This window comes from Furipterus horrens, unplaced genomic scaffold, assembly GCF_987537825.1.
Source record: "Furipterus horrens unplaced genomic scaffold, mFurHor1.1.pri manual_scaffold_11, whole genome shotgun sequence".
NCBI lineage: Eukaryota > Metazoa > Chordata > Mammalia > Chiroptera > Furipteridae > Furipterus > Furipterus horrens.
In genome coordinates, this window is record NW_028327181.1 from 93,609,474 (window position 1) to 93,681,562 (window position 72,089).

The 72,089-nt window shown below is 41.2% G+C and overlaps 1 protein-coding gene across 2 annotated transcripts; it reads left to right on the forward strand.

Moving 5' to 3' along the window:
* Positions 1 to 21,330: 21,330 nt before the first annotated feature.
* On the forward strand, positions 21,331 to 28,617 carry KCNJ2 (potassium inwardly rectifying channel subfamily J member 2). 2 transcript variants are annotated; one of them, XM_090291816.1, is made up of 2 exons: positions 21,331 to 21,504; positions 26,587 to 28,617. In XM_090291816.1, the coding sequence occupies exons 1-2, from the start codon at positions 21,476 to 21,478 to the stop codon at positions 27,929 to 27,931; spliced, it is 1,374 nt and encodes a 457-aa protein (XP_090147942.1). In that variant the 5' UTR covers positions 21,331 to 21,475; the 3' UTR covers positions 27,932 to 28,617. The 2 variants fall into 2 exon arrangements, with proteins under 2 accessions (XP_090147942.1, XP_090147941.1); XM_090291815.1 differs by having other exon boundaries at positions 21,440 to 21,504; positions 26,420 to 28,617.
* Positions 28,618 to 72,089: the final 43,472 nt, after the last annotated feature.

Here is a 72,089-nt window from a genome sequence, read left to right on the forward strand (position 1 = left end):
GGGACTAAGAAGATTAGCAGGAGGGTGCAGAATAGACAGGGGGGTATTAAGAATAGTACAGGAAAGAGTGGAGTCAAAGAACTTGGTATATACACGACCCATGGACACGAACTAAGGGGGTGGGATAGCTGGAGGGAGGGGGAGTGCTAGGCAGAGTAGAACAAAGGGAAAAGAAATTGGGACGACTGTAACAGCATAATCAATGAAATATACCGAAAAAAAAAAAGCATAATTGGTAGGTACAAAATAAACAGGGGGATGTTAAGAATAGTATAGGAAAGGGAGAAGCCAAAGAACTTACATGCATGACCCATGGACATGAACTAAAGGGGGTGGGATTGCTGGAGGGAAGTGGGTGGTTACCAGGTGGAGAGGAGCAAAGGGAAAAAAAACTGGGACAACTGTAACAGCATAATCAATAAAATATACTTTAAAACAAGATGAAATATTGCTTTTCTAATTACAAAGGCAGGAAGCCAGCAGTGGCATGAAAAATGTGGTAACTAAAGTAAGATGAGGGTGACCTAAATTTATGAGAAATTAACAAAGGACATCAGATGTGCTGTTAAGTTTTAGGAAATGCCAGCCCGGCCAGGTGGCTCCGTGGGTAGGAGCATCATCCCATATATCAAAAGGTTGCAGGTTTAATTCCCGATCAGGGCACATTCTTGGGTTGCAAGTCTGATCCCCATTTGGGGTGTGTATGGGTGGCAACTGATCAATGTTTGCAAATACATTTGTGTTTTTTTTCCTCCCTCCCTTCTGCTCTCTCTAAAATCAATAGACATATCCTCGGGTGAGGATTAAAAAAAAAATTATGAAATGCCAGAGCACTTAATCTATGGACAGTGGGGGAAAATGTTTAGTCAGGGGTGGTGCCAACCCTTCATTCTATTAACAGAGGTGCATCTTCAGAGGGGTGGCTTGTGCAGTGAGTAACTTGAACAAGGGTGCTTGGCCAGCCAGTGTTTTATTTCCATTTTGGGAGAGGGGGCTATTTTTTTATATCCTCCCAGTAGGTATAACCGAGTAGGAGAGTAGCATCTAGGTTCCCAGACACTATGGTCTCTCAGGCCCCTGAGCCTGAGAGAGATGGTCTCATCTCCATACCGAACAATCATAAATAACTGGACAGCACATTGGAATATTCTGGTCACTCCTGTCAGTACCATGTCTGCTATGGGGCCCAGGGAAATAGCACTTGGAAAATAACAACTCTGAACCTTTGCTGTAACCCCACATTTCTAGAATGGCTTTTTTTATTCTTATATTACAGGTAAGTATGAGAATAGTCATGAAATCGTGGATCTGAGCAATATCCAATCAATCGAACAACATAAAGTTTTGTTTATCTTTTTCCAGAAATGTAACATAGTATCCAAGTTATTACTCTTTGTTTTAAAGCTTTAGACGATAAATAAAATGAGGGCTGTGCACTCGTACTTGTCCTTCCCGGGACTGGGAATTGGGTGAAAAGCACAACAATAATGATTTTGCAGGCAGAGGGAAGAGACTCAAAAAATAAATAAAAGTACTTTATCTTTTTCACCAAAGGATAGGGTTTGCTATGTTGGCCTTTTGAAATGCCATAATGATAATAATAACAACTATTAATAGTAACAATTATGTAAAAGCCTCTGGTAATTGCCATTCTATTAGGAGGCTGAACGTTCTTGGTCACCATTGTGCCACCTTGTGGTCACGAAGGAACACATGTTGTTTTTCCATGAAGGAAATCCGTTAAGTTGTAATTTCCCCTTTTCTTCTGTGGGGTGGTATTTCGGAATCGCACTGCCCATAAGGCCTCTGAATGAAATGGAATGGGCCCTACTCAAGTCAGACCATGGCTCAAACTGAAAAGCAGCAAGTGCCATTGGGCTGAGCATGGACTTCGTGTAGAAGAGTTTCCCTTTGCTACCTCCACGTGGGCTATATATTTAGAAGATGAAATTGGAGTTCATTTGGGTGGCTATTCTCTCTCTGCAAATATAGATACGGTAGTCCATATCATATCCATTGAGATCTAATAGATAATTCAGCAACCTATAATAAGAGAAAGCAGCCGGAATTTAGGTATCAAGTTAGATACCAATTATTGTGTTAGAATAATCACATTAATGCATATATAGAAAAAGCTCAAGAAACACGATGTTATCATGAGCAGAGATTTGCTCTGTAAATATGTGCATGATAATCTCAGGATTTCACGCATTTCGAAGAGTTGTGATAATTATTTATAGGACTTTCCCATTTTCTAAATTCCACTTATGTCAGCCCCCAGATGTGAAGAACAGAGAAAGCTGGGATTGGCCGCCTTCCCTCAGTGTTCTGTCTATTTGGGACTAAATAATATGTTTGGTAGCAAATTCAGGATTGTTAATGGCCATTGTTTTATATTATTAGGGCTTGTTTGATCAAAAATATAGTTTTAACCAGGGATGAAGGTATTAGGGGAAAAAAACGGAGTTCCCACAATTCCCTCACGAGGAGGGGATGGGCACAGAGAGAAGGAGAGCGGTTAATAAATTCTCACAGAAGTACCGCTGTGCTCAAGTTGGTTGTAAGGCTCTTTGCTTGTTTCTTAGTCTCTCTTTCTCTGTCTCTATCACTTACTCTCATTTTCTGCCCATCAGTCTCTCTGTCTTTCTGTGTTTCAGTCAAATTCTCTAATTTAATGTAGATGGAAATCCAGGTGGTCCACTGATCTAGATTCAAATCCCACTCTGTGGAGGTCTGCTGGTGTGCCCCAAGAAAAAGAACTGACTTCCCAGCCTGTTCGGTTATCTCTTCAATGGGGATAAAAGTGATCGTCTCGGAAGGCTGTAAGGCTGTCACAATTCAATGACATATCGCAAGTGTAAGTCCTTAAGAGAGAACTTAGCACAGAGTAAATAGCTAATATATGGTGCCTGTCTTTATTTTTATTAATTGAGAAAGGTATTCATGCTTGATATTCATCATAAGATGTTCTCAGAAGACGTTCCAGAATTGTCTCATTTAGAGGAATAATGTCACTACAAGTTAAATACGAAGCTCATAAAATTTAAAACAGAAGAATCTCCCATAGGCCTCTTTCTAAACACTTTATCAATGAAATGCTAAGAATCGAAAAACATTTGCCTATCATCCCATAATTAAATAGCAGAACCTATAGGCGAGTGCATTTCTATCATTTGTCATCTTTACCCAGAGTTTGTTGCAATGAGCAATCAATCTCATTCTAAGCCATGGCTTTATTTTTCCAAATAGTCCTTTTAGCCTTCCTCCTCTGCTTGTTTGTTTGCCAAAACTAGAATGAATGCATTCAGTGGAATAAGAGTTTTCTGTTGCAGTACCTGGTTTTTCTAAAATTCATTAACTCATGTATTCGTATATTGAGCATTTACCCTGTGTCCAGTCAATCGTGGACATTGTATAGGCAACAGTGAACCAAACCAAAAATAAATGGTCTTGCTCTCTTGGACTTACAGTGTAGGAGGAGAGAGAGAAGGCAATCAAACACACCCGGAATTTAATGGCAGGCACAGCTAAGTTCTATGAAAAGAAAACAGAGAAGTGTATCCCTGCCAAGAGCGATGGGTGCCATTTCAGGTAGGGTGGTCACAAGGAAGGCCTCTCGCCAGAGGGAACATCCGCTCAGAATATTAAAAGATAATATTTTAAAGTTAGACTAGAGAAAGTAAGCCATGTGGCTACCTGGGACACAGAGTTCTAAGCCAGTGCAGAGAGCCTGTAGCAGGGAGAAGTTTGAGCGTCTGGAGGAGTAACAAAAATGAAGCGTTCCAAGCTGGCCAAGGTGTCTTTCAGATGCTTATTGGATACTCAAATCAGGAAAAAAGTCAGAAGTTGCACCTGTGAGTTTGGAGTTGTAGAGAAGGTCGGACCTGAGAATGCAGGTTTGGAACCCCTGGCATATGCATGCCTTTAAAGGTGTGGGCTTTCGTGAAATCTGCCGGGAGTTGAACGCGGCATGCAAACACGGAGTTAGAGCCAGGGGCACGGCAACCCGGTGAGGCTGAGACAAGGAAACTCATTACGGAAGGACAGGAAGGAGCAGACCGTCTGCAATGGGGCAAGGAAGGACGAGGAAGAGTGGCTACGTCCCAGCCAAGTACAGGAAGTGATTCAAGAAACCGTTGACCCTCAAATGCGCCTGTGAGCTGAGTGAGAACGGCGGGCTGTGGGGGTCAGCATGGAAGTCTTTGGGACACACGCCTGGGACAAATGCCGCCTCGTGGGGATCAGACGGAGAAACAGAGGTGGGAAGTAGTGGGAGCTTTTGGAAAGGTTTGCTATAGAGGCAGAAACATACATGAAGTAAGAATAGCCAGAGGGAGATACGGGGTCATGGGAAGCTTTCCTTTTCTTTTATTTCTTTGTATTTTTCCTTCTTTTTTTGTAAGTAGGAGGTAGTTTAGCATGTTTGTGAACAGATGGGAATGATCCCATGGAGAGTAAAAAATAGACAATGTAGGAGAGAGGGGATAATTAAAGAAGTATAGTCCTGGAACAGATGAGAAGGGATTTGGCATCTAGTGTACCAGGGAAGGAAGGGTGACGTGGTGGTCGCAGGTACAGCAGGAGAAACGGTATGTGCAGGTAGAGACGTGGGGGCTTGGAGGCAGATTTCATGTCGGGGTCCAGGGCGCCGAGGCTGGAGATGCTGTCCTCTCTGCTTTTGTTTTTTCTTTGTAACGAGAAGCCAGGATTCAGCTAAGAGGGAAGGGTAGCAGATATTTGAGTGCAGATAGTGTGAGGGATAAGGAAACAAGCCAGTGACTCTCAAACCAGTAGGAGATAATTAACCGATGAATCATGGAAAAGGGGCGAGCAAATGACATTCCACAGCTCCTCACAAGTATCTCTGGGATCAAAAGGAGGGAGATGTCATCACCAAACACAGAGAAATGGGAAGATGTAGCTGGATAACTTTGCAAATAAGTTGAAGATAGACCTATAACTAGATTCGTCGGCAGCCGTCCGTCTCAAGAGACGATGGTGTAGCTTCTTAAGAGTCTATCTGCACCGCCGAGAATGATTGTGCAGTCCGACTCAGGGGTGACACGGTATCTGTCTCCTCCCGTGTTGATGACGCTGGAGTATCCTCTCCAGTGAAGCTGAAGCTACAGAGCCTGGGCAGGGTGATATGGAGGGTCTGCTGTTGCCCATGCAGCAGACCCCCCCTCTCTTCGCAGCTGAAGGGTCCAAGGGAAAGACGGAGTCAATACAGCTTGGCTTCAGGTGCGCCGCAGGAGTTGCCGGTGTTGACTACAACATCAAACCGCCTTAGGGACTCCGGCTCCGGATTTTCTGTTGGGGTTTACTCCCTTAGCCTTTCCCCTGAAGAGGTATGCCGCAAGGCAGCGGAGGTTTTTTGGAGTCAGAGTTTTCCTTCTCTGATGTGCCCTGACTGGAAGATCGAACCAGCGACACTTAGCTCGCAGGCCGATGCTCAATCCACTGAGCCAAACCAGCTAGGGTGATATAACTAGATTACCCTTAGTTAATCACACCCTGAGTTAAGTAGTTAATTGCGTTAGATTGTGAACCCAGATTAACCAGTAAAGGATGGAGAAGCAGGGGTGAAGGAGCCAGTCGCATTAGGGAGGGGGAGCTAATCACATTAGTATGAAACCAGCTTTCTTTGTCTAGTTTGTGCACACAGCTCCTGGCTGACAGCGCGCCCATCTCTGCAGACTGGTGAATAAATAAATGCCTCACTTTGCTGCTGAAGTCCCATGTCCCGGTGATTTATTGTGAGCATTTCTCACAATTGGAAAGGTCCATATACGCATCTCAGAGACCAGGGCTGTGAATGGACTAGGAAAATATCACTGGATTGCCAGGCAGTCGCAAAGGCCCCTTTGAAGTCTATTATCACCTGTTTAAAGTGACATCAGCCAGCGTGGCTGTGTGCTTTTCTTCTTCTATAATATTTGTCATGAAGTTTAGTTCTCAAGAATGTTATCAGTTTTTAACTGTCCAGCTTTCCAAATCAATGTTTTCTTTGTGTGAGCAGCACCAGCACTCATGCATTCAATAAAAGAGAGAACTAAATTTATCTGCCATTGAGACATTCATTGTGGGGATCTAGAAGGGAAGGGCTAGATCACCATTTCTGGATCAAAAAGAACACCTACCACATAAGTATACCACAGAGAAGGAAGCTCTGACTCTGTGATATGCCAGCTCTCTCTCTCTCTCTCTCTCTCTCTCTCTCTCTCTCTCTCTCTCTCTCTCTCTCTCTCTCTCTCTCTCGTTGGTCATATTACAACTGTTGAAGGCAATCAGGTAGTGTGTTGGGACTGCATCCCAGCCCATGGATCTGTATACTATTTCACAAGCTTTTCTTTTCTTTTTTTAGTCTACCCTATTCAAGTATAGTGGAAATGTTACAGAGTGAGGGTCTCCAAAAATCCCCAGAGCTTGCGGGTTGGGGGGATGGGGAAAAGGGAACAGCTTTTAAGATGCCTTTGCATGACTATGGCTAGTAGCTAGTGTCTTAGTTATGCAAATGGCTTTGGTTCTTCCAAGGGCCCAAGGAGATGGGAGGGGTTTTGACCATGAAATGGTGCAGAAAGAGCACACAGGGCCCACGCAAGGTTCTGTGAATGGGCAGAACTGGTTACCATGCCCACTGCATCACAGGACGCAGTCAGGGATTTAAAAATAGGCGGCAACCATTTTAGAGAAGAAGAGAGGAGACCCACGCGGTTTGGAGAGGAGAAGACGAGAACTCCGTTCTGCTTTGAAAGGGAGAACCATGCATGATCCAGGGCAACATGACACGTGTTTTCCTGGACTGTTATACGGAGGCTTCACTGGAGAGGACACTCCAGCATCATCGCAAGATGTCGATTCAACACGGGAGGAGACAGATACCGTGTCACTCCCGAGTCGGACTGCACAACCATTCTCGGCGGTGCAGATAGACTCTTAAGAAGCTACACCATCGTCTCGAGACGGACGGCTGCCGACCGATACGGAGGCTGATGACATCGTACCCCGGACCCTGAAGGAGACAGCTGACAGATAAGGGGTGGGGAACTTCTGGGCATGTTTTGGCTTCTAGCCTTTTGGGGAGCAAGGGAAGTGTCGGGTCCTGTAGGGGAACAGGGCTCTGAGCTGAGGTGCTCCCTGCCCTCCCCAGGTTGGAACACTGTAAATAAAGACCCATTTTCCTCACCCATAGTTGTTGGGTTTTACACCCAGGCGCCACGGGAAAGAACCCCCTTTCTCTCTGTAACAGAAGGGACTAAGTGCTGAGTTCCATGACTAGAGAAACACGAGTTTGTTTTAAACAGAAATTGTTCTAGAACAGTGGGTTTCTGCTGGAGCTAAATAACAATCAACTGAGAAATGAAAACTTCAATCAAACATTCATTGGCCCTTATGAAAATTTAAATTATTTGTTTTTTCTATTCATGGATTTGGAACCTCCTCCCAATTTATGTATTATATCAAACAAAATGGGTCTTTTTAGTTAACATCAGCCCAGCCTCGATCTATACACCCTCGATTGCTATTAGTTCACATGGCAATGGACTCTTCCCAAAGCCACGTTTTTGAGGGGACAGAGCTAAATGAATGTGGTGCTGCCTGGGTTTGAGATATGTTCTTCGGTAGCCTTGAAAACAAAGTTCTTTAAAATGTACTTTTCCTACTTTAAAAGCACATGGTTATACAGAGCACATGGGTAATATTAACATCTAATAGGGCTATTTAATCAACCTATGAGAACATAAAAGCTAAAGAGGTTCGATTCCAAGAAGCACCAACAAACAATAGGAGTCAAAAAAATGGGGAGACAGAGAAACAACCTCCCATCAAAAGGAAAGGTAGAATCCCCAGAAAGAGTGCTAAATGAAATAGAGGGGAGCGAACTATCAGATATGGAATTCAAAACATGGATTATGGAGAAGCTGAATGAGCTCAGCGGAAACTTCAAAGAACTCCAGAAAAACTACAAGGAACTCACAGAAAATTACGTGAGCATGAAAAAGGACATAGAAGCTATCAATAAGAGCCAGGAGGAAATGAAAAATACGATCTCTGAATTGAAGAACACAGTAGAAGGAATTAAAAGCAGGCTAGAGGAAGCAGAAGATCGGATCAGCGAGCTGGAGGACAACCTACACAAAAACTCCCAGACAATGCAACAAAATGAAAAAAGACTGAACAAGACTGAAGAGGTTCTAAGACAGCTGCAGGACAACATGAAACGTAATAATATCCGTATCATAGGAATTCCAGAAGGAGAAGAAGAAGAGCAAGGGATAGAAAACCTCTTTGAAAAACTAATGACAGAAAACTTTCCTAACATGACGAGAGAAAGAGTCACGCAAGTCCAGGAAGCACAGAGGGTCCCAATGAAGATGAACCCCAACAGGCCCACCTCAAGACACATCATAATTAAAATGCCAACATTCAAAGACAAAGAGAGAATCCTAAAAGCAGCAAGAGAGAAACAACTAATAACATACAAGGGAGCTCCAATAAGGCTATCATCAGATTTCTCAGCAGAAACACTACAAGCCAGAAGGGAATGGCAAAAAATATTCCAAGCAATGAAAAACAAAGGCCTACAACCAAGAATACTCTACCCAGCAAGGCTTTCATTCAAAATGGAAGGTGAAATAAGGAGTTTCCAAGACAAAAGAAGGCTAAAAGAATACATCTCCACCAAACCAGCATTGCAAGAGATGCTAAAGTGTCTGCTTTAAGAAGATGAAGAAACAGAGAGACAGAGAGGAACACGAGTACAAAGGGGGAAAATGACAATGAATAAGTACTGAAAGAAAGAAGGAACTTCTACCATTTGCAACAACATGATTGGAACTAGAGAGAATTATGCTTAGCGAAATAAGCCAGGCAACAAAAGAAAATTACCTTATGCTGTCACCTGTTACAGGAAACTAATGAACAACACAAACAAATGAGCAAAATTGAACCAGAGAATACAACAAGGATGCCAGCCTGTCAAACCAAGCATGCCGTTGTCCAGAGACAGCCAACCAACCTGGAGTCTGCACGATCCTTCCCCTTGTGGGAAGGCCACCCTCCCCTCCACATCCCCACTCTTATTAGGGATTTCTTGACCCACGGGTAGGTAGGACGACGACCATGTCCAGCTTGAAGCAGCTAGAGGAGCCCGAGACCTTCATCCATTGTCCTTTATAAGATTGTAAAGGGTCTTAAGTCTGAGAGGGAGGAATTGTTATTTTTTATTGTTAAAATATTTAACTAATTAATTAATTAATTTTAAAAAAAGAAGAAGAAGAATATATGAAAGGGTGAGGCGGGAGAGCTTGTATGTACGACCCATGGGCATGGACTTGGAGAGGGGATTGTTGGGGAAGGGGGGTGCTGGGCGGAGGGGAGCAAAGGGGAAAAAAAAATTGGAACTATTGTAACAATATAATCAATAAAATATACTTAAAAAAAAAAAAAAGCTAAAGAGGTTCAATTTTCATTGAAAGTGTTACAGAGAGTGATGAGTCAGGTTTCTCAATGCATGAATAAAGTATTTGAAAAGCTGTGTTTTATTATACCTTAGGGTGCGCATTATTATGTTGACTAATGAATGATGATGCAAACCAGCTCAAACTTAATGTGTATTTTATGTTTATCATTGTAGATTCAATAATAATATTTGAATAAGGAATATGTTTATATTTAGTTTATGGTAAAGCTGCTGTTTATATGATAGTTAAAGTAAATTGTGGATTTTTGTTGACTATTATAACATGAGCAAGAGAGAGGCTCACAAAAACTTGTTGGCATGCTTATTTACAAATTCTTACAAAGGAAACATGCTTGAAAGTAGTAAATGCACTATCTTCTTGTTTTCTGATTATTTGCAAGGATAGCGGCCAGTGTACTTACTTTTTCCAGGAGCCTAAATGAAGGAACTCTATATTCCTAGAAGAACATTGTGTTGAAAAGACAGAACATCATTGCTTTTAATTCATATGCAACTCATTGTTGGCTAGAAAGAAGAGAAGTAGTGGTCTCTGGCTTAGCATTCCCTGTACTGAAAACTACAATGATAATGAGGGGAGTAATAAAAATAATAACAGTAGCACCCCCTTTAGAGATCATCAGATTAAACGTGCAAAAACAAACAGAAGAAATAAAATGATGATGTCATATCGAATGCCACCGTACTGAAGCCACCCACAGCAGGGAGGACTAAGGTCATGACTCATTGAACTGTATTTATATTACAATCATTTAAATGATATGACTCCCAGAGGACTTACATTCATGCAGAAGTTTTAAAATGGATTATACCACCTTTTTTTCTAACAGATCAGATTGTTAAGAGGGCCAACAAAATAAGGCAAAATCTCTGCAATTTTAGTTTGGCCAAAGAGATCGCAGAAAACAACTCTGGGTGGAACCTGAAGGAAGAGCTCATTCAGCTCTCTCTGCTGTGCCTGTAAAATAAAAAGCAGGGTAAAACTAGGAAATTAATTCTTCCAGGATTTTTCACTTAACCCCAAAGATCACTAAAGTCCCTTCTTAAATAACAAATTTTAATACAAAATAGAGAGGATTTGGAGAAATCCTATATTGTTGGAGGCCGTTTATATCACCATCTTCATTTCATTAGATTCTGAAACTCAAAACTCCACTGAAATGAATAAACTGGCCTTATTTCTTTTTAAATGTTTGATGAATTTTCTCCCTAGAACTTAGGAAATATAATCATTTATTATTTTAAAAACCGCATCCATCTTTATATTTGTGAGAAATGCTCACAACCAAACACCGGGACACAGGACTCAAGCAGCAAAGCGAGGCGCTTATTCCTGAGTCTGCAGAGTCGGGCGCACCGCCAGCCAGAGGCATGTGCACGCGAAGTAGACCAAGAAAACTGGTTTTACACGAACTCGAATAGTTCCCCCTCCCCTCCCCTTCTTCCCCATCTCTCCATTACTGGTTAATCCGGGTTCATAATCTAACATGATTAACTCCTTAACTCAGAGTGTGATTAACTAAGGGTAATCTAGTTATAGGTCTATCTCCAACTTATTTACAAAGCTATCTAGCTACTACTTCCCATTTCCCTGTGTTTGGTGATGACAATCTTCCTCCTTTTGATCCCAGGGATATGTGTGAGGAGCTTCAAAGTGTCATTTCCTCACCCCTTTTCCATGATTCATTGTCAATTATCTTCTACTGGTTTGAGAGTCACTGGCTTCTTTATCCTTTACATATTTGATCCCTCTCCCCTTTGAGTGTCTATTTTATTGACTCCTAGGGGCAATTCTGAACATTGACCCCCGTAGGGCCACATGGTTTGAGTGACTAACGGTTCTCTATGGAAGCACATTTAATGTACGCAGCCTACTAGAATCATTGATGGGAATAGCATTCACACCCTTTTAATTCAATTCTGCTTTATGTCCCATAACATCATTCTGGGAGAGTGGTCAGCAAACTTTTTCAGTAAAGAGCCAGAGAGTAAATGTCTAAGTTTTGTGGGCTATCTCTGGTCTCTTTCTCATTCACTCAACTCTGTCTTTGCAGCACAGAAATAGTCAGAGAGTATCTGTAAGCAAAAGAGTGTGGCTGTAGTCTATTAAAGCTTATTTGTAAAGAGAGAAGTATATAAAATAATTAAGTGTCACAAAATATTCTTCTTCCATTGTCTCTAGCCCCCACCACTTAAAAATACAAAAATGTCCTTAGCTCCTGAGTTGTGTAGATGATGAGCCAGATGCGGCCTGAAAGCTGTAGTGTGCAGACCCCTGACCTAGCACCAGGGAAAATAGGACGTCCTCGATTTAAAATACCAGAAAGGCCCAGGTTTCAGACAAAGTTTTTTTTTTTCTATGGGCCTTGTGTAATAAGGATATTCACCTATAAAGCATATATCTCTGTTCTGGATCATTTTCTTCACACAGATACTTCCCCATCACAAACACTCAGTCTTATATTGCTTTTCATGAACAAAAGAGAGGGGAACTATGTTTGGGACAACAGAGTTGGCCAGATCCAGTACCAGGGCAATTACTCCACACAAAGAAGTGAGTTTTTTGAATAACTGATTTTTGGACAAAAATCGCTCAATGATGCCATCTCTAAATGTTTATATTTGCCCCCCTGGGTTGCTGCCTTTTCCATTTTACTTATGTTCTCCACCAGAACTTCTAATATAATCAATAGTATTCGAAAGGCCCCAAGACAAGCTCTTCTAGATATCTAGTGATCTAGATATGTGAGCTCCATGGCCAGGAAACATCAACAGGTCTTCCTTGAGGACTCTGTGGGAGGGGAGGAGAAGAAAAAAACAGGACAGTATTGGTGGCACACTGCCAGAGCATCTGCCACATGCCCTTCTAGCCCTAGTGAGCTCTACAGACGAAGACATGGCCACCCCGATGCATTCTTGGTCAAGGACAAAAGTGCAGCTTCTCCCATCAGTGTGACAGTTGACGTCCTTGCTCTCCAACTAATGGAAAATTCCTAGAGGAGAAAGGAAAAGGAGAAAAAAAAATGGAAAGGGGACTATTGATTGGTTAAGGGATCTGAGTGAGGGGGAGAGAGGAGCTGCAGCCCCATTCTGCCCACTTTATATTGTCCCAAGAGAACCCCGTCCTGAGAGCTCAATTTGCTACTAGCCTGGTCATCTGGGGAAGCTTCCATGGCAAGGTGAGGACAGAGAAGACCCAGCCATGTGCCCCATTTACCCTCTGGAACATTTGATGTCATTTTTACAGGAAAACAAATCCACGTGCTCTATTTTTCCCTCATCAAAACAATCCTCTTCCTATATTTCATAGAAAGAAGGCAGAGCATGATGCTTGGTTGCTTGATGAAAGGCAATAGTATCAGAGCCAGTTCTCTGTCTTTCTTTATTTTTTCTTTTCCTTTTTTTTTTTTTTTTTGTAACTTTTAAGCCAGTGCAATGATTTTTATCTGCTCATAATTCTTTCTGAAGCCAACTCCTCTGGCTATTCCAGCCATCCCCTTTCCTAGCGAGTTAACTTTGGGACAAAGCAGTTATAATTCTAGAACTTGTCAGTTGGACTCAAACCATCACAAACCAATCACACAAGGCTGTTCCCTTTGGCCCAATAGTTGAAATTATTTTCCCATGATGTCATGAACCTTGCAGGTCCCTTGGAAGGAAGGCTCAGCAGCAAGTACATCTCTCTGTTTGGAGGACCCCCTCTAGCCAGAAGGTTGTTGAGATCATCTGCGGTGGGTGGGGCATGTCCTTCGGGGAGAAGAATTTTAGACCAGAAGCATGAGTTGTGGAGGCTGCACTGTTGTTCCTTGCACGGAAGAGAATCAAAGTGTAATCGCACTAGGTTATGTGCAAATTTATGCTGTTTTTACTGGCTCTTAACCCTTTTCCTTCCAGGAATTGTTCAGTTCCTCTGCAGTCATCTATCAGCCCTTGGTTGTTCTCACCAACGGCGACCGTTTGATGGTAAGGTCCCTGAGTCGGCCAACAGAATAGAAGTCGGGTCATGTAACGGACTCCCTGGAAATTACGTAAGAGAAATAAATACCCTGGTCTTTGCACAGAGAGGAAATTAGCAAAGTCGCTCTGAGCATGAACTCATAGCCTCACTCGAGCTCTCCTGTGAGAAAACGTTTTCATAGAGTGAGGGGGTCTTTAGTGGAGTTGGGGATGAGACCTTTTGCAGGAGAGAGCTCCCATTTCTAATGTTGCTCGAAATGGGCCACAGGTCAGGCTGCCTTCCGGTGCAGACTCGAGGGGGACTCAGGAGGCAGGAGACAGACAGAACGTCTGTCAGTGCCTGGGCTTCTTTCTTGTTTTCTTTTCTATCTTTTTTTTTTTTCTTCTTGGTTTTATATCATGGCCTTGAAGCCAATTTGCAGAGGTCGCCTTTTCCTTTGGAGAAATAATTTCAAAAATAATTTTTTATATTATTATTAGTAGTGTAGGAGGAGGAGGAGGAGTGTTAGTGGTATTAGTATTAGTATTTGCCATTTGCTGACGGGACCGTTTCACCTTTACGGTATGGCTTGGCTTTATATTATCAAGTGTGCTTGGTGCTTCGGGGGGGGTGTGATTTTCGGTAGAGCCTGTGGAGCTGGACTGGCGCAGCTCCTATGTCGAGAGGTGGGCCAATTGTTAGATTATGACAGTGATATAGTTCTGAGCGCTGGGCCTGCATCCCTGGCTAGGTTTGGGGCCCAATCCCTTTTTTGTAGGATTTGACATATTGGCCATGGAGAGGAAAGATGAAGCAAGGTGAGCAATGCAGGAGGAAAGAAGAGAGAACAGAGAGAGCAGTAAACACTTTTCTGCACTTAATTCGCTTAGGGAGGAGCATTCACTCGTTCGGAGCCCAGCATCAAGGGGACGTGCACGCACGTCCGTTATACTGCCGACAGGTATCGCATCAGCCTGGTGCTAGATGCCGCTTCGCCCAGTAGATGTTCAGATAACTCCTGCAAGGACATACAGATACTATTTTCATCATCGTCTGCTCTAAGGAAACTGCTTATGTTATGGGTCCATAGTTAGTGTTTTCCTGGAATATTGAAAGTTTAGCCTCAGAGCGCTATGGATTATTTTATTTTCGGAAACTACAAAGAGTGCTGCTCTTATCTACTTTGAATTTTTCATATTTTCATGCATAAGGTATGTGTGTGCAATGGGTGAGTAGATGATTTTTTTAAGTGCAAATATAATGTAAAATATAACTGATCTCTAAACATCAGAAAATCCGAATCATGAAAACGAGTTACCGAGAAAGGGAATCTCAATGCTGAATAAAGCTCTTTCTCCAGAACTAATAAATGCAACTCAAATCTTAACCTTCTTCATCCTCTTAGGAGGTTTTTAGATGTGTCACCCCTGAGTGACCAGATATAACTTCGATGCATGTGTGTGCATGTCTATTTCAAATTTGCTTTCTGCCAACCAATTTACTAAATACACTTATTCCTTTACTTAATTCTCCACTAAGGAGGCACTAAATTATTCTATGCAAATAATGGATGTTAGGAGCAATAGCTTCTGTGCTTAACTTTTGTCCAAGTGAGAAATATATCATTTTTCGTAAAATTTTTAAAAGCACTTTTGCGTACGTAACACGCACAAATTTTAATGTCAGTAAACAGGAAAGCTAGCTCTCCCCATTGATTTTTGTTTCCCCAAGTTGATTTAACAGGTATGGCACGTGTCTTCACGTATTTTAGTGCACATGCAGGGAGATGATAATCAGGTTACAGAACAGCATTGTTTATAGTGTTGGTTCCTGCCTTGCTAAGACATGGTGACTCAGTTACGCAAACCACATAAAAGAATATATTTCGGTATAAATACAAGTTCTGAATTGAGATTTTCTTTGTTGATAAGACCAGAAACTGAAACACAGTGACATAATTTAAGTCTGTGTTAACACATTTTGGGTTTCTCTATTGCTAACCATAGAAATAATTTTCTCAAACATGCGTTTAGAGTGCTAATTCACTTGAATTTCTTTAACATTTAAAATGGACTGATGTAGCTCAAGTCCAAATGCAGGAGAGGAAATATCTGGATTTGATTCTAATTACTACATTAAAATGTCTAATTAACCACTTATAAAATGAGTCATGACATAACATGGGCTTTCTTTTAATAATCACATAATGGTATTAATGTTATTTGTTCTGTTATCATGTCATTGATGTTATTGGTGACAGTAAGTACAGCATTTTACTTGTGCATATTTGTCATACAAGTTTTCTTTCTTTGTAACTTATACAGAGGGCTTTGAAAATGAAAACATAAATTTATCAAAAACCTGAAACTAAATATCAGTTAAGGGTATATGCCAGCACCACACAAACTAGTCAATGAAGGAGGAGAGGATTCAATCAATTCCTTAGATACCGATCAAATTGATTTTTAAAACAGAAGAAACTCTCTGCGAGAGAAGGATGAACATCAAGCCAAATGATTAGAATTAGGAAAAAGTGAAAGGGCAGGCTTTATCTACTACAGCCAGGGTAGAAACAATCTGGGGGAATTATTAAGTGCCGTGAAAAATATAGGTCCTCTTCTATGCTTCTTAGATTTGTCTGAGCAGAGGGGCTATGCCAAGTTCTATCCTGCAGGAAGCAGAGGCAGAAACCCAGGACTTGGAATCGGCAGGCTCAGAATTCGTACCGACAGCTTCCACTCATACAAGGAGCTTTCGTAGAACAAAATTTTTTACAACTCTGTTTCCTTATAAATGAACATTGAGGTCTGGTAAACCATCCGGAGATATAAAAAGCAGAAGAAACGATCCCATGCTAGGATTGTAGCCAGAGGAACAAAGGAAGGAGAGTCGGGGTAATGTTCTTCCAGCCCCTCCCCATGTAAAAAATGATGTATCAGCTCCTCACGCATGTCTTAGGGGCCTAAAGTCTGTCTCAGAATTAATGTTCGATTCAAATAGACCTTTATTCATGCATGTGTTCAGATGCTGACCATCCATTTACTTTCCATCCTTTGTCTAAAGCCGACCTATACTTCCAGTTACGGCTGTGACGTGTTCCTAAACGCCTCAGGTACTTACCTTTTCATTTACATGGCATTTTCATCGTGTAATTGCTCCACGACTGGGAGAGAAATAAAGTCTTCCCTTGCATGAAAATACAATTTACTAAATAATATCTCGACTGCTCTGGGAGTGTGGGCTTCTTAAAGAGCAATCCTACTTAATGGGCTTGGTTTTAACAATGTTCGATGGGAAATAAAGAACACATTCCTGGGCACAGTAAACACTCAATGATTTTCAAGAAGAGTACGATTTTTTTGTACACATATGTACAAATATAAGCACATTTGCAAACACACAGGCACTTCACTTACCTTCGCTACTCATAACGCAGCGAATACAGGCCTATAGCAGTTACGTACTCTGAGAAGCTCAAACAGATATCCTAAATCCATCTCTTGAAGCTTTTTACCCCCAAAAAATCTGAACAAAACAAGGTAACTTCAAATCTAGCATCTCCTCATTCTATTTCAACCACATACCTCTACATTAAGCCCCTTCGATCATATTTGCTTATACTTTACATACATATTTTTAATAACCTGAGTTACATAATTTATCAGCCCAGTGCAGATGAGAATCAGCAGACTAGACAGAGCTTGATGACAGTGTGATAGATTCGAGGGACATTGGCAGAAGCAAAACTGAGACATGAAGGCTGTCCCTGATGCAGAAGAAGAAAAAACAAGCAGAAGGCTTAAATAAGCTTAGTCAAGTGTCATTTGATGTAGAGGACACTGCCTTTACTATCTCCCAAGAGGCCCACTCTATTCCAGATAAAATGAAACTGAGTCATACGGAAGTCATAGTATGCTCAAAAATATTGTTACTTTCATTCATTTATTTATTCAACTGACATTTAATGAAACTGACTTTTTTTTAAAACTTGGCTATATGCAGGGCAATGAGGATATAAAGAAAAAAAAAAGGCATGGCAGTGGGTTTTGAAAAGGTGACTCTTGGTGGGTAGAAACAAATAGAGAGAAAAAACATTTATAATAGCATGAGGGAACAAAATCCGCTCCTCTAGAAATATGTACGCAGTGCTGCAGAGGCAATCAGTGGGAGAGATTGGGGGTGCATACAATATATCAGAGAAAAGCATTCCCACCCAAACAAATTTCAGTTCAGAAAAGCCAGTATGTGATGTGTTGTATTCCCAGGTATGCCAGATAAATAAGGTGCAATCACTGTGTGTTACAGAGGTGACAAACGACAAATAAGGCTTGTGGGATATTTGCTTTAGAGGAAACGGTGTCTGTGTCAGCAGCAGCATGGGTGACATTCTAAGAAGCAGCTTTGAATTCATACAGATGATTGCATGCACACATATAGACAGATGTGGGGCCAACAGGCATGTTAGGACACAAACAGGATTGCCATCTCATATGTCTCAGCATCCTTAACACACCTGTACATGGTAATATGTCATACATATGAAGTCTTCTGTTCTAAAAGACTGCGCCAGAAATTCGACTCCATTTCATTGCATCTCTCAGAAACTCTCCGGAATTTTGGTCTCGCATAATTCATTTAGCACTTAAACATGGGCTGCCATGTATTGTCATCTGATCTCATGCGTGCGTTGCTGGTCTGCTCAATTGGAGATTGGGAATTATTAGAGGGAAGCAATTGTTTCTCCTAGGGCTCTTATGGCTACCTATCAAAAACTAGCATAAAGCTAAAGTCCAAAGTAGTTACTCAACAAATCATCTTTATTGTCTTTAATATGAAGATTAAATCTTACCGATGCCGTATGTTGCCAAAGCTGTTTCCTAATAGATGAGAATGAAATCAGTGCCACATAGGAGCAGATTGCAAACTCATCCTGTCTACATTTCAAGTCAATCTGATGCTTATTTATTATTATTATTATTATTATTAATTATTGCTGTGAAGATTGAGAAGTGGTTCTTAATACCTAGTAGGTGCAAATGATAGGAGTTTTTCAGCTCTCACCATTGTGAAATTGGACGGCATATGTGGTTAATGGAAGTCTGAAGCTAGATCTAATTGCTGGAGATCTTTGTATAAGTACAAAGGAAAGACTTGTGTTCCTAGTGGAACAATCACCATCTGCGTCACACCGCCATTCATAATCTGACTACAGATCAAAATGGTGACTAATGTTTGGCCCTCATAGGTGGTTACCATAGAGGGAATCAGTAGGAGCATAACTGTCATTTCCTTGGAAAAATTTAATCCATAGATGGATCCCAACACCCAGCTGCATTGGTGTCCAAAACTAATGGGAATTTTTGCTAAATAAAGACTGATTCAGCAAAAAAAAAAAAAAAAAAAAAAAAAAAGTACTATGACTAGAGAAATCTGTATCACACATTGCTCCAAAAAATATGTTTATCCAAGCATTGATTGCATTGGAACACTAGAATTTTCCTAATGGGGAAATAGGAAATTAAATTAATTGGAAGGCACATTTATATTTTTTTCTTTGTAAGATGAAGCAATAATTAAGGAATGTTAAAATGCTTTTACAAAGTTTCAGTTACTTAGCAAATTTATTCTTTCACGTTTCTTTAGCTAGCTAAATAAGGTAAAAATTTTCATTGTGATTGGGAAGCTGCTTACTGAAGTAATCCGATTTTCTCTAACTTTCTGCTTCAAGGGAGAGTGAGGCACGTGTTGATGAGAAAGACTAGGAGATTTTTTCACCCCCTCCCATCACCAAATTTATACAACCAACCACCATCTTATACCTTGGTATTCATTTCTTTAAAGGTTTTCCTACCATATAAAACTACTCTGGCCTGTGGTACGTTCAGTTTATTTACAGTAGAATATTAAAGTAGAACTATTTCAATCCAAGCTCCAGAGAAATGGCATCCTCTTCTGGGTGACTAATGTTCAAAAACAGCTGGAAATAAAAGTGTTGTCCCTCTAAATTCATATGGTTTGGAAAATTCTTGGCCATCTACAGCTGTACAGACTGAATTATAATAAAGGAGAGAATATATATAAATGATTAACTTCTTCCCATTTAGGCTTAACATGTTTTAAGGAATTAATTAGGCCGCTTCCACCTGTTTCTTAGAAGAAATCCAATAGAAAACACATTTCAGAAGAAGGTTATCGCAGTGGGATCAGCTGTTACTTGTCCTCTGTCCTCGGGCTATCTAAAGTGAGCCTGTATATCTCCGAGCTCTTTTAGCTTTGGGCTACAGCCCGGGTTCCTAGACATCCCTCTATTTTGCAGAGTTCATTCAAGCTGTTTATAAACAATACACGACTTAATAAATAAACGTTAAGGCAGACCTCCCTCAAGTGAGCCTTCCTTCTCTCGTACGGGGCTTTAAAAGGCAAGAGAGTTGGTAAAAGGGGTTGGAGAACTGTGTGATCTCAACAAAGGAATGGAACAGGAATGCATTTGGCTATTAGAGCAGTCGCGCCGCGAGCATAATCTACTCCACACCCTTTTAATTTCAATATTTTGCTCACTGCTAGGAAAAGAGGCACCCTGGCTAAGGCAGGATTGAGGACAGATCTGCAAGACCTGAGCGTATTTCACCAGCACCTCCTAGAGGCCATGTGAGGATACGAGGCTCGGAGGTGAGCACAGGCGCAAACCCTTCCCTTGTATTGTGCGTTTCACTCCCCTCCCCTCCCCCCAGCACAAATGCACCCGGGCGGTGCCTCCCAGAATGGGAACTGGATTGTTGAAGTCGTTTGACGACTCTAGGAGGCCTTTTAGAGGAGCGAATAAACTGCACGGAAGACGACTTTGAGCGCTTGAGGAAATTAACAATCACACACGGATTTCAAACGCGATGTTAGGAACACCACTGAATGTATTCTGCACTTGCTATTCAGTTTACACACACACACACACACACACACACAAATTCACAGGGATTCATCTACGAAGTTCCAGTATCCAGACCCAGTTAACAGTGAACTCGACTGGGTTTTTTTTTTTTTTAAGGGTCTGCACGCTCCTGCCATGCTGCTGGGAGTGAGGGCTGGGAGGCGCTGACGCCAAGGGCAAAGCGTGTCTGTAGGAGTTGCTGTTCCAGAGAATTCATTACTCTCTAATTGCTCTGATTTTAGATCAGCAGAGCGTGCTGGGCGGCGGTGGAGAAAGACTGAGGGAGGACAACGCGGGAGGGAAGGAGTCGTTCACTCTTTGGAGAAGTCTAGGCTCTTGGTAATTCACCACCGGCGGGGACTGGGGAGCCCAGCGGCTGAGCACTTGCGACACTTGCGCGCGTCTAAGCAGAGCCAGCTTCTGCGCGCCGGGCGCCGGCCTTTCCGCATTTAATCTGCGGCTTCTCCGCGGAGCGCAGGCTCTGCAGCGGGGTCGGCGGCCGTGGGAGGGCCGGGGGGGGGGCGCGCGTGGGTTGAAACGCAACCCTCCCCGGCTGCAAACGTTTCGCCCTGGCACCGGCACCTCTGAGGCCCCTGGAGGAGCACGCACGGCGCAGTGGCCACCGAGGACAGAAAAAAGGGAAGTGTGGGGCTCGGAGAAGGCTAGGAAACTTCTGCCTCAGGCCAGGCTTAAATTAGGGAGCCGCCAGAGCCCGGAAGCGGAGCTTTCCACCTGCTGCTGTCCAAGCTGGGGCGCAGGCTCCTCCTGGCCAGCCGGGGCTCGCCTCCCGGACCGGGCGCGGAGGCTGGAGGCGGTAGAAGCCGCGGCAGGTTCTCCGCGCTGGCTGAGCCCGGGGCCGCGGGTGCAGCATCCACCCCGCCCCGGCCGGACGCGCGGCCAGGCCCTCTGCGATTGGCCGGCGGCGGCCGGGGGGCGGAGCCAGCGTGGCCGGTATCTCGTGGGCCGCCTCAAAAGAGCCCAGGATATTGCAGAGCGCACTGGAGCCCTGGCCAGCGCGCAGCGTTCCCCGGCGCCGGCGAGCTGGGTCTTGGGAGTTCTGGTTTGCTTTGACTCACTGGCTCTTACAAACTACTGGATCTTACATGCCTCTGTGCCCCCCTACTTCCACTCCATGTCCCCATGCTCCTGCGCCAGCAACAGGTAAGGGCTGCTGTGTTTTCTTCCCTCCTTCTGTCTCGCTGCCTGTGTGTCCTGGGGAGTGGACTCGGGCTGCCATTCCCGACTCTGCCCTGCCCCGCAGCTCCAGAGGTGCCCAGCTGTCATGCTGCAGCAGCGCTCACCCACGCTCCCGAGCCCCAGATCATGCCCATAGAGTTTGTTGTGCGCACCAGAACATCCCCAGATCTAAAAATACTGAGACATGCTTGGAACAGTTGAGCAATAGAAACATTTCTCTGCAGCATCTGTTTGTGCTCATAACTTCCAATGCACCAGCTGTAGCGAGATACCGAGTCTGGAGACAAGGGCGAGGGAACTTGCCTTGGACTGTGGATCTAAGGAAAAAAAGGGGTGGGAGCAGATAGTGTATGTAGAGTACTGGTCTCAAACCTTGGCAGACCTTGGTACTCAGCAATACTCTCGATCCTTGACTTTTTTCTTTTTTTCCTCTTTGTCATTGCTTCAAGTGTAGCGTCGAGTTCCAAACAGAGCAAGCGTCTCAAAGTTGCTTTGCTGGGGAAGAGAGCAGGAGCCCGAGTTGGAATTGAGCCTTAAGACCCAAAAACTTTCACACCATTATGTCACTTTCCCTTAAGCAACTTGTAATTCTTAATAACAATAGTACTAACACCTAAGTTGAAGACAGTGTGGTTTCTGGAGAGCCCGGTGGTGGAAACGACTTTTTCTGCAAAAAGATTGCATCATAACACAGACTCAGTGTGACAATTGAAAAAAAAAAAAAGAGAGATAGAAAATGTTTGTGCCTGGGTAAGCGTACCAGTAGGATGGTAATCAGGATATGGCTGTGAATCCTGGGGATTTTTATAAACTCAGAAGTTACCTGTTAGGAAATAAGACATTAACTGAAAATGTGTTGGGGGTATGCAAGGAATACATACTGCCTTTTATCACTTTTTTTTTTCCATGTCAATAACCTTCAGGCTGTCAGATTTCCTCTCACTAACCGCCGTTGTATGCCTGCTGTATGTTAGCGTGCACTTGTTAGCTTTTTCTTGCTCACTTCCACCCTCATCCCCTGTGTTTTATTTATATTTGGCATTATCTGCAAAAATCTCCACGCCCAGGGATAGAAGGTGCGACTTCAAGGACTGTGGGAGGGGTGCGAGTTGGTGTCAAGGTCATTTCACTTTGCCTTGAGCCCCTCCCCCTCATGTTTTGGTGGCACTTTATCTCACGTTATTGGTGTCCCTAGGAATATGTGTCCTAAGCTCTTGTGAATTTGTCATTAAAAGAAACACAATACTTCCACTTCCTTGAGACTCTGCACTTTTGAATCTCTGGTTAGCAGTAGAGTCCTTGTATGACTTTTGAGTAGCACGAGAGATTGACCATGTCTTTACCTGAACCCTGAACAGATAGACTGTTTTAAGTGTTTCTTTTTTGTTTTTTTTGCTTACCACATACGTATATTTCTCAGCGTTTGTTCATGCTGAGTGATGGATGCTACCTGCATTGTTGATTGTAAATGTTGGAGTGATCATGAGGCTGAATGGGTAGCCCCCTCCCCTTTCCTGTGTCCCCTCCCCCTCCCTTCTGTTTACTGAGCTTCTAAGAGGTTGCTTTGCTAGCAGTTGTGTCCCATAGCAACATGTGCCCAGAGCACACCAGGCCGGCCTGTGTGTCGTCAGCTGGGGAATAGCTGCTGGAGACACTCATTAGCAGACCTCTGTCTTAAGCCCAGCACACTGCCTTTTACTCCCTAGTTCTCATTCTTGGTGAGAAACGCTTTTTCACCACACCACGGATATAGTATGGGATACATTTATTCTCTTTTATTGTTCACAAGTGTACATTTTTCTTTTTTTTAAATCCATATTGGAAACATTTCCTATAGGATAAAAATGATTTAAGGTCACTCATTATGTTATCTCCTCGACTTTTTTTTTTTTTTTAACCCATAGCTCTCTCTCCCTTAACATCTACCTAAGATTGAAGCCCTGAACTATTTTTTTCCATTGCTGATGCTTAATTTTGGCTCAGACTATAAATAGTCTTGCCATGAACAGTACCACATGGAACCTCTCAATTTCCCAGAAATATTTTCTACCTCATTGGTTATAGCCTGGATGAAATGATTTGCGTCTTTCAAGTTTATATCAGGCCTTTCAGGATTATTGGAATTCCCACATTGTTCATCCAATCAAATATCAATTCTCCTGAGTTGTTCCCATTAAGGAACACTAAGTGTCACCTCACTTACTGTTCTAATTTGCTCTTAATCGATTCTTTCACCACAAGATGTTTTGAATCTAACCGTAAAATCCAAGTTACATAGAAGCCCTATTGCTTATGGAAGTTTTATCAGATGCTCAAGGATTGGTGATTTTCAGTGAGAGAAGAGCAAGGAAGCTGTCTGCTTGTCTAAAGCCTCTTGACATACAGACACATTAATAGGAAAGTCATTCTTCCTAGTGGAATACTAAAACAATTAGCCTATCAGACTTTGGCAGGTTCTAGATTTTTCTATGTAACCAGCCCCACAAAAGTCTAAACGCATATACACGCGTAAATCTGTTTTGGAGACATCTAGTTAAAGTGGCAAAACTCTCTATTTTGCCCCCCACAATATTTTTTCCCCTTCCCAGGCAGAAATGGTAAAATTTGTAAATGATGCTCTGCATGCGGAACACTTTCTGTCCTTAGGAATGGAAACAAGGCAATAACAGTCACTCCATCCAGGCTCTTTGCAAGGGTCTAAATGCGGGACGCTCTTCAGAGGAGTCTGGTAGTGTGCAGTTTTGTGGAAATCGGACTAATGTCCTGGGGTCAAGATTTTTGGAAAATTGTAATTCAGTCTTTAGATTTCCTGTGGTTGTTATGCTTTAATCTGGAAAAGTGCAGAAATAAGTCAGGAGACCTTTGAGACTGTCTACTCATGGTCCCTAATGCTAACTCAGAAGGAAGGATTATTTTGAATCATGAAAAGGGAATTTCTCGGTGTCAGCTTATAAAATTCAGAAGTCCACCAGAATGCAAGGATACAAGAACTATTTAAATTAAGTCTTTTCCCAACCCTAGTTTTTGGGAAAAGCACACCTGCATTTGGTGTTATATCATCTCTATCTGGTTTTGTGTAGAAAAGATTGACAATTTCATACGAGTCAAACAAGCTAAAACCACCATTTAGAAGAGTGCTTTTCATGTCCAGGATCTAGAACCCCAAGGAATAGGAGTCTTGTTTCTTTTGTCCGAGTGCAAACTTCATAGGGAAGCAGACAAAACATTGAAGCAGGTGGAAGACTGGGAAGGCACAATAACTTCTTTTTATAAAGTAATTCAAAGACACTTTCAAATCCGGCATCATTTAGGTGTCAAAAGCTGCCAAAATGTAACACACATTGCAATTTTCACAGATGACTAATCTCAGGAAAAATGTGTTGGGGCACATTCTTGCATAATAACTTGGATGAAGAGAGAGAAGAGAAAAGACGGGTAACGAGACATTTTTCAAAGACAATGCACCTTGCCTCTCTGTAAGGGGGTGAACAAAAACAAGATAAATGATTTGCTTTTTTGTTTGCAGGTGGCTTGGCTGAAATTGATTTTTTTTTTTAAACTGCTTAATCTTAATATGGTTTGGTGGGGGGGCAGAAAGCAACAGTGCAATCCTCATGATCAGGGCTTCAACAGATTTCTGATCTTTTGCATCTGTTGTTCCTTATCGCCCTTTAATGCAGGAGATCGACTGGGTTGTTTGAAATCTGGAGAATCACTTTTTAAGTTCTGTGCTGCACTGATTTATACTCGATAAAGAAAACACCCTTGACTTCTGCTTAGGCTTTTGTTAATGAATCTAGGGGAAAAAAAATAGTGTCTTTGGAGCCAAGAAGGAAAGTTAAAGTCAATGGATAGTTTTTACCTAGGAGAGGAGAAGGCGAGAGTAGAAAACTGAGAAGTGCTATTTGTTCACGTTAGGTCAAGGTGAGTGCCTTCTCCATAGGAACACACAGCAAACAGCAGCGCTTGGAAGTGAAAGTGAGCCAACTGCCATTTATGATCTATTCCTACCCAGTTGCCTCTGTTTGGGAAAACACAGAGTTGAGTTCCTGCCTTATCTCAATCCACTAAAGACCTGTTCCTTGGGCACAAAGGTGCTTACTTCCGAGCCTGTCATTACACATGGCAGTCCCATCTCCGGAGAATTTCAGGACCGTGATTGCTAGGCAACAGAATTGCTCTCTATCCCCCCCAGAGCAAGTGTGCGCCTTCAAGTCAGAATCACTGGCACTAACAGATGTTATCGGGCATTTCTGCGTAGCGGCTGCTTGAAATGTGCAGACCGAGGAAGCCAGCCCAAACATTCACCAGAAATTGGGATCCATTTCAGATGATTTTAAGGATTATCGGCTTAGCTTCATCATTTATACAAAATAACCTGTGCCTTCTGATTTCAACCTTGTCGTATTTGCCCATAATGCACCTGCAACTCAATGAATATTAACATTCTGCATGAGTATGGGATGTTGTCTAGATGTGTCCAAGTTCTTAAAGCTCTCCATGACAAACCTTGGAGTTAGAAAGTCTTTCTTCTGCTTGCTAACTTGGGACCTTCACAAGTAGAAAAAGCAAGAGGGGAAAGGTACACCCATAAAGCAGACTATTTTAGATTGCTTGCAAAAAAAAAGAGAGAGAGACACAAGGGACCTGAAATTTCGGTAGAAAGAGTGTCACAAACAATTACCTCTTCTGTGTTTAAAGATTTTATGCTTTTAAATATGATTTTAGGAAAGTTTTTTAGGGCACAAAGAATTAAAAACATAGGGATTACTTATTGATCTATATCTGACTCTGTGTCTTGCTAGGAAATGTTGCCTTAGGCAGCAGAGCACTTAATATAAATTACTTTTGTAATGAATAATCTCTCTGTTTTTGGCAGGACCCATTCTCTGGATGTCAGCTGAGTTACTAAGGTAACTCTGCATGCCAGTAGACAGACCTTGGTAGAACCTCAAGGCTCCCGGAGAACCCCGTCTCTCCTTATTATTATTATTATTTTTTTTTGGTGTGTGTCCTCACTGAACATTCAAAACTGTTTCTCCAAAGGGTTTTGCAAAAACTCAGACTGTTTTCCAAAGCAGAAGCACTGGAGTCCACAGCAGAAGCCATGGGCAGTGTGCGACCCAACCGCTACAGCATCGTGTCTTCGGAAGAAGACGGCATGAAGCTGGCCACCATGGCGGTCGCCAACGGCTTTGGGAACGGGAAGAGCAAAGTCCACACGCGACAGCAGTGCAGGAGCCGCTTTGTGAAGAAAGACGGGCACTGTAACGTTCAGTTCATCAACGTGGGTGAGAAGGGACAGCGGTACCTGGCAGACATCTTTACCACGTGCGTGGACATTCGCTGGCGGTGGATGCTGGTCATCTTCTGCCTGGCTTTTGTGCTCTCGTGGCTGTTTTTCGGCTGCGCGTTTTGGTTGATAGCTCTGCTCCACGGGGATCTGGATGCATCCAAGGAGAGCAAAGCTTGTGTGTCCGAGGTCAAGAGTTTCACGGCCGCCTTCCTCTTCTCCATTGAGACCCAGACCACCATAGGTTATGGGTTCAGGTGCGTCACGGACGAGTGCCCCATCGCTGTTTTCATGGTGGTGTTCCAGTCAATCGTGGGCTGCATCATCGACGCCTTCATCATTGGCGCAGTCATGGCGAAGATGGCAAAACCGAAGAAGCGCAACGAGACTCTTGTCTTCAGCCACAACGCCGTGATTGCCATGCGCGACGGCAAGCTCTGTTTGATGTGGCGAGTGGGCAATCTTCGCAAAAGCCACCTGGTGGAAGCTCACGTTCGAGCACAGCTCCTCAAATCCAGAATTACGTCCGAAGGGGAGTACATCCCCCTGGATCAAATAGACATCAATGTTGGCTTTGACAGCGGAATTGACCGTATATTTCTGGTGTCCCCAATCACTATCGTCCATGAAATCGACGAGGACAGCCCTTTGTATGACTTGAGTAAACAGGACATTGACAATGCAGACTTTGAAATTGTCGTGATCCTGGAAGGCATGGTGGAAGCCACGGCCATGACGACACAGTGCCGTAGCTCGTACCTGGCGAACGAAATCCTTTGGGGCCACCGCTATGAGCCTGTCCTCTTTGAAGAGAAGCATTACTACAAAGTGGACTATTCGAGATTCCACAAGACTTATGAAGTACCCAACACGCCCCTCTGCAGTGCCAGAGACTTAGCAGAAAAGAAATATATCCTCTCAAATGCAAATTCATTTTGCTATGAAAATGAAGTTGCCCTCACAAGCAAAGAGGAAGATGACAGTGACAATGGCGTTCCAGAAAGCACAAGTACGGATACACCCCCTGACATAGACCTCCACAGCCAGGCAGGCGTACCTCTCGAGCCAAGGCCCTTACGGCGAGAATCGGAGATATGACTTCCCAATCCCTTCTCGGGAGTAGTTACGTTAAAACACAGTCTGTTGGTCAAAGGCCCCAAACAGTGATTCAGATGACGGTACTGGCGAAGAGGTGGGTCAAGGCAAGTGGCCACCAGGGACTGAGGCTAGCACAATGGTTTCAGAGAAAGACTCTTAAGCGCAAAGATTAAGAGAAAGCACTAAACATGCCTCCCCATGACGCGATGGCATATATATACATGTTGTAGAATAAGTTATGGGGGTTTCATGTTTTGTTTTGTGTTTTTACCAGACTTGAACTTGCAGGCAAGCCTTGGTTGGGTATTTGACTTATCCAGAATGCTTCTCTTTAGGGAACAAGAATGTTTTTAATGGCATAACAAAGGCAAGACTCTGCCTTAATCTTGAAAAGCTGCTAAAACTACATGAACACAAATCATATTTTTGTTGCAGTGTAGTTTTTCTTTAGTGTAATTTAAAAGTCAGTATTGAACTTTGTTGAAAGCTCATGATACGCGCTTCAAAGTGGCAAGTATTTGGCTATTAGCTGCCAAAATGAGAGCCTGATTTTTCGAGGCCAGTAATTTGTTTGCTAGAATTGATTCTCATTCTCTCTCTTTCTCTCTCTCTCACTCTTTCTGGTTACATAAGGTCATTATGTAACGCTAGCCAAATGGTAGCCTCCGGGTTGGATTTTTTTTTTTCCCTTCATCCTTCATGATGTTAATGGTTTATCTCAAATTTTAAGTCAGACTACCTAAAATAAATACCAAAGATAATGCACAGTTTTGCACAGTGGAGCTTCTTCTAAAAGCTTCATAGCAGCCTTGAAATCAAGAGACAATGACTTTGAACCTCAGCAAGACCTGAACTGCCCTCTAGAAAATAGGACATCGTACACACAGAGTCTAGTGCTTTTTAAATTTTGTTCTTTCATGTCACTTTTGTATTAAAAGAGGAAGAAGAAAGGGGAACTGAAATTCATACATACACACACACACACATTATAAACATCCTTTCTTTCCTGCCAGGTAGTACTGGTGAGGCTAACACATAAGGTGAGGCCTGGGGACATGTTCTTAGATTTTTCTGGGTTTTCCCTTTTTGCACATTCCAGAATTGATTCCGTGAGATAAGATCTTGGTGGAATCTAGTCAGCATCCCCCCCCAACCGAGCCATCCACCATGGAAGGTAAATTGGCTTAAGTCCTTACAGTAGAATTCATTTTCCTGGCTCCCAGGGCATTTCCAGATGGACTTCGCCTTAGAAAAGACGCCACACCAGCTCTCTGGGCTGGCTCTTCTCATCAGTCTGTCTGGAGAGATTCCAAACTGGGGTGGTGGCGAGATGCAGACAAGCCTCTTTGGATGTAGTACATCAGCTCAAGTATTCAGGAGGGAGAGGAAGATTACTTTATCTTAATGGTAGAAGATAGGAATGAAAACACCTCAGTGTTTTAGCATCAACAAGAGCCATATGCGATATAATGTAATGACAAGGAAAAGAGATAATGGTCTAAAAGGGTTATTTCTCCTCTATGTGTGCCCACTCATGATTGAATCTGAGCTGACCCTTGTCCCCCGTGGATTCCTAGAGTGGGTGACTATGAACACTTTTCCATAATCCTACCCTACCTGGTTGCCTGACTTGCTAAAAACAATTTTTCCCCACTCTAGCTTGATAATGGAACTCTTTTCTTGGTCTAAAGTACCCTATCTGTGAATTCTGGGGTTATTGACTTTTCTTTTTAATTGGAGTCTCAAAACCAACTCTCTTATGGTATTATGTCCCTGTATGCCATTAAAAAACAGCTTGTTCTAGAATCCTGTATTTTGTGAATTGATGTTTGTGGTGGTCTCTGGGTCTTGAGCAGCCATATCTGAATGCAGTGCCTGCAATAAAGGTCACAGTACCTGCTGTTGTCAACCTCCAAGTCCTTGAGTTTGAAAACTGTGGTGTTACTTTTCATGGAAACCAAGACAGAGGTGTCAAGCAAGTTGATGGTGTCTGAAATCCAGATTTAAAGGCAGGTTTGGGAAGTTGTTCAGAGAGGTAGAGGGACTGGGATTGAGTGGACAAGAGAATCGACCAAAGAGGCGACATTGGGCCGTTGGCAGCGAGAGGGTACCGAGGACTTCAGCTGCTACTACCTGTAATTTTGCAAAGGAAAATAATCAAACCAAAGAGTATTCAGTGACATGTAAATTAAATGAAGATAGAGTGGAGAGTGGAGGTGACCACGGAGAAGGCTCCTCCCAAACACACAGTGCGGCCACTTCAAAAGACTGGAGATATTTGAAAAGGGGGGTGGGCATGGGGGGGGCAGGAATGAGGAAGGGAGATCTTTCACCTTCTTTCTGAAATAGAGAAAAAAAAATCTAAAATTTCTGGTGCACAGGTTTGTTTTTTTCAAGAAAATTTTGCAGAAGCTATGTTTTTAAAGTGTACATTTTATAAAGTTTATCAGATATTTTCATATTTAAAGCCAAATGTAAATAAAAGTCTGTAAAGGGAAAAAAAATTGCCATAGAAAGTATAATTTCAGTGCAGCAATTTCTGAGAGCTAGCACCTATATGCTACCGGTTAGCATGGTTTTAGCAAATATTTACCAGCCTTATAAGGTTTGTATTGCTATGTTTCTCGGTTATTTATTTCAGCATGGACTGTTCATTTGAAAGCTTTTTTCTAGTTATTAGTATTTTAACAGTTACAAGCTTTAAATGGCCTTTTTTTTTTTTTTTTTTTGTCAAGAGCCAAGACACAGGTAATGCACAATATTTTTTTGCTGCATTTTACCTTCAAAACGTTTAAAACATTTGTCCTTACTTCCCGGGTCTCCTTAATTAGTGCACACATGTCATTAGAATGCAGATTGAAGAGACTCACCGTGAATGTCTGGGGTCTATTCCTGGATACATGTTGCTTCTCTATTGCAAGCAAACCCTCGTTTAATTTACTTAGGACTTATACCCTTTTAAAGAATTCTTTGCCCGTATCTGGCTGGGCATTATATGTTTGGGAGGAGGCACAGATTCTTGGTTATCCTATTTTTAAATAAAATGTAGACAAAGTGAATTCTATTTTGATTATGGAGAAAGGAATAGTTTTCTATCCCTCTATGCATATACTTGAATCAGACATTTAAAGAATGTCACACTATAGCACTGTAGCCATTTCCAAGTCCCTGGAGAAAGTTTTACCTTAAAAAAAAAAAAATTCTGTTAGTGAATTATTTTTTTCCCTTCACTTCCTTTCTTCCCTACAAACTCCCACCGCAAATCTTGATGTTTATTTCCTGAACTGTATCGCCCAAATTGTTGCCCTTGCAAATACCCAATGTCAGTTCATATTCTATGATAAGTCTCTCCGTAAAGGCAAGAAGCTTGACCTGAGAAGTAGGGTGAGTTCTTTCTCACTCTGTGTCAACTAATGTTAAGGTAAAAAAAAAAAACTAAAGTGTTGCCTAGTCCTCCCCTCCACACGCACTCCCGACTGGAATCTCTTTCCCAGTGATGTTGGATTTCAGCTCCGGCCTCTGGCAAGCTGAACAAACCCAGCCTCGTGCAACCGTGAGAGTTCTTAGCTTCCTGTTTGCTGTCCTTTTGTATCTAGAGTCTTCCTATTGTACTGCACAAACCATGGATTGTACATATTTTTATATATTATGTCTTATTTTATTATTTCTAAATAAAAACTTCAACGTTGAAAAGCGAATCGGTGCCAGATCTGTGGGCTTCGTCTCTGTTTCTGTAGACTCGGTGAGCTGTAAAACAAATGTCCGCACACAATGGGACAGAAAGCCTGCGGTTAGCATGAATAGAGCCATAGAAATGACCTACGCAGGCAGGTGCGGTGGGGTGGCAGATTAGTTTAATCCCAGTTAGAGGAAGTCAGGCTCATATTGTGTTTTCAGACAGAATGACTTAGGTAAAGAGAGGATAGAAAAAAACTGAGGGCTAAGCAAACAAAACTAACAAAAATATAATAACGTTTAGAGTTACATTTTTTTTAATTAGTAATAGTCCCTTTTCTAGGAACTTAGGTATTGCCTCGTTCTCAAAAAGCAAATCAGGATGTTGTTATTGTCGTGTGCGAGATCGGGAGTAGGCAAATTTCTTAAAGGGCCAGAGAGTAGAAGTTTTTGGTTTGCAGAACAGAGAGTCTTTGTCTGAACTCTGCAGTTCTGACTGTGTAGAGTGAAAGCAGTTACAAATGATAAGAGATCAATGGCATGGATGTGTTTCAATAAAACTTTACTTATCACTGCAAGTGGTGGGCCGTATTTATCAACCCCTGCTATAGATGGAGAAGCTGAGGCTAGATTTTAAAGCTCATGAATCGTGAAGTGGTATTAGAATTCAGGGCTTTTCTGCCTCCAAACCTAGCTTAATCCACTAAGCTATATGCTGTTTGAAGGCACCAAGTTACTGAGGATATACTGTCTTAGGGAAAGTATCACTTACTCTCTAGAAAATTTGGAATAACTTAACTTCCTCATGATTGGAAATACTGAAAAAAACTGCATTCTGATATAAGGTTCTGCTCCTTAATATTTTTTTTCTTTAGCAAATATTCATTGAACTATGTTTAACTATGTTTCAGCATGGTTCTAGGTTCTTAATAAGTTTTAAGTAATCTAACCTTCACAGCAAACCTATGGAGTGGGCACTCTTATTATCCCCATTTAAGAAATGAAGAAACCAAGGCCCAGAGAGGCTGAGCATTCTGTGCAAGCACACACAGCTACTAAGTATTAGAGCTGAAATTTAAACGGAGGCCATCCAGCCCTGGCTGTCCGTTTTATTGCAGCTCGGCTTTCCATTTTGAGTCAGTCTTGGGAAACATTTTGCTATCCAGTCTAAACTCCTCCTGCTTTTCAGTTTTATTATCCTAGGTGATGAAAATGCTTTTTTCTCCACAGAGGAAGCACAATTCCATCTTTAGTTCTTAAAGACGAGGGACAACTCACAAGGGGTTGACTAACTAGATAGACATTTAAGCATTGGTTGTGGGGTTTGGTACATTTCACATTTCAGATTAATTTCAATTAACTAGGAATGACACGGGCCTGTCCAGGCGAACCCACGAAACTCTGTGACTAGCCGCACTTCCGGCACGCACCACGCCGCAGGCTTCTGCCGTCTTCCCCGCATGCACAGTGAAAGATGTAACACGGTCCTGCTGGTGACTGGCCCTACTACACAAGAGACAGAGTGGTGACTCCAGGCAGTGACTTGAAAGCTATAAGCCTCACCTCTACTTGGAAAATATTTTTATTAGATGCATATGAAAACAAAAACAAAAAAAGCAGGGTGGGGTTTCAGGGTCCTTCTGCTTCACCCCTTCGTTCCAATGACATCCAAACAAGGCCTCCAAACTCTGGCTTTCGTAAGTAGCGTCTCTCTGGGTAGTAATTGTAAATAAGGAAAAAAATTTTCCTCTAGCATGTTCCATTTTAGACCTAGCAAACTGATGAAATCAAACAGATTTACTTCCCCAAGTTGAAAGAAAGAAAGGAAGAGAAAGAAAGAAAATATGGAAAAAAACGAGAAAGGCTAGCTCTATGCACTTTGAGCGAAAGGGAGAACCAAGCCCATGATTAGCATATTTGAAGACCCCGGGGACTTCTTTTTCAAAATAGTTCAAGCTGAGAATCTGAGGGACCTGACGATTTGAACTGCTATCCAGGTGTTGCTATAACTGTTTTAGAAGTCACCTATGTACCAGCTAACACCCGCAGGTGCCTGGCTCAGGGATGAGGTGACCAACTGTTTGGGTCTGCTGGGACAGAGAGGCCTCCCCAGCGTGCAGACTTTGCAGCGGGAGAACTGGGGAAGCTGTGCGCAAATTGGGATGAGTCAGTCATGCACTTCTGCAGCCAGAGAAGCAGGAGAGTTGGGGGAGGGGAAGGGCAGGTAAGAAGAACGTGGAAGGGGAGGAGTTGGAGGAAGGGGAGCCAGATTCCACACGGAAGTGTAACTAACTCGTGAGAATACTAATGATGAGTGATTACATATGAGTGGCTCTTTCCAAATAACCGAATGAACGCCTCAAGGCAGTCATTGTGTTGGAGGATTGGTTTTCTAGAATAGTATACAGTTCTTTACTTTATTCAAAAGGAGATCCGTGTTATTTAACATTTCCTTGTTTGGCACATGCTCTTCCTGGTAGGATGTGCTTTTAAAAGTGTGTCCATTATACCATCAGTTACTGCTTTGTCCAGGGCCACACGTCCCCAAGCGCCATCTAGGCTTCCGCTTCTGATCTGCTGGGCTGAGACAAGCAGGTAATTCGTTACGAGGACTACGTAACTAATAACAGAATGCCAGGCAGGCCAGAAAGACGCAGGCGAGACAGACCCAGAAGACATGCCTCTCATGTAGGGGTTTTATGGTGACGGTACTCATTCCCAGAGATCTATTATTGTACTTCAGGTTTGAGATTATATTCTGAGAGATTGAAGCTGTTCAGGGGTCCGATGTCTAAAAACTTCCATGTGACCAAGAATTTGTTGAGGAACTACTAGATGGTTGGTGTTGTCAGCAACAGATCTCAGTTTGGAAATGGGCAGTACAGGTGTATGGTCATTTTGTCTTAACACACGGGAAACGGAACTGGATTTTAGGTAGAAAAAACTCACATATAACAGTAACTACTGATCAGGGAGCACCTATGGCCCACGAGGCGCTGTGCAAAGATGCAGTTCTTGCCCTCCGTATACAGAAAGCTTCACTTAATTAAAAATTTTCTCAGGGATGTCACTGTGGAGTCAGATATTTCTGGAATGTCTTACTGGGAATGGTTCAAGTTGATTATTATCAAGGCTCTGTTGCCATGGAAGCTGCTCTTCCATTTCCTTATGTAAATGACCTCTTGGACCCTGTACCCCACTTAGGTGGGGTCTGTGACATCATCTTCACCCCATCACCTCCCCGATCCCGACACAGGATCCGAAAAACACCCTTGGGGCAGGGACCTGGGTTCGCTCCTGTATAACAAACACAGGAATCAAGTTTCTCACTGGGGAGTTGTACTTGGCTTTCATTTTTCTGGTTTTTTGCTAATAGACATCTATATCTGAAGTGCCAGTTAAGAAACTTTTTACTTGATCCAGCCAACAAAGAGAGTGTTTCACTCAACAGCATGTAGAGGTGTCCTCAAAAGGAGCTGCATTAGGCACTTAGACACAGACCGGTAAAAACAGATTATTTACTAACAGAGGAAGTTCAAAGGCAAGTGTGTACACGTCCCTCACAAAACAAAGTGCTCTCAGATGGCAGCCATTCATATGAACACGAGGGAAAGTTGAATCAACAGGCGGGAGGTTTTCTCCTGTCCTGTCAAAAGCTCTTTCGGAGGCATGCGACCCGTGAAGGTCTCCTCCCAGGCTTCTCCAGAACCATCTGGAAGATGCAGCCCCATCCCTTGGGCCCACTCAGTCAGGGAGGCAGCTGAAGAAGATGCCTCCGAGTTGCCATAGAAACAGAAAAAAGCACTGAAGCACCGCTCCTGCATACTCCTTAATTTCACTTGAGTGACTTGATTCAAGAACCAAAAATAAAAAGTGCACGAGGATGTAATTATATAAAAAGCTGTGCTCGGTTATAATATAGACAGTGTGTACTTTTGCTTCGTCTACGGCTCGCTTCTCCCCTTCTATTTCAAAACATTTGAACTATTTAAGCAGGAGTTTTCATTTAAGGTTTAACTGAGGGGGGGGGGGGCAGATTTTGCCAAGAGAAAGAGGTGAGACTTTCTTGAATCTTTACCTTTCCCCGGCTCATTCTTGACATCTGAATGTGGCGTCCGCTAACACAAGGTGCCTTTCCGGCGTATGTTCACACTGGGCCGTCGGGAGGCTCCAGGTCCTCTGCCTTCTCTGCACTCCCCTGTAGGTTTGGGATCCTTGTGTGGAGTGAGAATAATGAATTAGTGGAAAAGGCTAACAAAATAATCATTCTTCTTCTTCTTATAGTCCTTCAACTTCTTCCTCTCATTCTCCTACTTCTTTTTTTCTTCTTCTTCCTCCTCCTCCTCCTCCTTTCCTTTCTCTTCTTTTTAAAAAATCCTGTTGCTACTTGCAACGAACACCTCCTTTTCTATCAGAGAGGTTGGGGGAGGGAGAAACAAGCACCTCAGAGTGCCCACCCCTCCTTGCATATCATCTCACTGGGGAGAAGGGGTTCAGAATTTAGAATCTGCCTCTGACTTTGGCACCTTCAGAGGGGCTGGAGGATTCCATTTGCTGGGAGAGAAATGTATCTCTTCTTCCTAGTTTCCTCTAGTCAAACAAGGCAGCCCTGAACCTGCAGGTTGGCATGATTCGAACGGTGCTTCGGCTGCTGCTTCCTGCTCCTGATTTGCATACAGTTGTGAGCAATATAGAATTTACTTAGAAAGGACAAGCAAAGGGACAAGGTGTGTCTGGTGAGCCCGAATGCCGCTGTGTTTGCTGTCTGTGCCTATGCCCCGTCCCTGCTCTTGATCTGGAGGACCATGGAGACTTGGTCAGCATTTTACGCTGTGTGACGGCCCTCCACTCAGGCTCCCGGCAAAACAGGAAAGAGGTTTTCCCTGTCCGGGCAGCCGGCAGGCAGCCTGCAGGTGGAAGCGTGGCTGGTTCAGCTCACGCCCTTTGTAAAACTAGGGGGGCCATGCTGTATAAATGCCTCCTGGAACCAGCCACCTGCCTGCCAAAACCGACAAACAAACAAACAAACAAACAAACAATTGAAGAGTTCCCTTGTGTCTAAGGTCAGAAATGTTTGCTTTCATGAGTCTAGAATTTCTAGACCTTTGTCCCTCGTGGTGGTAACCAGTCAGGAGACATTCCTCAGACACTGTTAAATGTCTGCTTGGTTCTGAGTTCAGATGGTTTGTTTCTGGGGTTTTTTTTGTTTGTTTGTTTTGTTTTGTTTTTTTGCTATCGTTGTTGGGTTCTGTTTTGTTTTCCCCACATTAACCCCACAAGGAACTCAAATTCTCTTTGAGTTTTTCCAAAATGATCTGAAACTCCATTATTGAACAACGGTGGCTTTTCAGAAAATGTATATGGGAAGTTGAGGGACGCTCTCAGCACCCCCCCCCCCCCCCCCCAGGACACAACACAACTTCTCACTGTTCCTGCGGGTCATATTTCTGCGGGGACTTCTTCCTCCTGCTCCCCCGACTGGGTTTTTACTCTTTTGACCTCCTGAAACCCGCTGAGCTACTAAGCAGGACAAACAACCACGTGGTTCGCAAGACCCTCCTTGTTAGAAGTGAGCAGCTTTATAAAGGCGCGTCTTTTTTATTTTACGTAATAACTGTTCCCCTAAGATGGACAGAGCAATAACCTCCTCTGTTACATGCCACTAGGTAAAAGAGGGCTGGAAATTCTAGATTCTTAAAAGGAAAAATTTCCAATCTTAGACACTCAAGAAATTTCTTTCGGGTTGCTTTTTATTTTTTGTTTTTGCTTTATTTTCTGTTTTGTTTGTAAGGCCGTAGCTGCTTTCAGCAGGCATTGAAATGACATGGGCAGTCTAGTTTTAGAAATGGCACCAGCTAAATGTTCAGGCCGCCAGATCTTCTTTTCTAGAGTTCCATCCTGTCTTTTAAAGGTCCTGCACCTCTCTGCCTTGATGCATCCTGTCCTTGGTTTTATCCTCTGCCTCTCAGAGGAAAAACGTACTGTCCAATTTTCAAGATCTTGGGGACTTCCAAGTGCTGCGTATGTGTTCATCTGTTCCATCTCCCTGTCTACCTCCCGGCCCAGACCTCTGGCCCACTGACATTCTTTGGTAGCAGAAGCTTTGAGTATTTTTGTTAATATAAGTACATATAAAAGTTAGCATATATATTTTCCTGAAAAAGATCTGCAATTCTAAGAAGTTCTCCAAGGAACTCCTTTAGGTTTTGTGCGCAGATTTGATTTCTCCCAGTCTTTTTATTTAACCCCCGTTAGTGAAATATTACTTGTAACTGGAGTCATCTTCTGCAGAAAAATAGCTGCAGAAAGTTGTCTTTCACAGGTTATTGAGCACGTTTGAGCCTTGGTTTTCTCGCTGGAAAATAAAAATAAAACCAGAATTGTGTAAGATTTAAAAGGAGATAGTTTTGTAAAGGTGCTCCATAAATGATAAAAAGTTCTATATGTATCATTACTTAATTTTATACTGTGGTAGAAAATTTTCACTTTCTAATATAGTCTTTACTCCAAATTCAAAGCATTTAAGTCTACCCTCCCCTCCACCCCCCCTAAAAGAGAGCCCCCTTCCCATTTAGGATACTTTCACGAAATGTCAGGCACCTAGAACCACGATGGGTGTTGGAGATCCAAAGGTACGATTTGCAGTGGAGTGAGGGAGAATGAGTACAACAATCACCATAATCTTATTTTAGATTTCTGTATTTGTGCTCTGACCTTTGCAATCAAACCAGAAGACCTCCAATACAGTGTCTGTGCAAGAGATGTAAGCACCCTCTTCTCTGCCATGGCTGAGAAAACCCATAGCGTTATCTGTTATGCTATATGCATGCAGTAAATGTCAAGATCGTGTGTGTGTGTGTGTGTGTGTGTGTGTGTGTGTGTGTGTTGTCCTGGGGTTTATTAGGTTTGCATTTCTGCACCTGGACCTCGGCATATGTGAAGGAAAGGCGTTGTTCTTGGCAAAACGCTCAGATTATAGAGTGGATTTCCTTTTTCTTGGGGCATTGGACTCTATTCAGGGGGCAAGAGGGATAGGATTTCACAGCATGTTCGGACATGCTGGTCATTTCCTATTCTCATTCTTTCCCAGAAAAGAGTGTCGTCTCCTGGCAGACCTCCTAGGAGGGTCAATGCCCAAACACGAATCCACTTGTGCCCCAGATGCCTTCTGCTGCACAGAATGGCTTCGTTAACCCCAAACAGGACAACTGCTCCCCGACAACAGGAGGTAGGCTTTTCTTGCAACTTCCAGCCAAGTGAGAGGGGCTTTGCTCACTTTCATGAGAACGGAGATGATGCCATCAGGGCTGGTTGTATAAGAAAGTCTCCTCTCCTAACCTTGGTGCCCAAAGTTATTTTCCCTCATTGGAGGCCACGGAATTCTTTCTCCGTCACGGCCTTCCAGATGTTACTTCCCCCTCTGCTGTCGTTGCTTCATTTTGTAGCCAAATCTTGACCCAATTTTTGTGTCACTGAAATCTTTCTAGAAAATTGACAAAATGAACCATGTATATTTTCCTTTGACATTTTTTTTTTCCTTAAAAAGAAAGCAGTGTTCCTGACCAAGAATTAGAGGGAGGCTCATGTTGCCTATGACCCTGCTCTAACACACACACACACACACGAACGCCCCTTGCTGATACACACGTAAAACTAAATACACTCCATAATGATTCCCAGGGTCTCTATGGAAGCATCTCTCTTTCCATATTGGTAGGATTAAAGGAGAAATTCAGCCTAGAAATGGTACAAACACCACATAATTTTAGGCTTTTGGCTGAATTATTTATTGCCCATGTTATGCTTTACAGGAAAGGAAATAATAATAGGGGGCTTGTGGTAATTTTGATTTTTTTCTTCATAATTTATATATAATTTTCACATTTTTATGGTGAAAATTTATCACTTTTGGGGGCCTCATTCAAGATTATTGAGTTGAGTGCATAGTTTATTTTTCCCATTCCCTTTTTCTTTGTTTTATTATAAATGCGTTCATTTATAAAATATCATCTGAATATCACTTCCACCAAAATCCATAGATTTTGGATGTATAGAGTTCTCATTAAAATTGTTTTTTCACAGTAGTCTTTAATAATCAAAAAAGTTACCAAAACCAGTCTTAAAATCTACAGTTGAATATTTGTTTTGTTTTTTGTATTGTTTTGTTTTGTAGGGAGTTTATCTTCCCTTTTGTTTTTAATTTCTAATTTTATTGAACTGTAGTCAGAAAATATGTAATGCATTATTTTCTCTAAAATACGATGGCCACTTTTTGTAAATATGCCAAGACTGTTGTAAATGGAAGTATAGCTCCTTACCTTTTGTTAGGCACAAATTGTAAGCATTTATATGCTTGCTATTTCTATAATTCCAATATTCATTGTGCTGAAGTACTTTTTATCTGTTTAACATTTGACTACAGAGATAGATGTGTGTCTCTACCATGACGGTGAAATAGTCCATTTCTACTTGCATTTTTGATGGCACTTTCTTCCTGTATTTCTCAAAGTGACATTATCAGGTGTGCTTGTAATAATGACTACTAAGTCTTATTGGAGAATTACAACTTTATAAAAAATTAATTCTCTTTCTGTTTTTTTGCCTTGGGTTATTATGTCGATATTAACATGGCAATGCTGTTCTAAGTTTTAAAGAATTTACCCAGTGCATCCTTTTTTTTTTCTTCCTTTATTCTCTTTCTTTGTAATTTTTTTTTTTTTTGTCTGATTTTTAAACCAGTTTCGAGGGGAATAATTATGATTGGTATGAATGTTGACATCTTTCCTACTTTTCTTGCTCTTTCTTTTACTTTCTTGTTCTTTAGTGTATGGATATGTTTGTTTTTACTTTTTCTTCTATTGGCATATAAATATATATTCTATCTTTCATTTTAGAGGTTGTCCTTATGTGTTTGTTTAACAAACATATTTAAACACACCTTTATGAAAATGCCTATAATTTATTTGCATTTATATCTATTTTCAATAAGACAACAAAAACATGCTCTCATCTCTCTCCACCTGGTAAAAACCAGAGCTGAATAAATTTTAGTGTATTTTTATTTTAAATATGATGTAAATTCAGTGTGCTCTCTTAATTAAGATGGGACAGACACTATAATGATTCAAGTGGAACAAAAATTTTTACTATGTCCACAGAGGAATCTGGATTAAGTTGTAAATTCCAGGAACTAGGTCAGGCTGTTAATTTGGTGTTGAGCACAGCTGCCTTTTACAGTCTGGTTTTGTGAACCCACCGCTTACCTTTACCCAGCACTGCATGTGGTTAAAGGACCGCTGTGCACTTAAACAGATCCTCTGAATTATTCTGCTGCACTGGGGTTTGAGAACTCCTGTACTAGACCAAGCATAGAGAGTTGGGCTCCAGCCTCAGAGTTTCTAAGCCAGTAAGCTTGGGGTGGGACCCCAGAATTTGCATGTATAACATGTCCTCAAGTGGTACACAAAATACTGACCCAAGGACCGCATGTGAGACGCATGTGTAGTGCAACCAATTCTGAACAAGAGCCCTGGGTGCAAGACTATCACAGACTAGGTCCACCACCTTATGAAAGACATGTACTCTGCCACAATTCCATTTTTTTCTCCAAGTAAAGGGGCATAAGAAAGAGGAGGGCCAGAGAGTTTCTAAATTCTAGCTACCTTTCATTTATTCTTTATTTCCTCTCTCTGAAGAGGATGTGGTTCATTTTCTACCACTTTTGATAAAAGAGTGACTCATGTTATTTCATTTATCATTGACTTTGAGATAATTACATAAAGATTATCATTTTTAATAGTTATATACCAGTGGAAATTTCATACAAAAAGAGGAAAGTAAAATTCAAACAGAATACAGAATAGCTTATATAACTCATGCCATAAATATTTATATATTTAAATAATGAGTCTAAATGTTTTAATATTTTTATCAGCTAAGTTATGGGAAAACAGTAAAAATATGATAAATGGTTTAAGAAATGCATAAAGTGCCATGGTGATCCAAGGTTGAATGAAGGAAAACCTCTTCAGGGAACCTGGTTAGAAGAGGGAGAAGACTTTGGTGCTGGGGAGCTTTTGAGATAAACCTGAAATGATGGATATAATTTGAATAGGTAGAGATGGTAGGGAGGACATTCCAAGCAGAGGGCCTACTGCAAACACACATCTAGACTCAAAATACCTAATGTTTAAGCCTATGATCTCATTACCTGAGTGATTGTCTACATATAGGCCTCACTGAATCCTGTCTGCATCACTGCCTCCTGAGACTCAACGGTTTGGCTGAACTAAGTGGCTGGGTTTGTGAAGTATGGGGTGGTCTGTGGGCTTCGCTTTAAAACTGGTTTCTCTTTTCTATCCCAATGGCTTGGACAGAAAGGGCCCAGAGGTCTGAGGGGGAAAACCTAAAATATTCCCCTCAGCCCAAACTAAGTATAGTGGGCAAAAGGGCTTTGGACAGGTGTGACATGCCTTGCACACCTTCCTCCAAAGAAGCCTTTCTTTTTTCCTAATGTGGGACATTGAAAAATTAATCCCTGCCTTTTGTCATCTAATGGTTATGGACTGAATGATGCCTTTTAACCCTGTTGCCAAATCTGTTGCCCCCAGAACACAACAAGGATGTCAGCCTGTTAAAGTGAGCATGCTGGTGTCCGGGCACAGCCAACTGACCTGGAATCCGCAAGATCCTTCCCCACGTGGGAAGGCCGCCCTCCCTTCCACACCTCCACTCTTATTAGGGATTTCTAGGCCCAAGGGTAGGTAGGACAATGACCATGTTCAGCTTGAAGCAGCTAGAGGAGCATGAGACCTTTGCCTATTGTCCTTTATAGGATTATAAAGGGTCTTAAGTCTGAGAAGGGGGAATTGTTACAGAGAGGAGCCCCCCCAAATTAACTAATTAATTAATTATTAAAATAAAAGAAAGGAAGGAAGGAAGGAAGGAAGGAAGGAAGGAAGGAAAGGGGAAGGGTCTAGTCAAGGAATTAGTATGAATGACCCATGGACATGGACAATGAGGTGGGGATTAACAGTGGGAAAAGGGGTGTGTGGAGCAATGGGGGAAAAAGTGGGACAACTATAATAAAAAAATAATAAATAAATCAAAATTAAAAAAACAACAACAACAACAACCTAATGCTTATCTTGATAACCACAACTGACCCCGTATTGTCTAGGGCAAGGATTTTGCCCCTGGGATCTGTTAACAATGTCTGAAGATACTTTCAGTTGTCACAACTTGGAGTGGTTGGACATTTAATGGGTAGAGGCCAGAGATGTTGCTAAACATTCTGTAATGCACGGGCCAGTCTCCTACAACAAAGAATTATTCAGTCCAATATGTCAACAGAGCCAATGTTGAGAAGCCCTGGTCTAGAATATTGCTACTTTGAAACATTAATGGGGAATAATTTGGGGAAGTAGGTTAAATATTTTAAATAATTTTAGTTGAAATAAAGTGTTGTGGGCTAGCATTGAGGTTTTCTTTCTTTCTTGTTTGAGGTTTTCTGAGATACAGCTATAGGACCGTTTAGAAGGATGAAGTGTCAGATACATAGAATTGCTTGGAGGAGGAACAGATGAAGGCAGAACCTGGGTAGACTAGTTAAGAGCCTATGGCAATATGTCAGGGGAGAGGTAGTAAGTGCTTGAACTTGAGAATGGAAAGGAAGTGATCGATTCCAGAGCAGGGAGTAATATACATGACTTGGCAACTGGTTGAATCACGGGAGGGGAAAAGGTGTCTGGGAGAGTTAAAGGTTTGCCACAACATGGCTGAATTAAGAAACAGGAGTCAGGAAAGAGGATTGGTCAGAAGAGGAAGGAATGCACATTGGTTTTAAGGCCCGGGCAGGACATTTATAGGTGGACACATTAAGTTCGCTGCTAGAAGGCAGAGAGATTGAAAGTAACACTTCTGTCTATGTTCCTAAACCCTTCCAGTTGAGTGGAATCCAAGTTGCCACCCTCATTTGCAACAGTGTAATCTCTTCAGTCTCGGGTGGGAGTGGGCACAGGCTTGGCCCCTCGGCAATTCAACTAGAGGCCCGTTCATTCACTCTCATTCTGGCCGTGCATTGTGGGAGTTCACCGGGCATTTAATAACAGTTAAGGAAAGTAATGGCTTTTGTTTACTGTAAATCATGTCTGCTTCTGTGTACATCTTCCATGATTTCAGGGTTGTGAATTTGCAAGTCACATTTGTTTTCTGGGCATGAGTTCACATTTATGTAAATTATCTTCACATGCTGCTACAGATCCACTCAAGTTGACTGTTCAGCACATCCCAACATGTACATTTGAGAGGCTTCCATGAATTACATTCTTTGTTCTAATCCTGCATTGACTCATTCCCATGCATTTGCCATCACTCCTGCTGCAACTTGACCCACAGTGCAATGTTAGCCTTGTTATATGTGTCTTACTTTCCAGTGGGTAGAGAGGCTGTCCCTCCTCCTCCTCCATACAGCATGCATAGGTGTAGAGAAGGCCAGGAATTAATCACTGCCCACAGCTGATGAATACAGCAGCCAGAAACAGACATCTTGATATATTCATTAGATAGAACCATGGTTTGATTCCTTGTGACTTATGCAAGGCACATTTGCTTCCACTTCAGGATTTCCTCATGCTCCCAGCTCCCTAGGATCATGCAATGCTAGCATCCATACTTATTCTATATTTTCCAGTCATATTTTTTGCCATGCAATTTGAGGTTATGATACAAAGAGTAAACATGATATAAGGCAAATAAATGCTGGTCAGATGCAAAATTCCTTTCTATGTCCCATGAGCTTTTTGTTAACTGGTTTGTCAAAGTGCCAAACCAGTTGCAGAGGTCCATATATTCCATGGATTTTGTTGACTTGGCTGGATTTGGTATCTAAGATCTTTAAGGAACTCGTTCCTGTGTCCAGCAGTCAAATTCATCCAAGAGGATGAATAAAAACCTGAGTGATCCACTGTGAAACCTGCTAAGACACTGTCGTTATGGCAAACCCCGCCAGGAGTGGGAAAGGACAAAGAGAAGGTATTTCATTCCAGTCCACCGCTTTCCCCATGTCGTGAAAGAGCAGCTCCAGCCTGAGCAGTTGGGCAGTGCCACTGACCCGCCATGCTCGGGACCAACACGTCCTCTGATGGACTCCTCTACCCCTCACCGATCCAGGAAGCTGAGAAACTTGCATCCTGTCAGGCCACATCTCTGCCTCATCCATGGGAAGATCCATCTCCTGGAGAGTGTTGCCTGGCTGCCAGGCCATCATTCCCTTCCTTGCCACCACTTCCATTTTCATGTGCAAATGCATTATTCACATTCCCAAGTTTATAGTGATCATCACAAATGCTTTGGAGATGGAAGGTATCATAGTGGGTAGCTTACAAGTAAGCGAGACAAAGAAAAGCCTTCTCAACCTTAGAAAATATGGATTCTTGAAAAGCTATGAAAGGGATTGAGATTCCTTGTCTAGCAGGACTCAGATGGCATTTAAATGCAGGTTTTATTTAATCATCTGGACTCTTACACCAACAGACTGGCCCTGAGGGTACTGGAAGGGCCTTCTAGAAATGTGTATGTAACCAATTATTTCCTTAGGGCACTAAAAAGGAAAAAGAGAATAATACCTTTAGAAACAAATTCTTCTTTCTTTCATATAAGGTCCAGTCTGTCATAATCTTTCTTCCTCTTATTGTACCAGTCTGGAACATCTTTTGGAAAATCTCACCTGCAAACTCTAAAACTTGTCAGCAGTGATATAATTTTATAGAAAATCGAAAGCATGCCATTAATAATATCTCATATTTATGGCGCATGTTCCCAATGATCTTCCTGACTCAGTGAGCGCTAGGGCTGAATTGCGAACTAATGCCCATCCCTACCGAGAGCTCATTTCAGTCCAACTTTTCATTGCACACACACGTTTTATGCCTAATACCCTTACATTAGCCCTATGTCAACAGATATCACTTTCCCTTCTATCTTCAGCAGTGTCCTCTGTCCCGTTCTTGCTGATGACAATCTCAGATGGAAAAGCTCCCCTCCTGTTGCCCCATGCTGTTTCTCCTGAGAATGGAAAAGGGATTTATTAATTCTATAGATTTAGAGATGCTATCTGATGTTTCTACAAAGCCTTAGGTAAGGATTAGTGAGGGTCCATAATGAGGAAACAATTTTCCCTAAGAACTTCAAAATAATTCTTAAGCTATAAACAACCCATGTGAATCCAGAGAGTACTGGAAAACAGACTCTTTGGGTCATTCACTCAAGCCCTCTAAGTAAGGACCGGGCCTTGGTTAATTAAACCAAATAAATCTAAACTGCTAGGCATGTCACGTTCACAGTATCTCAGGATATAGATGAGTGTTAACGAAATAACCTCCTTCTCCCATATTCACCAGACAATGACTTAGGGTAAGTAACTAAAGATAAATATTTTTAATGGCAAGGAAAAGGAGTCCTCAAGGCCACTGACCCGGCCTTTGGCAATCTTGTTAACTTTAGGTCTTCCTTTTAAAGAATGACAGGAAAGCTTAAATTGTTCAGGATAATTCTGGACAACCTTTGAAACTTAGGAAAACTTTCATAAAAACACCACATTTGGAAAGGGCCACCGCGATCTTGGAAAAGTGTGGTCAGTAACGTGTCTGGATTTTACGGAGTTCTGACCATTTTCTCTTTCTTAAGTAGTAAAATCCCCCCAAAGTGAAGTATTTTAGCATTTGTATAAAAGCAGCTTAACAAATACTACATGAATAGTATGGCAGAGTAAAGATAAAGCTGTTTTCTGGAAATTGCAATTTGAAGTGATGTACGTGCTATGTCAAAACTTAACGCTTGTGTGAGTCTCGGTGATGTTGAAGTTTGAAAGAAAATCATGAAAAAGGAACCAGAACTCATTGTGTTCATAGATATTAATAAACTGCTTCATCTTTATTTTTCAGACTATTTCCACAATAATAAATATACTTCAAATGCCAAAAATGTCAGGTTACCTCTCAGATGGATGCAGAAGTAAACAAAACAAAACAAAACAAACTATTTTTACTGAACTGGCTTGTAATTGGAATGAATTTTCCCCCCCCCTGCTTTTGCTGTAGCTAGTCAAATAACTTTTTAACATAACAACAACAAAAATAAAAATAAAAGCAACTCTTCTATATGCCACATACTATCAAGAATAGTTGACATACAATGATTTTACTGAATCCTTAACAAAACATTTGAAGTAAATATTACCACTCTCGTTTTCACATAAAGAAACTGAATCAAAGAGGTTCTTAGAAACTTATTCAAAATTAACTTGTTACTGGACAAGCAAGGATTTTAGCCCAGACCTTTTTGAGTCAAATCAATACTAATAGCTATGTTTACTATACAGGACCACTATTTATGTGACTACATTACATAGAAGAAGTGATCTTCCTTTATTTGAGATTTATCTGAATTGATACGATCCATACTTATTCCTTTGCAGTTTCTTATGAATCACTAATCTTATCTTTTTTTTTTTTTTTTGTCCACAAAGCACAGGCTTCCATGAAAAAAAAAAACAAAGAAAAAAAACTTCATTATCTAACTTGTATGTTAACTCTTACTTCCCATAAGGGCAGGTATCTGACCTTCAGATTTATTGGTGAAAATTTATATGATGAATTATAAAACTTCCATTCATTTGTTTCAATAAAAGGGACACAGGGAGTATTGGGATAGCTCTTCAGAAGTCAATTTTAAAGTCTCTAGAAATGAATAAATTACACAGTCTCACATGGCATGTGCAAAAGAAACTTTCAAACACTGGCCAAGTAGGTGCCAACTGTGTGACTGCTCCAATATAGAGTGCGTCTGTTCTTGTGAAGGTCGTGTTGACAAAGCGAAAGTTCACTGCCATGTTGATCATTGAAAGGCTAAACCCTGTTTAAGAAATGTGTGATTAGTTATGTTGGTCACCTTTTCATTTTTAGCTTCTTTGGCGTATTTATTTATTTGTTTATTTATTGTTATTTAATCCAGGCCTATTGGGTTTGTACTTAACCTTCTTCGTGGAGATTTATAGCTCTCACAGCTGTATACGGCATGGCACAGTGTCATTGATAAGTGGGCATTTAACCATCAAATTTATTTCGCTGAGTGCAAGCAGGCTGAGCCATGGTTACCTTGTGTGACATTGAAGTGCGATAAGTAATTCTATGGGCACTTACTTTGCCTAAATCAGTCCTTCTCAAAGGGGTGGGCCCTGGCTGGTGTGGCTCAACGGATTGAGTGCTGGCCTGTGAACCAAAGGGTCACTGGTTTGATCTCCAGTCAGGGCACATGCTGACCAGGTCCCCAGTTGAGGGTGTGCGAGAGGCAACCACACACTGATGTTTCTCTCCCTCTTTTTCTCCCTTACTTTCCCCTTCTCTAAAAGTAAATAAATAAAATCTCTAAGAAATAAAAAAATAAAAAAATAAAAGGGGTGGCCGAGTCAAAGCACTTTTATATATTTGGCAGTCCCCCACAAAAGACCCACCAAACAACATTAACAAAAAAAAAAAAGGAAAAGGAAGAAGAAATATTTTGCTCAGTGAAATGAGGATATGACCACACTGTGACACTAACGGTGATGAAGACCTGCCAACATGATGGAAGCTGGGTCATTCTGAGGAAGCTCACTAGGATAACCCACACCTACAGATCTTAAGGAATGTGGCTGATTTTTTTCCCTTAAAGGCGACAAAGCCAGAACTCCAATCAATGACCCTTTTCTTACAAAATTAAAACGTGGGAACATGAGCTTGCCCAGGGACAAATCACACCACAGTCCAACTCTGTGGAGTCCTAGGAGCAGCCATGGAGCAATAAGAAGATTAGGGGTGGGTGCGCAATCTAAGGACACACTACCATTTCCCAAGATTCAACTTCCCAACTCAGAGGAAGGTGTTGAGGGAGGCAGGCTGGAGAGGACAAGAAAAGCATCAGTCCTTCCAGAGTGGTGAAAAGAAAATGAGGACAACCGACATTGTCATGGAACAGAAGATCTGTGATCTTCAGACGAGAACAAGAAGAACAGAAAATCTAAGGACGTATTCCCAGAGCAGAGGGCACATAGAAGAGGTGAGAAGATGTTCCGAGTAAGAAGCCTCTGGGAGACAGGGCAAAATTGAGACTAGCACAACGCCTGGCACTATTAGGTGGTCAGTAAATATTCCTTGGATGATTGAAAGAAGAAAGGAGAGAAAGAGGGGGCAGGGGAAGGCGACAGAGAAGTGAGAAGAGAGTGGCAGGCACCTACCCTTCCTTGTTTCTTTGTTTACACCCTGGCCACATACAGAGGTAGCCTTTGCTGACTATTCTGCTTCTCTGCCAAACATCAAGAGCCCATGTGATGTTCTGGGAGCATCTACCTCTGGGCCAGAATGGCTCATTGTGTTCTATCTTGAACTCACAGGACATGGAGAGTGGTCCAGGTCTCCTGAGAAGTTCTAGAATAATCACCAGGTAAATTCCTCTCTCACATTTCTTTGAACAATCATCAAAAATAACTGATGTAAAGTTAGTTTCAACAAAGGGACTATCTTTGGATTCCATTAGGATTCAATAGAAGTATATATATTTATATTTTAATTGGTGGCAATCTAAATATTTATGTTGGTGTCTAAGTTAGAAACACATTAACTTGTCTACCCATGCCTTTTTAAAGTGATATATGTCTTACTAATACTTTATAGAGTTTCCTAAACTTTTTTTTTGGTTTATACTTCTCATGTATAAAGTGGTGATAATATTATCTACCATGTTGGTCTTGTGTGAAGATAGAAAAATATATATATATATATACAAAACACCCAGCACAGTGCCTGTTACATTGTAGGGTCTAACTTTCCCCATGTTAGACAGTACCCTAATTTAATTATATTTTCTGTGTCTGTCTTTCCCATAGTATTTTGGAACCATTTTAGAAAATCATATTAAAATAGTTGAAAGTTATAAACTAGAGAAACTAAAAGCTAACATTGCTAAACTACTTGAAACAATTCGTTAAACTTAAAAAAGTGAGTACCTGAGAATGAAGGGTCATTTGCCTAGATTGAAGGTATAAGTCTACGCTTGTTCCTCACAGTTAGAACAAAATCCAAGCTTAATTTTATTCCCTCTGACTTCCTGTGTTTCCCTTCACTTGTCAATGTCAGAAGTTCAAAGACTATGGGTCACCTTCAGGCACTGATTAAGGCAAACATTGTAAGTTGGGAAAGTTGCAAGAGGGCTTCTTGCTAAGCCTATCCCTGATGGTGGGAGGAGCTCCCTGTGAAGGGCCGTTGGGCACAGGTATGGCTCCATGGCCAGCGATGGTGACATCTGGTCATGGGGGTCCCACAAGGGAAGATAAATCTATGGCTTGCCTCTCAGCCTGTGTTCATGGAGTGGCTCTCAGCTGGGGCTGTGCTGATCTCCAGGGAGAGATGGAAATAGGTGTGGGTGTTTTGGGGTTTCACAACGGCTGTAGGGTATTTCTAGTTATTTCTAATATTTAATACAAGGGAGCCTGGGATGCTACATACCATCTTGCAATGTAAAAAGAAGTCTGCAAATGAAAAAGTATCCCATTCAACTTGCATTCCCATGTACTTAAAAATATTACTATACACACATATGCATATGTACCTGTATATATGTCTCTATAATATATAAATTATATATATGTATGCAGAATAAAAGTAATATTTATCTCACGATGTCAATGTAAGTAAATGTAGAGAATGACTGATGCACTTGACAGCTGAGCTGCTTAGGGACTTATCTTGTCTATCTCTGAATGATGATTCTCGATTCATTCTCCAAAGGTGCAACTCATATGAACAGAATTGCATGTCCCCACCACACCCAACTTCTGTTAAGTATTTGTAACAATAACAGATATCTAACAGTCATAACCTGCTTATTATCTTCTTTAACCTCAAGGTTTAAAGATTCTCCCTCGAAGAAGTTATTGTCAGAAGGTTACTTTGGGTTGGTAGTAAATCTGTGTGTGCACCTACGCACAATGCATCTTCTTTAGGAATGGATGCTTTTTAAAGAAGGATTTTTGTAGGCGGTTCTTTTTTTTTTCTGACATCGCGTTTATATTGGGCTCCACCTCCACATTCTTTCCTTTAGGTTGCATTTTCAGAAAGCCAACTCACAAAAAGATACGTATATTTATTTGCCTTATACAGCGGTGGAATCTGTTCTTACTTATACACACTGCCATAAACAGATGCTATAGAACACAAAATCTTATTTTGGGTGGCAATTTGTCTTTCCTAACTTCATGCAGGCCTGAAAAACATTATAGCCTAAGAAAGCAGAAGATTGCAACACATCGGTGAAAACTTGACTCAAAGAGTATATTATTTAAGGGCTGTCCTGCTCAGGGGAAGTATTTGGGGAGCTTTCTTTTTTTTTTCTTTTTTTCCTTTTATTTTTAAAAATTATCTCAATATCATTTATTAGTGTTGCTGTTTTTATTGTTGACACTATTACAGATGTCTCCAACCCCCCCCCCCCCTTTACTCCATCCACCCAGCTCCCCACCCCTGCCCCAGCCTTGACCACATTGTGGTTGTATCCATGACCTTCCTGGGTGCCTGGGCTGGAGGTTCTGGTTTTATAGTCTCCCCAGAGCCCTTGCCTGAATCTTCTCAGCTAAAAGTTACCACGGTGAAAGGAAAAGAAAAAGGAAAAAAGGGGGGTTTATAAGAATATTTACTGAGAGTGCACGTTATAATTTGGGAGGAGGAAAGAGAAATCTTAATGTGGACCAAACTCTTGCTTGTTGTCAGAATGGCTACTGTGGCAACTGAACAGTTTGTGTGATGCCCAGTTCTCTGGCAGGCTCCAATGGTCCACAAAAAAAAAAAAAAAGTCCTTAGATTGTTTGTACTTAATTTAACACGAATCTTTATATGATTACTTTATTCATGAAAGATGAAAGTAAAAATGCTGGTATGTATTTCTGGCAGGATCTACATTATTAAGAGCTTTATTCCTCAGAGGAGGAATCAAAATTCCCCTTTAACCATATCGTAGTATTTTTTAAAAGATTTAATTTTTTTAAAGTAATTTTAAGTTCATAGCAAAATTGAGAGGTAGTTACAGAAAATTTCCCCCATGTACCCTGTCCTCACACTTACCTACCCTCCCCTATGATCAATAGCCCCCACCAGAGTCACATTGTGTTAGAATTGATTAACCTACATCAACACAGTATAATGACTCTAAGTCCACAGGGTACATTAGGGTCACTCTTGCTATTGTGTATTCTGGGGGTGTCATAGTATTTTAATACTCATATTCTAGGGCAGAGATTGAGTTCGTGGGATCAACAAATCTCTCAAACATCTACTCAGTTCTGTAACTGAAGTTATGTCAATAATCAGGATTTCGAATTCATTTGTCTGACTTGTCCTATTTTAACCTGTTTTCATATTCGATTACACTTCCTGGTTTTATCTCAGGCTGGAAGTGCCAAAATGTAGCAAGAAAGGCCAGCTCCAGCCTTACTGGAAACAAGAAGTGCTTACTGCTTACAGGTTCATGAAAACACAAAACCCTATTGTGAAATACCTAATCTAGTTGCACAAATTTAACAGTTTTTCATTCAAACTTCTCCATGGAGTCTCTCATGTGGGAGAAAACCCATGCATGCGCTCTATTTCATTGAACGAAGAGATGGTAAGAAAGGAGTCAGCAGCACCTTGGAATACCCACCCGAGAGTGACTGAGAACATGCGTGTCCTGCCATGACCTCTGTCCCGCTCACTGCTCTCAGGAAGTGGCTGGTGTTCTGGGCACAACAATGTGGCTCCCGTGACTTCTAAAAGAGTAAACAGAGGAAAATGTCTATTTATATGAACAAATTAGAGTATCGACTCTTAGCTCTGGGCCATACATATCATTTTTTTTAAAACACTATATCTGATAACCTAGAGAAGGAATCATTGATACCAGTGTCCAATTTAGTGGCAAACAGCTGCTCCTTGAACTCTGAGCATAAGTGTCAATTTGTTGAAATAAAAATATAAAATTAACATTTTATTTTGCCTATAAAGAAGCTAACAGAAAAGAAAGTGACAGTGCTGTTTTTTTAGGAGTCAAGTATTTTCTATTTAAAACAGAATAATCACTTTTTACCCTCTCACTCAACCCAAACCAGATCCTGTGAGTTAAAGAACGCGCTTCATCGTGGCAATCTGGGACTTTCCCCTCGTCTTCCTTAATTTGCTGTCTTACTCAGCATATTGGGCCCCCATTCTCATGACTGGGCGTTTTCACCACGGCCCTAGCTTGATTTGTGTGTGTGTGTGTTTTCTATCCTCCGGAAATCTCAAGCTCTAGGGACCAAAATCCTGAAAGTGTTTTAAGTTCTTCAGTAATTCACAGGATAAGATGTTTGCTCCATCTACACATTTAAAGCCAGTTTGGTTGATTTTGATGTTTGCTGTAAGTCACATGTATCCTTAGTAGATAGGATCATAAACACCGAATTTTTCACTTTGCAAAACGCGGGTGTGTAGAGACAGTCGTGTTATCTAGCTGCTAATCTTCCAAGTCACGGTTCTTCATTAGATAACGTCAGCATTGCCAGTTTATCGAATACTGTGACCTCTGTTACCCTTTGAAATCTCAGGGCTCAGATTTTAAGAAAAGTTGGAGGGCAAGGTTGTAATGAAGGTACGTATCCCAGCCCTTTCAGCTGGCCTCTTACAAAACGACCTTATTTGGGGAAGGATTTCACCAGACTTAGACTCTGTAGTTTGGTGCCTGTCAGAACATGGAGGCAGCTGGAATGCCCACCTGGACTTTTGATGTATGCAAATGAACTGTATGCAAATAAACCTGGTCCTAGCCCCTCCCATAGGAAATGATAATGGACTTCGCTCTGTTCCCAGAGGAAATGTAGAGGGACCTAGCATGATACATTGACTGGCCTGGGAGGGCAGAAAGCAGGGAGATATAAATGACCTACTGGATGTGTTGATGGACGGACTCACCCTAACCGGAAAGTGTTTGGCAAAGTGTGGAAATGTCGCCTGCAGAGGGTCAGGGAGGTGATTCTCATGGGCTTGCGTGGGTACCTGGAATCCCCCCTCCCTCTCCCCCTCCCCTCTTCTTTTTCTCTTTTTCTTTTCCTTTCCAGTTGCTCCTACGGGCCCACACAGGTGGACCAGGAGTCACCTTTTCCCCCCATTTCCCCTTGTTCCTATGGCTGGAGTTGCCTCTTCTGCCCTCCCCACCCCCCGCCCACCCCTTTTCTCTCAGTTAACCCATTGTTTAATCCTAGAGTGGTCTCTGGGTGATTTCTCAGGGCAAGGCTACCTGACAGTACCTAAACACAATTCAAACGCCCTCACAATTCTTCACATAAGCAAGAAGAGAATATGGACCCAAGTGAGGTCTATAATTAAAATATCAAATACAGTAGATCTGTGTCTGTGTGAAATTCTTCCCAAACCATACCAAAACATTTACAGTGCCCATCTCTGGGTGATGGGGCTATGAACAATTTTATATTCATTATGAAAATGATATGCATTTGCTCTGTTTTATAATGATGAACGAAGGAACCTGTCAGAATGAAGCATAGACTTAGGGTGTGATCAGTGAAGTGCAGTGGACATTTCTCTCTATTGAAAGCCCTTCATTTCATGTTCAAGCACAAGGTTGCTTGTTGGAGATGAGGGCTGCTCTCAGCCAATAGAAACACATAACGATACATGATGTGTAACAGGAGGAAAGGCCAGCTAAGCACAGTGTGACCAGGCAAGGTCTGGGCACGTCATAAGCACACTACACGCTTGAAAAGAGCTGTGGCCACTGAGCCAAGGGAGCTTTTGTCTGATGAAGGGGTGTTTATCTAAACTCTTATATGGGAGGTGCGCAGAAGTATAAATGTGACCTTGCAAATATATATTTGACTTATTTTTTTGAATAGTCTTCAATTGTCTTTTGTCATAGACTTAAAACTCCTTGATACCAAGAAGTCGTCTGTCTCCATTACGTTGTGTCCCTCCTCCCTGCATCCCCATGTCTTAATGATGCTCAATAAACATTTATTGAATGAATGAAGGAAATGAATTGAATGAGTAAAAAAATAAACACATGGAAGCGCTCTTTATTTTGACCTTCCTCACTCTTAACTTTTCTTTGAGTTTTCTTTAGCCATTTCTTTTGCCCACTCATCGAACGCTGCTTTTCCTCAAAGTTCTTTCATCTCTATTCTCATTCTACCCATTTTCCCCTGTTAAATTTCATTCCCTTCCTTAAGATTAGCATGACCTTTCACCTTCTGTTCAATATCTCCACCTGATAAGGTTGCCTAAGGCAAGTCCAGATCCACAGCCAAAGTGAAGGTAATTCTTGCCTCCCTCCCATCCCCTCCTACTCTGCCCCCTAAGAAAGATGAATATTGTCTTCCTTCTGCCTCAACACTCAGTCACCATGTTTCATCCGCCTCACCTCCCTGTGGTCATAAGAATCTTTTCACTTCTGTCGCTCCCACTGCCTCACCTTCGATAGGCTCTCCCCTCTCACCTGGACAACTTCCTCCCTGTTCTTCCTGCCCCTGCCCCGCTCCAACTAGCACTTTTTTGTTATTTTGTGCCTGCCAGATTCATCATTGTTATTATTTTTAACATAAATCTGCTTCTGTCATTCTCCTACTTAATGAAACCTGCAATGACTACTCATTAACACATAAAAATTCCGACACTTATAATTAGCATTATTGTGAAGTGAACAGTTTTGATCTCCTGCATTTTGTCTATGCCACAGTGTTTTCTAAGTATGGTGGGTGCTCTCGCATGTCCCTGCATGTATATGTTGCCTGTGTGTGTCAGTATATGTTTATTGTTCTTCCTGGAATGTCCCTCTTTTACTTTTCTGTGTCAAATAATCTTCTACTTCTGCTGTGAAACCCAGTGCTATCTCTATTGAAATTATTTTCCTTGAATAGGATTAATTTGTCCCTTATTTGTACCCTTACAGAACTTTACCTGAGTTTTTAAGATAGCAACATTTGAAAACTAAGAAATGGACCTAATTTTTTAAAAGTATATTTCATTGATTATGCTGTTACAGTAGTCCTAATTTTTTCCCCCTTTGACCTCGCTGCCCAGTACCCCCCTTCCTTCCAACAATCCCACCCCCCTTAATTCATGTCCATGGGTCATGCATATAAGTTCTTTGGCTTCACCCTTTCCTATATTATTCTTAACTTTCCCCTGTCTATTTTGTACCAACAAATTATGCTTCTTAGTCCTGCACCATTTCCCCATTTATACTCCTTCCCCCTCCCAGCTGATAATCCTCCAAATGATCCCGTATCTATGATCTTTTCCTATTCTGGCTTGCTTAGTTGGATTTAGTTTTTATTTTTTAGATTCAGTTGTTGATAGTTATGAGTTTGTTGTCATTTTAATGTTCATAGTTTTAATCTTCTTGTTCTTAAATAAGTCCCTTTAACATTTCATATAATAATAGCTTGGTGATGATGAACTCCTTTAGCTTCACCTTGTCTGGGAAGCACTTTATCTGCACCTTCATTTTAAATGATAGCTTTGCTGGTTAGAGTAATCTTGGTTGTAGGTCTTTGCTTTTCAGCACATTGAATACTTCTTGCCAGTCCCTTCTTGCCTGCAAAGTTTCTTTTGAGAAAACAGCTGATAGTCTTATATGCACCCCTTTGTAGGAAACTCTCTGCTTTTCTCTTGCTGCTTTTAAGATTCTCTATTTATCTCTCACCTTTGGCATTTTAATTATGATGTGTCTTGGTGTGGTCCTCTTTGAGTCTAGTTTGTTTGGGACTCTCTGTGCTTCCTGGACTTGTATGTCTATTTCATTTGCCAAATTTAGGACGTTTTCCTTCATTATTTTTCACATAAGCTTTCCTTTTCTTGCTCTTCCTCTTCTCCTTCTGCCACGCCTATGATTTGGATGTTGGCACATTTAAAGTTGTCCCAGAGGTTCCTAAGCTCTCCTGATTTTTTCAATTCTTGTTTCCTCATTCTGTACTGGTTGACTGTTTTTGTCTTCCTTATGTTCCAAATCATTGGTTTGAACCTTGGTTTCTTTCCCTTCACCATTGGTTCTGTGTGGATTTTCCTTTGTTTTATTTAACATAGCCTTCACTTCTTCCCTTATGTCTTTGCCGTACTCAAGCATATCTGTCAAGCCTGTGAGCATTTTTATCACCAATGTTTTGAACTCTGCATATGTTAGATTGACTACCTCCTCACCAGTTAGTTCTCCCACTGTTCCTTGATCTGTTCCCTCTTTGGACCATACTTCTCTGTCTCCTCATCTTGACAGGCTCCTGTGTTTGTTTACCTCTATGTTTTAGGTAGATCTGTCGCTCCTGTTATGTTGTAAGGGGTGGAGCCTTAGGGATTCGTCAATACGGGCGACCCATTTAACTACATTGTGGTGCTGTATGTGGGGGAGGGGTCTGAGAGGAAACAATGCTACTTGCTCAGCACTCACCCCTTTCCCAGGCACCTCTCTCACTTCTTTATGGGACCGGCATCCCTCTAGCTGTTGCCCTGGATCTGCAGACATTCTAGGACCACGAGGGCCCTTTAAACAAGTGGACTCTGCTGAGAGACTGGCAGTTTCTTCCTCCACTCCAACCCCACCAGTGTGCACAGTCAGAAGTAATGAGGCTTTATTTTCCCCCAGAAGTAATGAAGCTTTGCTTTCCCCGGTGCTGGGACCGTGAGCTGCACACTTTGGTCTGGGGCTGGGAACGCTCCCCAGGTGTCCCTCCTGACTTTTTAAAACATGTGACTGTGCTTTCTGCCAGCCTGCCGCTGCCATCACTGCTGCCACCACACTGCATCCTCTCCGCCCCAGCTCCACCCCTCCTACCTGTCTGGATGAGTATTTCTTTTTTATATCTTTGTTTGTTGGGCTTCCAGTTTGATTTTCTGGAACTTCTGGTTGTCTCTAGTTTTGAGGTAGTTGTATTTCTTTTTATTTGTGGAGGGAGATGCAGCATGTCTGTCTAGGCCTCCATCTTGGCTGGAAGTCTGGAATGGACCCAATTTTCATTGTCCAGAGCAATGCTGAAAACAGTGAAAATGTGTGATTTAAAACTTTTTAACAAACATTTATACTCCTCTTATTATGTTACAGACTCTGTTGTGTTTACAAATATTAACTCATTTAATCTTCATAGCAACTGATGAGATAGACACTGTTACTCTTGCCTCTTAAGAGATGAGAAAACTTGGGTGCAGGGAGTTGAAGTTAACTTGCTCAGTGTCACACATGGGCCAGGATTTGAACCTGAACAGGCCAGTTCCTGAGTGATAATCTTGCTGACTTTAGCAACATGCCTTGTCCTTCAAATAAATGACAGTCTTCAGGGCATGTGCACGTGTAGAATTTCAGACCAATGAAATCATTTCAAAGTCATCAGTAGGGTTCTCATCTCCTTATTACTCATTGTACCATATAGGCAGAGAGTAGAGACAGGAGGTTTCCTTGGAACTGCGATGGGCATGCTTGATTCAGGCTCAGCGTCATACAGCTTTATGGTCCCTTCATCCACATAGTGCAAAACCCAGAACAGCCTGTTCCCGCGGAAGCTGGTGTTTCCCAAAGTGGAGGAGATAACCCATGCTCATTAAGCTTTATGAAGCCCCATGCTAAATGGAACTTGAGTTGCTTGGAGACTAGCTGTTCTTCTTTCTTTTGGTTGCCCAGGATATATCCTGAGCCAGAGCTCAATAGTTGAAAGTCCACAGCTTGGGGGAGAATGTTTCCTTCCTGGATTATCTGGCTTTGAGACAGTTAAACATGTTCCAAAATGTGTAGGTTGTACATAACCATGCTCTTCTTGGATATGTTTCTTTATTATGGAGTGATGAACCACCTAAAGTGAGTATATAGTGTAGCTTAATGGTTAATATGTTTGGCCTGTAGATAATACTATGTGTCAGCTTTTAGGTTGCTGTTCCTTTGATAAATGCTAAATTAAATGAAGAACAGAATCATTGTGTTGCAATTACAGACAAATCATGCCTTTCATGTTTTAGCTCTGTTTTTTCCTTCTGATTACAAAGAGATAATTTCAAAAGCAATGCATTGATTATATACTTACTATTCAAACATAGCATAGAATACAAAAGGCCTCTATGAACAGCTTCTCAAAGAGAGCTGTAACTAATAGTTTTGTATACTCCACTAATATTTAATACACACATATATTTATACATATCAATATGTCAGATAATTATTAATCATTTTAAACAAAATTAGATTATAAATACTATATTAAACTTTGCTTTTTAACTGGGCTACAATTTTTGAGTGCAAAGACACTGAGGCAATATTACATTATGTAATTTCTCTTGTATATGGGAATCTGATAGTTTAATATCACCTAATTTTATATCTCTGAAATGATCTGTAGTCTAATAAAATACAACAACTTTCAACAGAAAGAAATGTTTGCCACCTAAGTAGTTGAAATCAAAGTTTTTAAAAAGTTCTCCATGTCAATCTTAGAATGTTCTTGACGACTGAATTGAATCAATAAATTATAAAGGAACTTTGTTATTCCTCTTTATTTTAAATACATGCACAAGTCTATCAATCAAACCCATTCATAACATTCACCCACATTACCTATTTACTTATCTGCATATGCATTTTAACATCCTTTTATCTTAAGAATGCTAACCGGTAACATTGCTCCCCCAAACAAATAAACAAACCAAAAAGACCCTTTTGTAATTCCTATTAAACTTTCATAGCAAATAAGTTTAATAATAATTTAAATTAAAAAAACATGGAGAAAACAGGTAGAAAAGAAACACCTCTGTGGCTAGGATAAGATTGACAGGTGTTTACCATGGGTTAATCTCTTAATAGGCTCTTGGCCACCTTCCATAATTATTTTTTAAACACATCAGAACATCTGAAAATATTGCTTTTATACAGGCTAATTCTCAAAGACATGCAAAAAAAACTGTAACATCATCAGAAAAGAGTGCACAGAATAGTGAAGGGATCATACCAATTAAGTAATATTTGTAGAATATGAACATATTTAGCTAGTATCGTAGACTAATAGCCTAGGTGTCTTTTCCACTCCCCTCCTTACTCCTCTTCTTTCAGAGCAGGAACAGAGGAGTTGTACTGGGAACATGTTAATAACTAAATTAACCATGTAAATAACTGGCTTCCTTCCCTCTCTCCCTTCCTGCCTCCGTCCCACCTTTTCTTTCTTCCCCTTTCTTTCTTCCATGAGGGATTAAACAAAAATAAATAGGAAGGAACTTCAAGAAACCAGATTTCAATATAAGGAAATTTATTTGTAGTCAGAGGTGCACATCAATGAATTTAATTGTATCAAGTGGTAATGCGCCTAATGATGATGGTATCATAGACAACAAAAATAATGGTTACACAAACTGGTCACTGTCAGGTTCATTACATGCATTATCACATTTAATCCTAATAATAACCTTATTAATTAGCTACTTTTGTTATTCTCATTTTACAAATAGGGGGATTGTGATATTGAAACCTTTTTAGTATCTTACGAGTGATTAACTTGAATATAGGGATACACTGCATTGTTGGGGTATATATCCTATTCTAGAGACAAAACTCGTAAGTACTTTGCTACACTGAATGGTAGTGACTCATCTATTACTGAATGAGCCATTGGCTCATCTGGTTACGTATGTAGTAATCTCTCCATCGTACGTATGCTAAACACCACTGTGCTCATTATAAAGGGGGATTCAAATGGCTGGTGAGTTGTTGGGTCAGGATTCAGAGGTCTCATAATTTATGATCAATCCACCACAAAGATCACAGTTTCTGAGTTAGCAACTTTGGAAGCCTTGTTCAAATGCCTTTCTAATTTTTATGACCCCCTCCCCCCGCGCGCGCGCACACACACACACACACACACACATACACACATATACCCACATTTCAGACACAGCTTAAAAACCAGGAGACTTTGGAAGGTTACATCATCATTGCAGAGCCAGTACACAAAGCCGTAGCTTGCCTTTGAAACTCCCGCTATAACAAGAGCTTGTCTTGTGACACCGACAGTAGAGAGCAGCTCTTCATCTTCTGCGCTGCTCTGCTCTGTTCATCGGAAATAAGAGATTCCCAGGACCAGTGCGAGGCAGCAGCGGACAGATCTCTGCTCCCAATTCTCCTCAGGACCCAACAGCGAGGGCTCTTGAAAGAGTCCATTAGCAAGATGAGTCAATATATTGCAACATTTCACTATACTAAGTAATAAGTAAATGAAATATAAGCAATAAGTATAGATGTTAAATGTAAAAAGTTGCATAATGTCAAGTTCTCAGGATGTTGTGGCTTTTCAACATGCAGAGTATATTTCTATTCGAAGATATATATTGGGATGCTCTGCATTTTCTTTTGCCTGTGTTCTAGGATACGTACGGATGTGGCTCTGTGTGTGTTTATTAAAGGACATAAATGATAGATTTCATTTTAAAAATTGCTTTACTGGCACATACGATTCCTGAGTAGGGCTCATTGCTTGAGTGTGTGGTTCCTCACCATGGCTAACACAGAGATTTATTCAAATAAGCTCTCAGAACTTGCAGAAATAGGAGAAAAATAATTAGAATTGATTATTAAAATTTGAAAAATACATTCACACTTCTGAATCTCAGACAACTAATTCAAATTTCTGAAAATCCCATCACTCTACCAGAACTATTCTACATTTGCACCTGTTCTACAAAATAATTTGGCATATATTTATATTGTATGGATTCATTCTCAATACCTCCAAAGAAGCTGGCTGCCTGAAAGGAACATGACAGAACGCCCTGCGTAACATAACTATTGTGCATTTGATTATTTTTATGGGTGGCATGTTTTTATTTTAATATGATGATTTGTGCTAATTCTTGAGCATGTTTTCAAATGTAGTTTATAAGAGTTCAAGTCAGTTGTGAGTACTGGATTGTCGATATGTGGACAGCCATCTGGTCACCTTGCCTCTTCTCTGGCAGCCCCAGACCATTTTCCATGCCGTTCACTTAAAGGAGTTTCCATTATGACGAATGTAATGTGCTCTGACTATCTTTCATCAGATGGCGCAGAGAGGCATCATTTAAAAATAGAAGTGCCTATATGAAAGCTCTTTACTTTCTTCCTATTGTGGCATGTTCCTTTTGAGAGTGTGTACACCACTCAGACAGCAACCACTTGGTTCCTTGGTTCCTTGTGGTGTCTGTGATTCTTCATTTCTGTAAGGTCAACCTTTAAAGTTCAGATGGGAAAAGGAACAGGGGGATTTGTAGATATTTCAGAATCTAATGAGAAAAAAATAAGCACTTTTGCCTGGCCACCTCCCTCTCTCTCTCTTTCTGTTAGTACATCTCAATTCAATTTTCTACTCTGAAAAAGACAGTTAAAACACAACATTATTTCAAGAACTATAAAGGAGTAAAATAGCCTACTCAGCTCTCCAAACTTTCCCATTGACTTGGCAAGACATCAATAAATTCCTTAATTAATTATGATAAGTGACTAAAAAGATATCAGTAAATATTTTTACCTACATAAGGTTCAAATTACTTTAGAGGACTTATTAAAGTCAATAATTTGATAAAGAATGATAGCTCAGTTCCCAATATACATAAAAATCTGATTTAAAAAATTCTAACCTAAATTGAGATCTAGTTCTCAGGTTTAAAAGAAAATATATGGGATAGGGTGAGTTGGATCAAAGTATTCCTTTGGTTAAAGATGGATCTCCCACTCATACTGGGAAGGTATTTACCATAGTTTTCTGTGTGAGGCCTGAGACACACACAAATATCACTGGAAAACATTTTTATTGCGGTAAACACCTTTTTTTCTGAATTAAAGTTTTAAGTTTAGCTCAGGAAAAAAAGACAGCATAATTACCTCAGATTCATGATTTTGTGGCTCAGTGGATTGAGCATCGGCCTGCGAGCCAAGTGTCGCTGGTTCAATTCCCAGTCAGGGCACATGACTAGGTTGCACGTCAGGTTCCCAGTTGGGGGCGTGAGTGAGAGGCAACCACACAGTGATGCTTCTCTCCCTCTCTTTCCCCTTTCCTCTCTCTCTAAAAATAAAATAAATAAACAAATAAACAAACAAATTAATTAAAAAATAAAAAGAAAAAAAGAAATGCAACTTATAAAAAAAAAAAAAACAGATTCGTGATTTTGCTGTGGAGCCAATGTCATTGCCCCTCAGTGACCTCTGCAACCTCCTTCATTGTCAAGCTTCCTTTTTCACTCAGGGACTTCTCCGTTTCTTAAAGCCATAGCACTGAAAGGTTCTTAGACCTCCAATTACTCTCAAACCAGAATTTCTTTAGCAAAGCTTTTATATCCAAAGGTAAAGAGCTCATTTGTTAGCAGGCATCTAAGAAAGGAAAGGGGATTTGGTCTTGATGTTCTCCCTTTCAAGTTCAAAAAGGGATAAAACAGATTTCTATAGGAGAAGCTCTTTGTGTTTCATGAGCAAATAGACGTAATCTGGATAACACACATTTGCACAGGTCTCTGAAATCCTAGAGATCAGAAGTCATCTCAAATGATGATTATTCTAAATAAACAGATGATTCACAGGGAAATTATTGTTTGCTCTCCCTGGGCATTTGTTCACCTTTCAGCCATGGATAGTGTTCTTCTGAAGTGGCACAGCATTGGGTAATGTCTATTCTTACTTCGGAAGGACTCAGCGCTTTGTTCTGCTTTTTAAAAAAAGATATCCTCTTCACATCAGTCTGACTCCTTTGCTGCTTCATGTAAAAACTCTAACACTATAAATCACATGACATTAATGATATTAATATCATATGAAAATGTTATTCCATGGTGGCATTTGGATACAAATAACATCAGCCTACCACATCAAACACATTTTCTTTTGTAATATAACACTTTTAAATAGTTTAAGTATAAAGACCAGCTTATCTACACTATCTTTTATCTCCTAACTCACCTGTACAAAAAGACCTCTAGGAAACAGAAATAAATTTACAACAAAAAAGATCTTGCTGATAGAATTTCTTTCCTTCCTTCCTTCCTTTTCTCCTGTCTCTCTGTCTTCCTGATGAATATTCAAGTAAAAGATTCTTTACATGATCATAAATATCCAGACTGGAAATTTTACTTTGCCTTTAACTTCCCTTCTTTATTATGTTATCGAATAGATACAGTGATGCAATAAAAAACCGACTTCTTGTTTGTGTGAGGCTTCATCCATTTTTCAGTGGCATTCCTTGAAAAGAGACTGGGTGTTGGTGCAGCATTAACCAGTGACAGTGTGGTTGTTTGATTTCAGCGCAACAAAGCTTGGGAAGTGCTTAGCATAGAAGCTAGAAAGAATCTGGTAAACATTTATTATAATTTATATAGAAAAAATTGTTGTTCCCTGGGCAAGAGTTATCCTTATGGACTACGCATTTTAGATCTAATCCATTGGAAAGCGTGTTCATTTCCTGACAAGGAATTTCCTGAGGTGGCCAATGTTGAGGATGAGCTCTGCCTCGGGCAGTGTTCTAATATGCTCTTGATCAAAGTTATAAGAATAAGATTTTCAAGGAACCCAGAAGTATTCACTTAAAAAAAAATTTATCTATATATGTCAGGGGTCTGTAAATTAGGGTCTGCGGATCAAATAGCCTGTGTTAAAAAAAAAGAATTTTTATTAAAACACAACCATACTTACTTATTTACATACCGTTCATGGTTGCTTTTGAATTACTGTTTTTATTTATTTATTTTTAACCTTATTTTTATTATTGGCACTGTTAGAGATGTCCCCCTTTGTCCCACCTCCACCCAGTCCCTGCCACCCCCTTCCCTCTGGCCGTCGCCACACCCTTGTCTGTGTCTATGGATTATGCATATCTGCTCTTTGGCTAATCCCTTCACCCTCTTTGACAGGGACTATTTGTTGCCTATGAAACCTGAAATATTTACTATCTGGCCCTTTTAGGAAAAGGTTAGCCAACACCAGGTATAGATGACCAGCTTCTATGGATTTAGCTGAAAAATAAACAATTTATTCAACAAATATTTAGCAAGCATTTATAAAGTTTCAGACATACAAAGGCAAGCAAACACTTGGCATACAGAACTAAAAGTGAGTCTAGTTGACACAGAAAGAAAGAGCGGAGCACATTAATCTATACTCTGCTTAGGTTTAAAAAAGCACTTAAGTATTTCAATGTTTCTCCTTCCTGCCACGTCTGAGAGAATAGTTTCCCGATTCACCTACATATGGGACTAAATTTTGGCAAAGCCACTATCAGGCAAAACACAACTGTCTTTGGGCAAACAGAGGATCCGAGAACTTCTCTCCACTTTGACAAAGGGCAAGAGAAGAATCTCATTTTTGCCATATCAGCAAGTACAAGATTCACCTTTTGTCCCATGAGGCAAAAAGGAATCTGAGATGTTAGTAGTGTGATCGTAATTGCTGGTGAGTCATGCGCCTGCTTACAACACTTCTGCCATTGAACCTCAGGCTCACAGGAGGTGAGACAGGCATAGACTGTGATTTTATAAACGACCAAACGATGAGAACATGCCCAACGCTAGTACTGATTCTGTCCTTCATGCTTCAAGATTAGTGCTCACTCTTCTGAGGGGCGCCTTAACAGCGGGGCAAGTCCCATGTGTCCTAAACAGTATCAGTCCAGGATCCTGTGCATTGACATCATGATACAAAGCAAGAGTGGAGGTCCGTGTTCTGGAAGATATTAATAGATATACAGGCAAGTCCACAGGCTATTCCTTTCACTTGCAAACTAAAAACACTCCCGGAGAAGTGGCCAGCCAGTGAAATCTTTCCCTGCCAGGGCAAATATGATGTAATGCTCGGAGGAAAAACCATTTGTCAATATTGTTATAACATGTCTCTCGACTCCCTTGGTTCATTTCAGAAGGTGACATCAAGAATAATTATCATCCCACATGCAGATTTTTGAGACCCTTATAGGAGAAAGGTTTGTTGATATCTGCCCTCAAATAGAAAGAACGCTTTGAAATATTTAGGTATCATGTTTGAAATCAGGGAAAACATCTCCCAAAAGCCTGAAGGCGTTTTTAGCCACATGCAATGGAAACCAGCTCTCATTAACTTTGGCATTAAGTTAATGAAGATGATACCAACATAAATGTCTGTTTTACAGAGATGAGATGAATAGGTAGATAGATATTTTTACCATCTATAGACATACCAAATTGGAGTTATTCAAGATGACCCAAAACTTGAGGACCCTTTCTCTGATTGTCTAGACTTGCTTGTTGAAGCCACTGTCATTTGTATAACACAATGTCACCATTTGTTCTATTCTGGGGGGAGAGGGTTGGGCAGAAATCAATGAACACTCTTCTAAACCATCATTGGTCTTACACATCCTGTGTGCATAGTCTCACTGTGTGGGACCATAGTGTTCACAGTGCATTCTCTCTCTGTCTCTCTGTCTCTCTCTGTCTCTGTCTCTCTGTCTCTCTGTGTCTCTCTGTCTCTCTGTCTCTCTGTCTCTGTCTCTCTCTGTCTCTCTGTCTCTCTGTCTCTCTCTGTCTCTCTCTGTCTCTGTCTCTCTGTCTCTCTCTGTCTCTCTGTCTTTCTGTCTCTCTCTGTCTCTGTCTCTCTGTCTCTCTCTGTCTCTCTCTCTCTGTCTCTCTGTCTCTGTCTCTCTGTCTCTCCCTGTCTCTCTGTCTCTCTCTGTCTCTCTCTCTCTCTCTGTCTCTCTCTGTCTCTCTCTGTCTCTCTCTCTCTCTCTCCCCTGGCAGTTTTTAAACTCTTGTACCTGAGCAGCTTTGCAACAAGTCAAGTATTTAATACAACTTATAAAGCAAAGTCAAGATCAAGGTATATTTGTAAATCTGATACAAAATACCACTTGCTAGTTGGGTCTTATTTAGTTAACCATAGAAGAGTCTCATGGAGTAAATGAGTGGGTTTTAAATTTCTGTTCGCATTGACTATAATGACAATAGAATCTTATATATTTTAAGCTCAGTCTTGGTAAAATTGTTAAGACACCCCAAATTTCTAAAACCTGCTGGTTTCCTGCTTTGCCCTACATCTAAATTAGATGACATGGGAAGTTCTCTTGTTAGCGGTTTAGAGGACAGGCCTTTTAAACCAGTAGCAGTCATTGATAACTGATTCAAAAGTAATTGTTCTGTATAAATATATCTACCAGTCCTAACAGAATTTGGCATTTTTTTTCCTAATTTCTTAGAATCACTAAGAATAAAGGCACATAACTTGCCAAGAAGGAGAGGGAACAATCTGTTCTTCTGACTCCCTGATGAAGCAACTATAATTGTTTAACATGTTCACCATAATGAATGATTTTTATGCACACATTTTTAAGCTGGGGGATAAATATGTAAAATCTGAATAATATGATTATATTATTCATCCCCTCACATGAAAGTCTTCCGGCTAAGACAGGTTTATAAAGAGTGACTTACTATTTTTCAAATGTGAAGAAAATATATTTTAACCCATTAATATGTTTTTACTTGGTCTGTTTATTTTCTATTGATAAAATTTCAAAGTGCATAAAGTTTGGTTTACCGTGATACGTTTTTCCAAAAAAGCCCACCGTTAGGTAAAGTTTAGCCCAGGTTGGACGGTAAGAATTTGCCTCAAGTTCATCGTGCGACCTTTCTGCAATTGAAGTGGGTGGTGCTATAATTAGCTACAAAAATGAGCACTTGACTCTGACACTATTCGAGGTGATCAGCCGCATAATCATCAGTACATGAATCAATGTGGAAAACTGGGTTCATTCACCTTGAATAAATTTGGGAGACTGCCTTCCATACTGCTGTACACGCTACATGCACCATGCATGAATTTTGCACCCTTCCTCTCTCTGAACTTTTAGAAGTTGATTGTTAGTAGCAAGGGAGTTGCAGAATCCTCCCCATTGCCCTGATCCCAAAGGAGCTTCCACAACACACTCTCTTTATTAGGAATATTAAGTATGTGACAAAAGTAATAACAGAAATCATCTATTATTTAGTTATCAAAACAGGGCTGTGGGAAGTTCAGTTTGGTTTGATTTTGGAGAATCCTTGATCTCGTTTTCATCCAAATATACAAACGACATCCAGCTCCTTCTTTTATACAACGCCAGCCAGTGCAGGCAACACTCAGCCACGCTTCCAGATTATTCACCATTTGTCTGAAGCACTTGAATAGTGATAACACAACATCAATCCCTTTAAATCAGTTTTCTTTCTTTCTTTCTTTCTTTCTTTCTTTCTTTCTTTCTTTCTTTCTTTCTTTCTTTCTTTCTTTCTTTCTTTTTTTTTAAGGAGCTAAGGAGGCAATTTAGCCTCAGACTCAAAACATGATCCAACCCACATCAAGGCTGAGGTCCTACTCAACCCATTCTTGGCTACCAGGGAACTGATTCTGAGAACCTTCCAGCAGTCTCCGTCCTCAGCAACAAGTTATTTATCTGAAGCCAATGGAATTCAAACATTGTGACATGTAACGTTTAAGACAACAGTTACTAATTTCTTTACCAGAATTGGAAAGAGATGAAGTAAAATAAACAGAATTAAAATAAAAACAAACCTGTCCCCTAATAATCTCTCCTATAAGTGTCGTTTTCTTTGTTTGCAAAGCCCTCCCTTGCTTGTCAAAGAACATCAGAATTTCAATTGATGAAACAAAGAGAAAATAATTATTCTTATTATATACTTCGATGACAGCAATGATTGTGGCATAGACACATTTTACATAGTGAAATGAGCATCTTAATCTTTTGCAAAGAGTGTGGTTGTTTCCTTCCTGGGAGTGGAAGTTCAGAGACAGCCAGGATGGAAGGGAAGCCTAAGGGTTTTGTTCTGCCAGGAGAAAGCCTGCCGGGACAGTTTAGGGGCGCTGGGCCCGAGTGGGATTTCTGCAGCCAGTAGGAATGCCAGCTTCTGTCTTGATAACTTCCCATTTGGCACATACAACATGTGTTGATTTATACACCGATACTGCAGACGGGTAGGCAGCAAAACTGACACACACACACACAAAGCAGAACCACAGGCTGCTGAGCTCAAAATCATGTCTCAATCACTCAATCCAGTGTCAATGTGTATTTTCTAAGGATTTTACCACTAGGGTTCTAGAATCATAAGATTAGAAACTTTAGGCTCTCATGTGGTTTAGTTGCCCAACATAGGGCTGAAAGATGTGTTGATAGTGATGTCAAAGAATTGGGGGGAGCACAAACCTAAGGTGGGATGGGTCTATGTACACACCTTTGCCCCTTAACCTAAGGCTCAGTGCACACGTTGTTTAATTCGATTTCTAGTGAACATAACTATACTGAAATAAGTATCACATTTAGTGTAAGTCTGGGTTCTTCAAATTCCCTGTCAGATTCCTGCATGTGTCCAAAGAAAGCCTCACATGACCTCAATTCATCACCTTCCCTTTTCTGTTAACAGGAGGCTTAATAGATTGCCTCACTTTGCCTAGCTTCCATATTCCAAAGAGCAAGAACAAATCAAATCACCTACAAGTTGCGTCTCAAAGATCTCTCTTCCAGATATTACCTTTCATAGCAAAAGAACTCGTCAATAGGTATGCTCTGGATGGTGACCACCAACACAACCTGTCATCAGCTGCTACATAATTCATTCATTTGAGCTTTCACTCAGAGAGTCATTCACTCGTTCAATCAACAATACCTTTGTTCAAAAAAAAAAAAAAACAAAAAAACAAAAAACAATACCTTTGTTCAACAATTCCACAGTATCTTTGGGATACCTCTTAGGTGGAACAGTTGGGAAAAGAGAGTAAATCTCATTGCAGGAGTGATTTCCCATGTCTGTTTTAGTATATGGCTTTGTTTTTTTCCCCCCATTTTAAAAATTGTTGTTCTATTACAGTCATCCCATCTTTACCCCATTGTTCTCCCCTGCCCCGCCCACCTCCCCCCTCTCCCACAGTCAGTCCCACCCTGTTGTCCACGTCCATGGGTCATTTACACTAGTTCCTTGACTAGACCCTTCCCCTTCTTTACCCCCCTTTCCCCTCTCCCCCTCTTCCCCTCTGGTCACTGTCAGTCTGTTCCTTGTTTCCAAGCCCCTGGTTCTATTTTGCTTGTTTGTGTTGTTCACTAGGTTCTTGTATTAGGTGAGATCATAGGGTATTTGTCTTTTGCCCCCTGGCTTAGTTCACTAAACATAATGCTCTCCGGTTCCATCCATGCTGTCACAAAAGGCAGGAGTTCTTTCTCTCTGCTGCATAGAATTCCATCATGTCAATGTACTACAGTTTTTTGATCCACTCATACACCGATGGGCACTGAGGCTGTTTCCAGCACTTGGCTATTATAGATAATGCTGCTATGAACATGGGGGTGCATAGGTTCTTCTGAACTGGTGTTTCAGGATTATTCAGGTACAATCCTAGTAGTAGAATCACAGGATCAAAAGGCAGTTCCATTTTTAGTTTTTTGAGGAAAGTTTATAGTCTGTTTTCCATAGTGGTTGCACCAGTCTGTGTTCCCACCAACAGTGCACGAGGGTTCCCTTTTCTCTGCATCCTCACCAGCACTGGTTTGTTGATTTGTTAATGGTGGCCATTCTGACCCATGTGAGGTGATACCTTATTGTGGTTTCTATTTGCATCTCTCTGATGGCTAGTGATGTTGAACACTCTTTCATGTGTCTATGGGTCCTCTGTCCTCCTTGGAGAAGTATTTGTTCAGGTCCTTTGCCCATTTTTCAATTGGATTGTCTGTCTTCTTGGTGTTGAGTTGTATAAGTTCTTTATATATTTTGGAGATCAAACCCTTTTTCAAGGAGGTATCCTTGGCAAACATGTTTTCCCATATGGTGGGTTCCCTTTTCATCTGGCTGATGTTTTCTTTAGCAGAGCAGAAATTTTTGGTTTGATATAGTCCTATTAGTTTATTCTTTCCTTTATTTCCCTTGCCCTGGGAGATATATCAGCAAAAATGTTTCTGCATGGGATATCTGAGATTTTGCTGCCTGTGTTTTCCTCTGTTCTATGGTGTCACAGCTTGCATTTAGGTCTTTGATCCATCTTGAGTTTATTCTGCTGTATGGTGTAAGTTGGTGTTCTGGGTTCGTTTTTTTGCATGTCCCTGTCCAGTTCTCCCAGCATCTTTTGTTGAAGAGGCTATCCTCACTCCATGTTTTGCTCCTTCTCCCTTTGTCTCCCTCCTATTTTGCCACATTCACTTGTTAGGTTGGGTAGTATATAGCTTTAAATATTTTGTATTACATGTGGACTTTTCCAGTACTGTGCTCTTGAACGATGCAAGCCATCTCCATGCACACACAAACGTACACACACTTGTATGCACCAATTGTCATTTCCCTATATAACTGCAGAGGAACATTGAGGGAGAAAATGCCAAAGAGAAGACAGCTCAAACACTGGTCATGCTTACCAAGTATGTATTTTTGAACACTGGATTTGCCTCCCAAGTGACGTTAATGTTAAAATGAATTTGCATTCATTAAGAATGAACCAGCTGTACATTGGGATAGGAGAGGCTAGATGTGGAAAGGAGAGGAGGAAGATGTGGCCTCCGATGACCAAGGCAGCAGACAGAGGCAAAATAGCATTTTTTAAAACTGTTCTTTGGATTACTCACAGAAAAAATAAAACACCTGCAGAGCCATGGGTTCATTGTCCACTTATATAATTATATTTTTATCTTGATGTTTCTTTTCCAATGTACTTTTTTCTTACAGAACACTTTTTACAAACACATAGCTTTAAAAAAGCTGCACTGATCACACCTAGAAGAAATTTTTGTGTTCTATGCCCACACAAGCACATGGAAAATGGTCTTCTGGCCGAGGTTTGTGTATTTTGTGAATAATATCCTCATATATAAACACCCATGGATAATTAGGCACCAAATGGGCTTCTCACTTAGGAATGAACCAGAGAACAAGATAACTTATGTAGCTGTTCTCCTCTTCCAACCAGACACTTGACCCTGGGGAGGAAAGCTGCGCTGGTAAAACAACAGCCCATCCACTGGCAGAGTGAATGAAGAAACATTGTTTCAGAGACTGTTTGCAAGGGGAAAGGCTTGACTTCTCTGCACGGCTTCCACCTACACCAGAGCCAGGGCACCATGCAAAGCCCAGCCTGCCTCCCAGCCTCCCTGCGGGTGCCTTCTGAGTTCTCTTTGGAGCAAAGTGTTTCCACTGGATGGTCCATAGGTCCGGCCAGCAGAAACCTGCTGGAACTGGCTTTGGACAGGGCAGACAATTTCCCAGGGAAAACACCACATTATTTCTGCTTTCCCAGAATCTGTTAAAAACATGTTTGTTTTGGCATTGTTCGGCCTAACTGTGATTTTTAGTGCGCCACAGTTTTAGAGGATTAGATTACACCTCGTGACCAAAATGAAGGCTGAGGGTAAGTTCACCCCACAACGTTCAGATCCTATAATTATGGG

Bases quoted from the DNA above. Each gene is read 5' to 3' on its own strand.
- KCNJ2 (XM_090291816.1), top strand. From the start codon at position 21,476: ATGTCCCCATGCTCCTGCGCCAGCAACAG. The intron at 21,505-26,586 runs GTAAGGGCTGCT...GTTTCTCCAAAG, and splicing joins TGCTCCTGCGCCAGCAACAG to GGTTTTGCAAAAACTCAGAC.